Source organism: Thalassophryne amazonica, chromosome 2 (assembly GCF_902500255.1).
Source record: "Thalassophryne amazonica chromosome 2, fThaAma1.1, whole genome shotgun sequence".
NCBI classification, from domain to species: Eukaryota; Metazoa; Chordata; class Actinopteri; order Batrachoidiformes; family Batrachoididae; genus Thalassophryne; species Thalassophryne amazonica.
This window is the reverse complement of record NC_047104.1, coordinates 124,474,408-124,546,496: the sequence shown is the minus strand read 5'-3', so window position 1 is coordinate 124,546,496 and position 72,089 is coordinate 124,474,408. Positions and strand designations below refer to the sequence as shown.

Genomic DNA, 72,089 nt, shown 5'->3' with positions numbered 1-72,089 from the left:
TTATGCTTTCATCATTCTGATGTTTTGGAATTTTCAAATTTTTCTTCTTCTTTACTTTTTCCACATACAACAAATTTTAACATGGAGAACCTGACAACAGCAGACATGACCTGTGTGTGTTTTTATTCCAAGAATTTCAAGAGTTCCCCAAAATGCCACAGTGATGACTAAACAAGTGTCTGTCATGAAAGGATTTATTATGAATGCAGCCACTCCTTCCTACGCCTACTGCTTGTTTACTCAGCTTATCCCATCATTTCACTAATGCCACTGCAACAACCAGGCTGGCTCACTTTTTTCAGTTTGCTGACACGTGACTAAGAACAGCAGGGAGGGTTAAAATTAGCTGCACAGCACAGGAGCCATAAAGCTTACTGAACTTACTCAGTTCATTTGGCGTGGAAGAGAAGTTAAAATTACCTTGAACCAAATACGCCTGATCCGGGACCAGACCAGCACAAAAAAGAATGAGGGAAGGGATTATCCACAAGCATTCTGGGGCAGCTGTTACAGTGGAGGAAGCTGCTGCCTACTGAGAAAACGAGCAGTTAGAAAGATATAGGAACTGAGCAGAACTGTGAAGAAAATGCAGGTTGTTTGAGCCTAGTTCATATTCTAATGAACATGTATATGTCATCTGTCAATCTATACATTAATAGCCAAGTGGCCTCTGTGTGCGTGCATGAGTGCATGTGTAATGGCTTTGATCATGGAGAAACTGAGGAGAGCTGACATTTGTTGTTTTGTATGCTTTTGTATTTTGGTTAAAGGATGAATGCTACAAAAATGGAAAGTTGATCGGACAAATATTTTGGGAGAAATTAGGGATATTAGCTAACAACAGTGAACAATGGACATTGTGCTGCAATGCACCATGGGTTTTGGGGATTCATTCAATTGGTTTAGTCAGTTTAGTTAAGTGTCATGTTGTCATTACCATGAGTGGGACATTGTGCATTTGATATCTTCCACCACTGTCTTTGTATGTGGGTGTGTAAAAATAAAAGCACCTGCTTGGGGCAGAACACAGGAAAAACAAACTCTGGCTCAGTTTTTTTTTCTTCCCTGCAGCTCGTCGCATTATATTAAAATCAAAGTAGCCTGTGTGAATGCGTGCACAAGTGCATGTGCATAACTTTAATCATGGAATAACTGGGGAGGGCCACCATTTGCCACTTGATATGCTTATGTATTTTTGGTCAAGGATAAACACTGCCAAAACCAAATGTTGACTAATATTTTTGGACAAACTATGGATACTAGCTAACAACACTGAACAATGGATGTTAATAATTACATTCTGGAGGCACATATATTAAAAGCGAAGTGGTGTCTGTGTGCGTGCATGCATGATTTTATTTAGTAAGTTCAATTTAAGTGCATAATACAATTGTAAATACTTTAAAAATACATGGATGACAGAAGAAAGTGAAAACACTCATTTCCGTTGTGGTCCATTTACAAATCAAATGACAAAATAGAAGTAATAATAAAATAAAATAATATGATGCTTGGAGGAAACATTAGGGGAGTACCAAGATGGCAGATGTGGCAGCAGCAGCTCCTACTTTGTGTTGCTTCAGGCTAAAACCTTTAATCTACCAGAGTGTGGATGGAAAAACTATTGTGGAGGATGAGCTCTTAAACTTCCTTGCAGTGAAATTGAAAACTCTAAGCCAGGATGAAATTGTACTATTGGCAGTAAATACGTTCAACTCTGAATTGATCGAGGCCTCCAAGAAGGTATTACGCATACTACGCATAATGCAATGCATAAATGTAATGCATAAAGGTGCGCAGAAGGACATTAACAACATAAAAAGTTGTCTGAAAGTTCTTAATGAATGCAGGGAGGATGTCCCATGATTTGTATTGTACTACTTTGCAAATATAGATGTGCGTGGCCTGCTCAGGAAAATGGAACAGATACATGTCGACATTAGTGCCCTGCAGGGTGTGCTTCAAGTCCAAGGGGAAGTGTGTGCGGATCTCCGCATGATTACCACGGATGTGACCCGCCGCATGAGTAGCCTGGTGATTGGAGGTTGTGATTGGAGCACAAACGGACCTGTGCTTAGCGACCAGTGAGGAGGCAGCAGGCTGATCGTGGCGGCCAACACCGAGTCCATGTCGGTTCCCATGGACTACTGGAGGAGTTGCTACCTGTGATAAGGGAAGTGATAGCAACGCTTCACACTCTTCAACCAGTGGAGGGGATGAGGCAAATGCTGCCAGGGATATACCTCATTTGCTTGGATCTCCAAAGTGGACTACCATCGTTAAAAGAGGAAGGCCAGTGCCTGCTGGCAAACCAGGAACCCGCTTTCCCCCAACACCTGGGGCGAGGAAGCCAGGTAAAAGTCTGGCAATTGTCGGAACAAGAGCTGCTGGTCACCACATTAAGACAGTGACCACCAAACTGGTGAGTGATTTTGCTTCTAAATTCGACCCTGACCTGGATGCAAAAACACTATCTGACTATCTTAAGGAACAGCTTGGCTGCGAGGTTACGTGTCAGAAAACAGACACTACTAACAACAGATTTTCCTCGTTCATAGTAATTGCTGTGTGTAAAGATGTTGCAGAGATGTATAATCCAGTGATTTGGCCAGATTGTTCTTATGTGAGATGCTTTTACGAGCCATGTAGCAGGGCTACGGTGTCTGGCTCAAATAGTTGTGGCACTGCTCTGAATGTGTGGAGTGAGGCTCCATTAGACAGCGGGGCTGAGGTCAACTAATATATGCTATGAGTTTAAAAGTCCTATCATACAACTGTCGGGGACTCCGCATGGGGCAGATTGTGCAAGATAAAGCCCGCCGGTTAGTTGTAGACCACTTGTTGGAACAGTGTGATGTGCTCTGTCTACAATAGACGTTTCTGACAAAGCAGGACTTGGAGGGATTAAACACGTTACACGATAACTTCCATGGAGCAGGGGAGTCCGCTGTGGATATTCGTGAAGGAATATTACAAGGGCGCTTTCCTGGAGGAGTCGCGATTCTCTGGAACAAGAGACGAATATTGTGTTAATGTTGTCAGAACTGAAGTGGACTGGTGTATAGCAATACGTTTAACACATAATAACAAGGAACGTGTTATACTGAACGCGTACACCCCATATGAGTGTCATCTTAATGAAACGGAATATCTTAATATACTTGATTTTATGAACTCTTTTATACAGGATAGTGTGTTTATTATTGGGGATATGAATTCAGACATTACTGACAGTAAATCTCTTTTTGCTAACCATTTGAATCAGTTTTGTGATGACAGTGGGTTAATTCTTTCATCCAAAATACTATTGCTTGTGGACAGTTTTACATATACGAGGTCTGTCAATAAAGTATAGGTCCTTTTTATTTTTTTCAAAAACTATATGGATTTCATTCATATGTTTTTACGTCAGACATGCTTGAACCCTCGTGCGCATGCGTGAGTTTTTCCACGCCTGTCGGTGACGTCATTCGCCTGTGAGCACTCCTTGTGGGAGGAGTCATCCAGCCCCTCATCGGAATTCCTTTGTCTGAGAAGTTGCTGGGAGACTGGCGCTTTGTTTGATCAAAATTTTTTCTAAACCTGTGAGACACATCGAAGTGGACACGGTTCGAAAAATTAAGCTGGTTTTCGGTGAAAATTTTAACGGCTGATGAGAGATTTTGAGGTGATACTGTCGCTTTAAGGACTTCCCACGGTGCGAGACGTCGCGCAGCGCTCTCAGGCGCCGTCGTCAGCCTGTTTCAAGCTGAAAACCTCCACATTTCAGGCTCTATTGATCCAGGATGTCATGAGAGAACAGAGAAGTTTCAGAAGAAGTCGGTTTCAGCATTTTATCCGGATATTCCACTGTTAAAGGAGATTTTTTTAATGAAAGACGTGCGGACGGGTCCGCGCGTCGGGACGCAGCCGGCGCGGTGCGGCAGCACAGGAAAAACACCTCCGTGTTGATAACCATTTGTAAAATCCAGGCAGCTTTTGATGGCTTTCAGTGGAGTGAGTATATGAGAAATTGTTTAACAGCTGGACATGTTCCAACTTGTCCTTAAGGCTTCCAACAGAAGTGTTTTTCCTGTGGCGGAGCGTCGCAGGAAAAACTCACGCATGCGCACGAGGGTTCAAGCATGTCTGACGTAAAAACATATGAATGAAATCCATATAGTTTTTGAAAAAAATAAAAAGGACCTATACTTTATTGACAGCCCTCGTATAAGTGAGTCGTGGCATACGACCTCCTGGCTAGATCACTGTGTTTCTACCGCAGATGCTCATGTCTCACTGAGGTACATGAAAATCTTTTATGAGCTATCAACAACTGACCATATACCATTTGGGATGGATATACAGTTTCGGGCATTACCTCAAATGGAAAAATGTATTAATGAAAATAGATTCTGCATTGACTGGAGTTATCTCGCACAGATGGAAATTGAATCCTAGTGTGTAAAATACAGAGAGATTACTTGAAAACATCTATCTGCCAAGAGAAGCAGTTGGTTGTAGAGATAGTAGGTGCCAGAACACCGAACATGTTTCTACTATTTGCGCTATGTATGAAGACATAATTAAATCAATGATTGATTCAAGTAGATTTATACAGAGACTCAAAGTAAAAAGAAAGTTAAACCCGGTTGGAATGCCCATGTGGCTGAATTTTATATAAAGGCACGAGAGGCGTCCCATGAGTGGATTATAGCTGGGAGACCAAGAAATGGGCCAATTTTTGAGCACAAAAGGGTCACAAATGCCCAATATACATCTGCTCTTCATTTTATCATTAAGAATAAGCAAGCAATGAAAGCCGATTCAGTGGCCACTAAATTACAGTGTAACAGTACATATAAATTTTGGATAGAAGTGAGAGCCATGAAAACTAAAGTTTCTTTGCCGTCTGTTGTTGATGGAGTTTCTGGTAGAGAGAACATACTGGAAATGTGGCAACAACACTACAGCAGGTTATGTAAATGTGTTCAGAGTGATCTGTTTAGTGTAAATGAAGTTGATAGATCAGATGTAATCTTGTCATGAAGTCCTTCAAGCTATCTCAGACTTATCAAATAATAAAGCTACTGGGGTAGATGGTGTCTCAGCTGAGCATGTAAAGTTTGCAAGTGTGAGGTTGGCTCCATTGCTCTCCATATGCATTACAGCTTTTCTTGCACGTGGTTTTCTGCCTGACTCTATGCTAGCTGTCTTGCTAGTCCCTGTTTTGGTATGCGCAGCAAAAGATGCTGGTTAAATGGGGAAATAGTGTGTCTGCACAGCCCAGTCTCACGTTTTTTTTTTTTGTTTTTTTTTGTTTTTTACGTGCTCCCGTGACGAAATGAGTCAAATTTTCATGACGGAGCTTTTTGTAACTCACTATTCCTAACCCTACTCCCACGCCCAACCCGAACCTTAACCATAACATAATCTTACTCCCTCCCCCCACCCTAACCATAACCACCCCGACCCCCCCCCCCCCCCACTTCCCTTTTAATTTTGTGCAGCCATCACAGAATGTATGAGAATGAATCCGTGCTGCCGTGACGAAAATGAGGCTCTTTTCGTCACAATATCACGAACCAATCGATTAATGTATAATTCGTGCTGCTAAAGCACGACTTGCCGTGAGACCAGGTTGGTCTGCACCTTTTAGGGTGGGTAATGGGGTGGGATATTATCCCCTATTCTTTTTAATTTGCATTTGGATGATGTCTCAACCAGACTCAAAGCTTGTACCACTGGATGCATAGTTGGCAATCTAGTTATAAATCATCTAATGTATGCAGACAACCTGGTGGTTTTCAGTCCGGGCACTGCCAGGCTGCAACAGTTACTTAACATCTGTTCCCACTATGGTTTGGAACATGATATCAAATACAATGCTTTAAAAAGTATGGTAATGATTTGTAGAACTAAAGCCCCTTTCGCACCGGGCCCACTTCAAGCTGCGTCATGCAGCGTCATGACGACGTCACATGGATGCAACCTATAGTGCTGAGACAATGTAGCTCAATGCCACAACACCGCAAAGGATGCAAAGGGCAAAGCAAATTGGACACCAAAAATTAAATGTTTAATTTTTTTCTGCGTCGAGCACAGGAGGCAGAAAGGAAGTGGTTTCAATGCAAGTCAGGGCAAAGCAACGCTACTCAACGTGACTGGATGCCACACCCACACAACACAACGTTAACCGATGCCAATTTATGATTCCTGCTGTGTTCCATTGTTCCCAAGCTATAAATCATGCAGAATTGTTGACACAAACCTTTTATACCATGTACACAATGCAATAAAACTATGTATGCAGTAAACATGATTGAAGCATTTTTAAATTTTAGCCCCTCTGTAATTCTTTATTGACCCCTGTAGCTCATTAGAGGTCAGCTCCAGGATGTCTCAATATCTGAAAATAAACATTAAATAATTTAGAATATATGTGTGCCAAATTCTATGCTTTTATCACAAAATGCACAATTTTTATGGAAATTTTAGCTAAGCTGCACTGCTATCTAACTTTGTCTCCAAAGCATCCTACCTGTGCTGTCCCTCTGATGTCCTCATTCCTAATCATGTCCATCCTCATTACTCAAAAGGAAAATCACAGCATCTTCATCTCTACCATCTCCAGGTTCACATCCTTTTTCTTTGCACCACCGCCTCTAAAACATACAACAAAGCTGGTCCTTTCACTTTACCTTTCACTCTTACCCGTTTGTCAAATATCACTCATGCCACTCTTATCCACCCACTCCACCCTACCTGCCTGCTGTTTTTCCAGATTTTTCCTGGATTTCTAAAAGTTTTTTTTTTCTTTTTTTTGGGGGGGGGGGGGGATAGGCATTGGGAAAATAGAAGACAGTTCAACATTTACAAATTGTTTTTCACATCGAAAATGGTCAAAATATGGCAAAATGGCACATTATTGGTGGTTGATTTTTAATCGTCATATCCTATGGCATTTTTCACTTCAGTGTGTTTGGTGAAGTTGTGCACTGCAAATACTGTGTGAATAGATCCAATAATACCACTCACTCACTCACTCATCTTCAATTGCGTAGTCCAGTTAGGTGGGGCTGGAGCCTATCCCAGCAGTCATGGAGCGCAAGTCTGGACACCAGTCTGTTGCAGGGCCACATATAAACAAACAAACACATTCACACTTGCATGCACACCTATGGACGATTTAAAGATTCCAATCCACCTAATCTGCACGTCTTTGGATGTGGGAGGAATCCGAAGCACCCGGAGGGAACCCACACAAACACGGGGGGAACACGCAAACTCCACACAGAAAGGCCACAGGTGGGAATCGAACCCACGACCTTCTCGCTGTGAGGCAACAGTGCTAACCACTAAGTCACCCGTGCTGCCCGAGTAATACCAGTCTAATAATATTTCATACTCAACACTTTCATTCAGTCATTGATCACTGATCTGGTTTCTGATCACCAGAAAGTTGATCAAAAACCAGACTGGATTTGATTGCTGGAGTGCACCAGAATGCACAAAATTTTCCTCTGGTGGCTTCATGCATTCAGCTTTCACATATGGTCATTTCCCTCTGACCCCTCCTACTTTGCAAAAAAAAGGTCAGGTTGCTATGACTTCCTAAGGAAATGTTTTTGTTTTCCCAATGATGGAACTATTTGATTGTTATTTTAAGATACAGAATATAAGAAATGATTTGATTAGTTTCCTTCGTATGACCATCTGAAAACTATGTTTACACTTTAAGCGATGCACTCAAAAACCTGAACTTGCAGCTTCAGAGTGGTTGCCATGTTAGCAAGCAGAAACAAGGACCAGGGGTGGGCCAATCAATAGAAACTTCATTACCGGGAAGCCTGAGCAGTAATCTGCTGGGGTGCAGCTGCTGTGTGAGCCACATGCTGCAGAATAGCACCTGCTCTCTGTCATATATCCAGCTTGCACCTGTAAAGGCACACTCACACAATGCTTTAACACCGGCAATCTCACCATCTCGCTGTCTGCCTGCCTCTCAAACACAGGCTGACGAGGTTTTTGTGTTGTGCTCCTTCTGAGCTTCCTCACACTCCTGCCAGGATGCATCTTTAGCAGATGACAAGTACAGAGAAGAAGAGAACTAATGTGAGAAAATGTGAGCAGAAGAGAAGCAAAGCAAGGGAAGGTGGAAGCCAGAAAAAGCAGTTTATTTGTTCGTGCATCGAAATAGAACTTTGTGGTTCAAAGCCTGTGCATTGTTGCCAGGAGAGACAGATGTCATTGCTTTTTTTCACTGTCATGTGTTTGTCTAAATGCCAACGGAATATCTGAAAAGGTACTGAATAGATCGGAAAGAATCTTTTTGTTGGCAATGGGGAGGGAAACATCTGTCCACTTTCTATACCCGCTTACTCCAAAAAGGGTCACAGGGGGGCTGGAGCCTATCCCAGCAGTCATAGGGTGAGAAACAGGGTTCACCCTGGACAGGAAGCCAGTCTGTCGCATGGCGGGAGGAAAACAGGTGATTACATTTTGAGGCTAATCCAGATCAAAGAGCAGATCCAAGTTTTATTTTATTTTTTTAACTGTTCTAACAATCCAATTTTGATCAGTTTTGGTAGGTACATTGGGGGTATGGATGGGAAGTAACTGGATTTTATTATTATCAACAATCAAGGTCAGGGCTCAAGGTCAAACCCTGGAAGAGATTAAAAACAATGTCTAATTTTTTGGAGTTCAGATATTGTATTGCTCATGAACTTCACTGTTCAAAGCCCTTCTAACATTTTCTCCTCACATTTTTTTTTTCATTTTTGTCAATGAATAATTAAGCGATCCTGCGCTTCACTACACAACATTCACATATGAAAGCAAAATGTGATATTTCATACATATTTCTACAAATTTCTGTGTGCATTTGCAACATGCATTTAACGTTAACAAACATTCACATTTTGATTAGGGTTAGAATAATAAGTATAAAATTAATTTCTTATTTTTTTATGAATTCGTTCATTAATTTTTAGTGCAGCAGATAATGGAATGTTTACAGAAGAATCCTACAAACTAAGTTGGAGGTGGTTTTATTTACAATCCTGTTTGTTTGTATATCTGTTTGTGAACAGCCTGCAGCCCACAATTTTTCATATGTAGTTATGAAATTTTTACTGAAGATTCATATCCTGATAGGCAAGAACTGATTTGATTTTCATGGTCAAAGGGCAAATTCATGAAAAATCTTGGAAAACTGGAAAAAATTAACATTAAAAAACATGAACATTAAACATTTAACATATCTTTAATATTGAAAACTTTTCAAAAAATCCTAACTGTCTCAAAAAAGATCAAATTTATTTTATATTTGACAGCATTATGTAGGATGGTACCCTTTATCGACTGCCAAAGTTTGATCCAGATCTGATCCAGATTACAGATTTTGTGGCCATTTAAATTTAACATTGAAAACCTCATTTAATATATATTTTATATATCTTTATCAAACATGCCCCAATCACTCTCATATTTGAAAGTGAGGTGCAGACTGGCACTCACTATTGCCTGACAAAGTTTGACCTGGATCTGATCCGGATTGTGAATTTTGTGGGCATTTGAATTTAATACTGAAAAGGCCATCTGATGTACATTTTGCATTATATCTCAATCAAAAGTGCCTCAGTCACTCTCATTTGTAAAAATGAGGTGCAAACTGACACTCTCAATAAACTAAGGGCCCTGTCCCACTCATGTTTAGGAGGATTTGCGCATGAAATGAGGAGACAAAAGCTGAGCATACGCAACAAAAGTGGGCGGAAATGACAAATGTCCCGGGGTGGATCAGCGAATACATGAGGAAGAAAAGCGGATATAACAGGGAACAGAAGCGAAGGCGACCGCGGAGGTGCCCCCATGAGGGGCACAGCGGCCGTGATGCACTCGCTTCATCCGTGCCCACTCTGTCTGCATGCGCGACATGCCATTTGCGACCGTGATGTGGCCGTGCTGGGCACGCGTCATATCTGTTTTGCACGCTGTCCCTGTCTGCCGCTAAGCCGCGCCAACCCATCGGTTGCGGATATCAGCGGATGACAGGGGATATGCGGCGCATTGGTTGTGTATGTCCTGCGTATGTCTTCAGTATGTGTTCAGCAGTGGTGTCAAAAGTACACACATTTGTTACTTAAGTAGAAGTATAGATACTGCAGTTTAAAAACACTGGTAAAAGTTGAAGTATCAACTTGACCTCTTTACTCAAGTAAAAGTGAAAAAGTATGTGCTCCAAAACCTACTTAAAGTATAAAAGTATAAAGTAACCTTTAAAAAAAAAGGTAGATGCCACTATATGAATTGAAAGCTTAATTTAAAAACTGATTCATTCTACATGTGGCCCAAAACCCAAAATTACCCCCAACACCACCTGCACGAAAATGTTTCAATTCTACGTAGAAGCTCTGAAATGCAATATGGGACTATTCCAGACAATAAATTGCAGTGAGTGCAGCATCCATTTAGTGAAGGAAAAAAAAAACAACACAACTTTCCTTATTCAAATTCATTCCAGTAGTATTCTGCTCTTACTAGGATGCAGCAGTTTTCTAGTTTGGCAGATAGTTCTGGAGAAAATCACAACACATTGAAAATATGGTCTGACCGAAACAAACTGTCATTAAATAAGACAGGGATGAAGTGGAGGTGTAAGAGTCACTAGGTGTTCACAGGAAACACTTATGTATGTATGTATGTATGTTCATTGTTAGTTGCTTTTATATTTTTTGTTGTGTTTCTATTCAGGTTCTTTTTGCCTCTTTCTCTAAAATTGTATATAATCATCATTAGATTATTAATATATAAACAAAAATAAATTTAAGAAATATTACAATTTGAAAACAAATGCACCCAAACGTGATGAGAGCTGCAATTGCTTAATGCTAAGTTTTAACATTGAAAATGCCATAGACATGCTAACGCGTTAGCGTCGCTCCCGTTTTTAAGTTATAAAATACATCTATCAACTGTTTCAGAAGACCATAACAGGTCGGTTTAACATAGAAAAGGTAAATAATACTCACAGAAGTATACTCTTTAGGGTTTTAGCGGGGGAAAATTAAGCGAAAGAAAGAAAGAATAAACGAAGCAATAGGTCGAAGCATTGCTTCAATCTGCGAACCACTGCTTCGATTGGTTCACGGTTCAAAGCAAAGCCGTGCTGCAGAAAAGTTGATTACAGTCGCACATGACGTGAAATATATATATAAACATTAAACTGAAGCCAAGAGTAACGAGGCTGTTTGTTTTAAAAATGTAAGGAATAGAAAGTACAGATACTTGTGTGAAAATGTAATGAGTAGAAGTCAGAAGTAGGCAGAAAAATAAGTAATGGAGTAAAGTATAGATACCTAAAAAGTGTACTTAAGTACAGTAACGAAGTATTTGTACTTCGTTACTTGACACCTCTGGTGTTCAGGCAGTGATGCGGATCTCATCCGCAGCAGGATTTTTGAGCCGCTCAAAAATCCTGGCTGCGGACACGTGTGCCTCTGCGGATGATCACGGACGTGTTCGGATGGCTGCCGACTCATACAGGAATGTTACACGGTTATTGCGGTTGTTTGGCGGATGTGGGCCACTTTTGTGTGCATTCCATCCACAAATCCTCCTAAACGCCAGTGGGACAGGGCCCTAAGTTTGAGCCGCATCTGATCTGTATTGCGGCTTTAGCAGATATTTGATTCTTTTTAACAATGAAAAGCCCTTTTGGTCTATATTTGTATTATATTTTAGCTACCTCTAGCAGGACTTTGAGCTTGAAATTTTTTTTCCAAGGTAAAAATTTGTAGATTTGGAAACTAGTGTTGGCAGAGGTTTGCACTCTACGAGTGTAGTGCTCTAGTTTATCTTTCTCTTCCACCATATTAGCCTGAAAGTGAAAGCGTACTGATCTGCATTTGTGTTGAATCACTGTCTCCATATGAGATCAGTCTGCTGCATGCAAGTTTAGACAGACAACGCCACCGACTTATGACAAAAGTTGACATTTTATGTGAATTAGTGTAAAATTTCACAGATGAGATCTGCACAGAGTGAGGTTTTATAAGATGCTGTCATCTGCGCAAAAATCAAACAAACAAAATGGGTAAATATTGAAGGTGGTCTGCTTTGACATATCACGTCACATTAAAAAAAACATCTGACGCGAATGACAAGAGATGTAATATAATTCATTGGAATTTCAGATCCTGAATGAAAGTTTTTTGCTGATAGTATCAGTTAGGCACACAGCAGTCGAGCTCTAAATTAACTCAGAATTTTTCTGAATTTTGTACTTGCACAGTGCAGTTATTAATGCCTTCTTGCATTTGATGATTATGTATAACATATACTGCTGGTAAGAGAAAACCTCTGTAGGGTGTCTTTATCATGCACATCAGCAATAAACAATCTGACTGGAGCTACGTAACTTCTAAATATAACGCAATGCTAAAATACCCTTGGCCATATGAGCAAAGTGTTCTTTATAAATTGCAGTTTTTTAATTAATTATTAACATCCAGTTGCCTTACATACAATTTGTACATATTCAATAAAGCTCTTCTAGCAATCACTCAATCACTCAAAAACAATATTTACATTTTAACGTCTGCAGGAGGGCTTGCGTGTGTGTGTACATGAGCTTTAGAGATGAGCAGAAGTTGTGCAAATCAAGAAATATTTGTAGATCGCCCTCTGTGCAGTAATAGGAATCGGGGTGGGCAACTTGTTCCAGAAAGGGCCAAGAGGGTGCAGATTTTCTTTGCAGCCACTGATTCCACCAGGTGATTTCACTGATTAACTGATTCCATCTGGTCAAAGTGATATTAATCAGTGAAATCACCTGGTGGAGTCAGTGGCTGCAAAGAAAACCTGCACCCTTTTGGCCCTTTCTGGAACAAGTTGCCCACCCCTGGAATAGACGGACGCAAAGCCCAATACCCGATGGCCATATTTGAAGGTCTCAGGTAAAAAATACACTTAACTGGCCATATTGCCTCAGACATCTTTGTCCCATGAATGTGTTGATTATCACAAACTACGTTGTTACATTATTTGACTGGTATTTTGAGTGTACAATGTGTACTTCTAACTCAGCCACAGTACAGTTGCTTCATTGACTCTCACACTTTTTTGAAGGGTTTCTCACAAATGATGCGCTAATCAAAGGTGAGCAGAACAGTCAGAGGATTGATTTTTCCCAGTAATTAGCAGGACAAGCACAGAATTAGTGGAGTCAATCAATGAGCGGGTCCACAAAATTTCCATTCATGTCTCTGTAAAAACTATTGCATATTCAGTTCTGAAATTCTGTATTCTTTTAGACTGAGGTAATACCAGTGATCCTCCCATTCTGGACCACGTTGACATTTTTTAACATGCAAAATGACCGTAATATAGAATAAATAAAAACAGACAAGCCTATCAAGACATGTTGCTCATTTCTGAGTTCTGGTGGTAACTCAGTCTACTGTTGCGGGGATCGTTTCTAAAAATTAACTTTAGCATTCAGCATGTGGAATCTGATGAAGATCAGGGTAATACTCCAGAGCTTGTCAGTCCAAATGTGCATGTATCCAGGAACAGGTAGAAAGTAGGCTGAGAAATATTGACTTAACCATAAATGTGCAGCTAAGATTACGATAAAACAGTAACAAACAAACAATTTAGTCATATTCATATCTTTTGTAAATATATCACATAACGTGATTAGGTTTTTTTTTTAAAAATACATCAAAAATACATATTTTGCCTGTCCTTATATGCTGCTGGGATACTGAAAAAACTGACTTTTCAAAAAATGTAATGTGGTGAAAAAGTGCACGAGCAGCTGCAGTCATTCACCAGGTGTCCTCTAGTATTAAAGCAATTTTCTTGTTATTTAAAAATATTTTTGGAACTTTCAGCTCTATGTTTAGAATAGTAAGAATGTATTTTTTCCAGCATTGTATTAGTCTAATCCCATTGCAGAACAAACCCCAGTAAAAAGAGTTTTATCCATAAATTGCCTTTTGAGCTCCACAAGAAATCGACACACAAAATAACTGAGCTGAGGCTCAGAATGTGACATTTTTGTTTTTTTTCACAGGTTTAACCAGTAGGTGGCAGTGACAGAGCAAGAAGCGACACCATGACACACATCACTATAATAAGCGTCTACAGGTCAAGAAATGTGCTGTTTTCCTCTCACACCCAATGAAAAAAAAACCATTGTGTTTAAGCACGGTGACAACTGTGCAGCGGAAATACAGATGAATGGCTGTGCAGACGGTTGGAAAAGGATTTTCTGGAACAGAAATGGTGACAGCAAGCAGGTCTTGCACACTCCTGTAGGTACACGCCTTGATTGCAGAAGTCATATTAATGCTCATGAGGTAGAACAACATGAGAAAAGCCGTGTCCTTCTGCAGGAAAACACTTTCTCCTCTCCTCTGATTAAAAAAAGTATGAGGATTAACTGAGATTTTCTTGTGCACGACTCTGTCAACAGTGAGTAAAGTAAATCACAGCATTATTAAACTGTGCTCCGTTTGCAATAATTATTGTTTTGCGATAAGCAGAGGAAAGTGCTGCTTCGGTTAATTACGTGTTATAAAAATAAGTCTTTTCTGACTGAAGCGTATTGAGTTGCCACCAGGCATTTCCACAGACATTTTTAATGACTAACAATACAGCTGTTATCCACGTCAATCTGAAATGGATGAAGTCAAATAGCAACCGTTCCGGTTGGCTTAATATCTGCCTGGCTTCTGACTTTTCAAATTTATTAAAATATGACAGTAATTAGGCAGTGGTGCTGTTAGGCCTAGGCGGTGTTATGTAGACAACAGGTCATCGCTATGTTAATGACGCCGCACAGGAGGACAGCAAATAACTGTAAGGTTTTAAACAAGTGATTATTTGATTGTATTAGTGTATTAGTGATTGTTTAGAAAGTTGTTGCTGGCATTATCATTGGTAAAACCATGTGCCAACTAATAGAAAAACAACAGATGAGATGAGCAACAAAACAGAACTGAAAGTATTGAATGCAAAGGTTAAATTTTGACTAAAAAACACAACAGGAGTGAGTTCATGGTTTTGTGTACACTCAAAAAACTGATGCATTGGATTAACTCAATTCAATTATGAACAGGATTTCCATCTAATAAATATATGTAGCCCCAACTCAAATAAAGTGCATCCATGCAAGATAATTTAATTTAGTTGGGGCTACATACTCAAATAAAGTGCATCCATGCAAGATAATTTAATTTAATTTAGTTGGGACTACATATATTTATTACATGGAAATCCTGCCCATAGTTGACTTGACTTCATCCAGTGAGTCAGTTGTTCATTCCATCCATCCATCCATCCATTTTCTTCCGCTTTATCCGGAGTCGGGTCGCGGGGGCAGCAGCTCAAGCAAAGCCGCCCAGACCTCCCGATCCACACACACCTCCCCCAGCTCCTCCGGGGGAACCCCAAGGCGTTCCCAAGCCAGCCGAGAGATATAATCCTTCCAGCGTGTCCTGAGTCTTCCCCGGGGCCTCCTCCCAATGGGAGGTGCCCGGAACACCTCTCCAGCGAGACGTCCAGTGGGCACCCGGAAAAGATGCCCGAGCCACCTCAACTGACTCCTTTCGACGTGGAGGAGCAGCGGCTCGACTCCAAGCTCCTCCCGAGTGACCAAGTTCCTCACCCTATCTCTAAGGGAGCACCCAGCCACCCTGCGGAGGAAACTCATCTCGGCCGCTTGTACCCGTGATCTCGTTCTTTCGGTCATGAGCCAAATCTCATGACCATAGGTGAGGATCGGAACGTAGATCGATCGGTAAATCAAGAGCCTTGCCCCCCTACTCAGCTCTCTCTTCACCACGACGGTCCGATACAGCGACCGCATCACTGCAGACGCTGCACTGATCCATCTATCGATCTCACGCTCCATCCATCCCTCACTCGTGAACAAGATCCTGAGATACTTAAACTCCTCCACTTGAGGCAAGGACACTCCACTGACCTGAAGAGGGCAAAGCACCTTTTTCCGGTCGAGAACCATGACCTCGGATTTGGAGGTGCTGATTTTCATCCCGGACGCCTCACACTCAGCTGCAAACCACCCCAGTGCACGCTGAAGGTCCTGATTTAACGAAGCCAACAGAACCACATCATCCGCAAACAGCAGAGACGAGATTCTGTGGTTCCCAAACCAGACCCCCTCTACACCCTGGCTGCGCCTAGAAATTCTGTCCATAAAAATAATGAACAGAACCGGTGACAAAGGGCAGCCCTGGCGGAGGCCAACGTGCACTGGAAACAGGTTTGACTTACTACCGGCAATGCGAACCAAGCTCCTGCTGCGGTCGTACAGGGACCAGATAGCCCTTAGCAAAGGACCCCGGACCCCGTACTCCCGGAGCACTCCCCACAGGGTGCCCCGAGGGACACGGCCTTCTCCAGATCCACAAAACACATGTGGACTGGTTGGGCGAACTCCCATGAACCCTCGAGCACCCAATGGAGTGTGTAGAGCTGGTCCAGTGTGCCACGACCAGGGCGAAAACCACACTGCTCCTCCTGAATCCGAGGTTCGACCATTGGTCGAATTCTCCTCTCCAGTACTCTGGAATAGACCTTACCGGGGAGGCTGAGGAGTGTGATCCCCCTATAGTTGGAACACACCCTCCGGTCCCCCTTCTTAAACAGAGGGACCACCACCCCGGTCTGCCAATCCAGAGGCACTGTCCCCGATCGCCACGCAATGTTGCAGAGGCGTGTCAGACAAGACAGTCCCACAACATCCAAAGACTTAAGGTACTCAGGATGGATCTCATCCACCCCAGGAGCCTTGCCACAGAGGAGCTTTCTAACCACCTCAGTGACTTCTGCCTGGGTAATGGATGAGTCCGCCTCTGGGTCCCCAGTCTCTGCCTCCTCTTCGGAAGACGTGACGATGGGATTGAGGAGATCCTCACCACCGCCCAACAACATCCCCAGTCAGGGTCAACAGCTCCCCACCTGCACCGTAAACAGTGCCGGTGGAGAGCTGTTTCCGCCTCCTGAGGCGTTGGACGGTTTGCCAGGATCTCTTCGAGGCCGACCGATAGTCCTCCTCCATAGCCTCCCTGAACTCCTCCCAGACCCGAGTTTTTGCCTCTGCGACCGCACGGGCTGCAGCACGCTTGGCCTGCCGGTACCTGTCAGCTGCCTCTGGGGTCCCACCTACCAACAAAGATAAGTAGGACTCCTTCTTCAGCTTGACGGCATCCCTTACTTCGGGTGTCCACCACCAGGTTCAGGGATTGCCGCCGCGACAGGCACCAGAGACCTTGCGACCACAGCTACGAGCGGCCGCATCAACAATGGAGGTGGAGAACATGGTCCACTCGGACTCCATGTCTCCAACCTCCCCCGGGATCTGGGAGAAGCTCTCCCTGAGGTGGGAGTTGAAGACCTCCCTGACAGAGGGTTCCGCCAGTCGTTCCCAGCAGACCCTCACGATACGTTTGGGCCTGCCAGGTCTGACCGGCTTTCTCCCCTCCCAGCGGATCCAACTCACCACCACGTGGTGATCTGTCGACAGCTCTGCCCCTCTCTTTACTCGAGTGTCCGAGACACGTGGCCGAAGGTCAGATGATACGACTACAAAGTCCATCATCGATCTCCGGCTCAGGGTGTCCTGGTGCCACGTGCACTTATTTACACCCTTGTGCTCGAACATGGTGTTCGTGATGGACAAACTGTGACTAGCACAGAAGTCCAACAACTGAACACCACTCGGGTTCAGATCGGGGAGGCCGTGCTTCCCGATCACCCCCCTCCAGGTCTCACTGCCGCTGCCCACATGGACGTTGAAATCCCCCAGGAGAACAATGGAGTCCCCAGTCGGAGTGCTATCTAGTACCCCTCCCAGGGACTCCAGGAAGGTCGGGTACTCTGCACTGCCACTCGGCCCGTAGGCCGAGACAACGGTGAGAGACCTGTCCCCGACCCGAAGGCGTAGGGACGCGACCCTCTCGTTCACCGGAGTGAATTCCAACACATGGCGACTGAGCTGGGGAGCAATAAGCAATGCAACCCCAGCTCTCCGCCTCTCCCCGTGGGCAACGCCAGAAAAATGAAGCGTCCATAGTTGACTTGAGTTCATCCAATGAGTCAGTTGTTCATTGGATTGGATTCCACCTAATTAAATTTCAACTAAATTAAATTTCATTATCTTGCATGGATGGGCTTTATTTGAGTTGTGGCTACATAGGATATCCTGCACATAACTGAAATGAGTTCATCCAAAGAGCCATTTTTGGAGTGTAGAACCATGAACCCATCAGCCCCCCATGATCTACGTCTAACTGAGGAGTTTACATATGTTAGCATTTCCTCTTTTTTTTTTTTTTTTTTGCTTGGGGTGACCACAGCAGATATGACATGGCTGTGCATGTTGATTTGGCACAAGTTTTATACAGGATGCTCTTTTGGGCACAACTTCAGATGTACATGAGAAACAGTGCACAAGTGGTCCTAAACCTGGAAGCGTTCATTTTGGATGTAAGCGCACTAAACGCTTCTACCACCATACTGCACATTATCTACTTTTAATATAACTAAGGCAAAGCTTTGGACTGAACATCGACGTAGGTTGATGTAAATATATCGTATTGATTATGTGTGATACACCATAGTTCAGAATTGTTTGGGTGTATGAAGGTCTTGAGAGACTGACACGATTTTTGTAGGCTTTGATGGTACATACATTTGGGTTTACTAAAGGTATCCACAAAAATATCACTGCTACTGTAAATAGAAGATCAAGAACAGAAACTTCTGTATTCTCGAGATCAATAGATTTTTTTGAATGATCAATGTAACTTAGAACAACAGCAAATAATATGTTTATGCCACCCACATTACTGTAATAAGCGAAGCCACTCACCATCTCACCACGTCATGTAGGTGCTTCAGACTTATTTTCAGTAAAATGGTTCTGGGGAGCATTTGCATGGCTTTAACCCTTCAGCTTCTGCGCACCCCCCCCCCCCCCCCCCCCCCCCCCCGGGCCCTTTGAAGCAGTTTTCTTTCTTTAAATAAAGTTCCTTCGGCCTTGATGTTCATATAAGCTTTTCATTCAGCCATTATGCTGCACACCACCATGAGAGCAGTGTATTGTATCACTCCGTGTGCACGTGTGTGTGAGTGTGAGAGAAATAGAGAAAGAGAGAGCAAAATTACTAAAAACATCTGGGCGGATAGGCCAAGCAATATAAGTCTAGATTTGAACAAAAACCCATTTTGATTAGAAAAATATTTGTGATTGATTGGTATAAGTGACTTCATGATGAAGTCAGAAAGAAGCGATAATATGAAGTCATACACATATAGTAAAAAAAAAAAAAAAAAACACCTTGCTCAACTACGTGTGGTCCCTCATTCACTCATTGCACGTTACCTGACCATAAGGACAGGCTAAAATCGCTGTACATGCACTGCCTTGTGCGTGCACTGCTTTGACTATGTGGCAATGTTCCTCCCCCTGAATAAATAAATATACCCCATAAGTAGATATGATCTCATTTACTAACTGGCAAATCACAATTTTGCACAGATTTTATTTTATGATTCCACACAGCTGCTGCAATTTTCAGTTCGTATCTCCTGTCGGCATGGTTTTGTGTGGTCGTATCCATCTTACTTAACTGCCGTAGTGCTGTCTCACAGCTATCAACATATCTTAGGATCACTTTGATTAAAAGAACAAAGGTTAACAGGACATCTGTTAGCAAATCTGGGCAGAGATTACCCCAGGCTCATCTCAATCAGACTCACAGCAGCAAATGATGTAATTAGAAAGCAAAGTAACACTGCCTCGCTGCTTCAGGCAACCTTCTGAAGTCCCTTTTAGTATGTTTGTGTGAATACAACACGCATATCATAGCATGTATGACCATTTAAAATCAGAAACACGTAGTAATATGCTGTAAAGAGGCAGCACGGTGGCTTAGTGGTTTGCACTGTTGCCTCACAGCAAGAAGGTAGTGGGTTTGATTCCCACCCGGGGCCTTTCTGTATGGCGTTTGCGTAGGTTCCCTCCGGGTGCTCCGGCTTCCTCCCACATCCAAAAGGCATGAATGTTAGGTGGATTGGAAACTTGAAATTGACTGTAGGTAGGTAGGTAGGTAGGTAGGTAGGTAGGTAGGTAGGTAGGTAGGTAGGTAGCTAGCTAGCTAGCTAGCTAGCTAGCTAGATAGATAGATAGATAGATAGATAGATAGATAGATAGATAGATAGATAGATAGATAGATAGATAGATAGATAGATAGATAGATAGATAGATAGATAGATAGATAGATAGATAGATAGATAGATAGATAGATAGATAGATAGATAGATAGATAGATAGATATGTGTATCAGTCTCTGTCCATGTGTGAGTGACAAATGAGTTAAGTTTATGTCAGTTTCTGTTCGTGTGTGCTGGAGTTGCAGAAAATAAGAAAGAAGGCAGGCCGAATGATTCACCAAGGCCGTAGAAGTTCTTCTGGAGGAAAACAACAGGGCGTTTTGTCCTTCAGAGGCTGATAAGCCTGCCATGTTTACGGTTGAGCAGTGAAAACACCTTTGCACCTCATATGACCAACCAGATCCAATTTATGAGAATTCCCTGGTCTCCAACATCTTCCTTTGCAAGGCGTGCATTTGCGTCTGAGTTCAAGGGTTAATGCAGTCTGAGAATGTATTGCCTTGCCCAACTCATTAATCATGACGGACAGGTGAGGCGTTGTGGTTCTGGTGGCAGCCGTCTTGTCATTTCTCCGACTATCGCAAAACTTTTTCGCCAACCTCTTTCTGCTTATGCTTTCCTGGACCTCTTCATTCCACCACCAGGTGTCCTTGTCTTCCTTCCACTGTCCAGATGTCACACCCAGTACCTTCCTAGCTGTCTCCCTCACCACATCTGCAGTACTTTTCCAGCTGTCCAAAATTGCTTCCACTCCATCCAGTGCTTCTCTCATCTGCTTGCTAAATTTCATACAACAGTCTTCCTGCTTCAGCTTCCACCATCTGATCCTTTGTTGAACTTTCACTCTCTTCTTCTTCTTTTCCTCTAAAGTCATCCTACAAACACCATCCTATGCTGTCTAGCTACACTCTCTCCTGCCACCACCTTACAGTCTCTGATTTCTTTTAGCTTGCATCTCCTATAGAGAATGCAGTCCACCTGTGTGCACCTTCATCCACTCTTACATGTTACCCCATGCTCCTCCCTTTTCCTAAAGTAGGTATTCACCACAGCCATTTCCATCCTTTTTGCAAAATCAACTACCATCTGCCCTTCCACATTCCTATCCCTGATACTTTATCTACTCATTACTTCCTTATCACCTCTGTTCCCTTCACTAACATGCCTATTAAAGTCCGCACCTGTCAGCACTCTTTCATGCTTGGGCACACTCTCCACCACCTCATCTAACACACTTCAGAAATCTTCTTTCTCCTTCATCTCACAACCTACCTGTGGGGCATATGCACTGATGATATTCATCACCACCCCTTCAATTTCCAACTTCACACTCATCACCCTGTCAGACACTCGCTTAATCTCTAACACATTCATAACATACTCTTCCTTTAAAATGACCTTAACACCATTTCTCTTCCTGTCCTCACCATGGTACAACAACTTGAACCCACCACCGATGCTCCTGCTCTTACTTCCCTTCCACTTGGTCTCTTGCACACACAATATGTCTACCTTTCTCCTTTCCATCATATCAGCCAGCTCTCCCCCTTTACCAGTCATACTACCAACATTCAAAGTCCCCACTCTCATTTCCACCCTTCTAGTTTTCCTCTTTTACTGTTGTCTGTGGACACATTCTCCTTCTCTTCTTCTTCACCCAGCAGTAGGCCAATTTCCACCAGCACCCATGTTAGGCAACAGCACCGGTGCGGATGTTGTTAACCCGGGCCTCGACCAATCTGGTATGGAAATTTGATTCTTAGTCTGCATGGATGGGTTGGCATATTTTACGCCAGATACCCTTCCTGATGCAACCCTCCTCATTTATCCGTCTTGGGACCGGCACTCAGAATGTACTGGCTGCACACCCCATGTGGCTGAGTTAAATTTTGCACAGACATTGTTTGTTATTTAATAATACAAGAAATCAATATCATGTCAAGCTCAATATTTTTCTCCCATTTTTTTAAATCAATGTAAATTAATGTTTTAAATCAATGTAATTGTGATTGCAATTGATTTAGCATGTAAGAAAACATAGAAATGTCATGTCATACAGACGCAAGTGTGTGTGTGTGTGTGTGTGTGTGTGTGTGTGTGTGTGTGTGTGTGTGTGTGTGTGTGTGTGTGTGTGTGTGTGTGTGTGTGTGTGTGTGTGTGTGTGTGTGTGTGTGTGTGTGTGTGTGTGTGTGTGTGTGTGTGAAACCTCAAAATACCCCAAAGGTGGATGTTTGATCAAGTCATGCTGTAAAAACATGACATAATGTTTGTTAGCAATTTCTGGTGGCCTTAGCCTGTCATTGGATAAACTTGAACACCACCCCCCCTACACACACACACACACACACACACACACATTAGATGATCTACATAAGAAAGAAAGAAAGAAAGAAAGAAAGAAAGAAAGAAAGAAAGAAAGAAAGAAGAAGAAAGAAAGAAAGAAAGAAAGAAGAAAGAAAAGAAAGAAAGAAAGAAAGAAGAAAGAAAGAAAGAAAGAAAGAAAAAGTGTAACAAAAAACTGTATATCTGCAGCTCTGTCTGAAACAAGATCAAAGTAAAATCACCTTTTCCCTTCCCCAGGCTTACCTTTGCGTCAAATATCAAATATAACACTTTTGAGATAGACTAAAAAAGCAATGAAAACATAACCTCCTATGCCCAGGCAATATATATGTGCATCCCCCCCCCAACACACACACACACACACACACAGATGTATTTCTGGTCTGGACTTTTGTGATTCAAATATTCATTTTCCACTAATTGTGTGCCAGGTGCCCTTTCTAACAAAACTCCAGACATACAAGGAGAAATAATGTAACGGGCATGTAGGTATGATGGTGGGAGGAAATCCACACAGACATGAGGAGGACATGCATACTCCGTGCAGAAAGGAACTGGGTCTTGGTAGGTGTAGTACATAGTAAATTAAAATAATATTGTAAATTTAGAACTCCAACATACGGAAGCTCTGAGCTGCCAAGCCCTAAAAAATATTTGGCTCAGTATCATGTAATTACGTGATAGGTTTCATGTTATAATGTGATAAATATCACGTTATAACGTGATAAATATCATGTTATTTCGTGATATGAAATTATCATGTTATTTCATGATGCGGTATTTTCACGTTATAACGAGAAATTATCACGTTATAACAAGAAATTATCACGTTATTTCGTGATATGCAACTATCACATTATTCTGACATAAATTATCATGTTATTCTGAGATATGCAACTATCACGTTATTCTGAGATATGCAACTATCACATTATTCTGAGATAAATTATCACGTTATTCTGAGATATTATGACGTTATTCTGAGATATTATGACGTTATTCTGAGATATTATCACGTTATTCTGAGATAAGACATTATCACATTATTCTGAGATATTATCACATTATTCTGAGATATTATCACATTATTCTGAGATAAGAATTTATCACGTTATTTCATAATATGAAATTATCATGTTATTTCGATTTATGAAATTACGATGTTATTTTGTGATAAACATTTATCACGTTATTTCATGATATTTTTACGTTATAACGTGAAAACATCAATATGGTTTTACTTTCATACACAGCCAAGCCAGTCTACTAGCGCACTTCCCTTTCACGTCACATCATCTATAGCGTTTGCTTGAGGATGGCTGAAAATGTGGATTCTTCACTCTCGACATTTCTTCGAGGTCGGGGTGTTCCAGAGGACTGTCTCCTTCGAATGGAACAAGATCATGTAAGTACGGAAGCTCTGAGCTGCCAAGCCCTAATATATATTTGGCTCAGTATTATGTAATTACGTGAAAAGTTTCATGTTATAACGTGATATTTATCATGTTATAACGTGATACTTATCACGTTATTTCGTGATATGAAATTATCATGTTATTTCATGATGCAGTATTTTCACGTTATAACGAGAAATTATCACGTTATAACAAGAAATTATCACGTTATTCCAAGATAAGAAGCTATCATGTTATTTCATGATATGCAACTATCACGTTTGTCGGGTTTAGAATACTGTATCTTTGATAAGAGGAAGCGACAACCAGGCCTTAAAACAAGTGAGAGATAGAATTCAATTTTAAGCTCGCGAGGAGTGCAGTCAGGCTGTACACCAAAGCTACACTAAAGTCTGGCCTGCGCTCCCGCTCTTTTTATTTAGGACTTCCCTACATACATGGGCGGTACAGCTCCTAAGGGGAAGAGTGATAGCGCGTGAGCTGTTGCCGCAGAACCGCTGATTGCACAATACATTCAGGACGTTCAGAACCTTTTTAATCTTGGGCTCGATTAAGATGTGTTTAAGACATCTAACGATTAATCACACTTCTTCTGACACAAGGACTAATGTATCATAATCACACTGTGGTTGGAACATTCAATTCTCTATTCTTTATCTCGCTGCTCCGCTTACGGCTGCATCCTGCCTGGGTCATCTTCACATGTCCTGAAAAAGAGCTTAGCGTGCACACAGAGATACCACAACTTGCAGAAACACGTCATGTCACATATCTTAAGTAACCTTCACCCATCACATCAGGACAATACACTTTATCAGAGCAGAGAGAACTACATTCTACCAGAGCAGAGAACACAAAACATGCATGATAAAATAAAACAGTGTATCTACAGAATAACTCCAACAACGTTATTCCAAGATATGCAACTATCACGTTATTCTGAGATAAGAAATTATCACGTTATTCTGAGATATGCAACTATCACATTTCGTGTTAAGCATTTGTTATTTCATGATATGTAGGCTATTCAGCACTTAAACACTTCCCAGGTTCAGTCAAGGAACATGGTTCGTCTGTGATGTAGGGGGATTTAAGGATCAATAAAAAGCATGAGCCAATACTTTTGCTATTTGTTTTCACTTGAATTAGAGTAAAAAAAGCAAACAGCCTTAGATAAGTAGCGCCCTTTACTGGTATTCTACCGCCCTCTAGTGGCCGAATAGCAGAACAGGTATATTGGCTATGTATCAAAGTAAAACCATATTGATGTTTTCACGTTATAACGTAAAAATATCATGAAATAACGTGATAAATGTTTATCACAAAATAACATGATAATTTCAGAATTCGAAATAATGTGATAATTTCATATTATGAAATAACGTGATAGATTCATATCTCGGAATAACGTGATAATTTCTTATCACGAAATAACATGATAATTTCACGATAAAACGTGAAAATACCATATCATGAAATAACATGATAGTTGTGCATCAAGAAATAACGTGATAGATATCACATTATAACGTAATAAATATCACGTTATAACATGAAACCTTTCACGTTATTACATGTTACTGAGTCAAATTATATTTATATGGCTGGCAGCTCCACGTCGCCGTATGTAAGTGTATTTTACTGTTTACGTCCTCAATTTGTAGTTTGCAATAGAACTGCTGAATATGGCTGCTAGGTGCTGTAGCGACTGATTGGCACAGTGGCAGCTCTGCTAAAATTCGGCAAATATGTGGCCTTAAGCTCTGACACGTCTGTGTTTTACGATTGTCATGGATAAACACCAATATTGTTGACGGCATGCGCTCCAGTCTTAAACCGCAAGGATATGCTAAGCAGAAAATGAGGCGTAACACTAGTTGCTAGCTATTTGGCTTCTCCTGTACAGGGGAGAGTCTGCTTTTGTTTGGACTTTGGACACTTTCCCGGGAACTTTCAATTCAATTTTTCAATTCAATGTTATTTATATAGCGCCAAATCACAACAAACAGTTGCCCCAAGGTGCTTTATATTGTAAGGCAAGGCCATACAATAATTACGTAAAAACCCCAAAGGTCAAAATGACCCCCTGTGAGCAAGCACTTGGCGACAGTGGGAAGGAAAAGTGGGAAGGAACTTCGGTAAAACGCTCTCTTTCAAGCCTAAAAATGGCACAACACTTCGGGCAAAGATTTGCACAGGGGAGAGATAGCTCCGACCAGCCGCCATGATGAAAATGACTCGTTTACTTCCGGAAATAGCCGAATGGTTCCGAAGACACTTGATCGCTCCGACCAGCCACCATGAGGAAAATGACTCGTTTACTTCCGGAAATACCCGAAAGGTTCCGAAGACACTTGCTGCACAGCTATAGTAAAACATGTAGTTTGATACGGGAAAATTACTCCAGAGTCTTACAACAAAAATGTTTAATTATTCAAAAATCATGCATTACAGTTACACTATAGCTTATGCATCAGACATAAGACATTCTACAGTTTATTTATTCAAATAAAAAAATAACTATTTGCAGTATACTTTTATTAAACTGGTTTAACAGGGCTGAGGATGGATGCATTATTAGCCCTGGCCAAACAAATCATAACTGATGACTGCTGTGAATTAAGAATAGGAAGAAGAGTTGTGAAGGCCTACCCTGACACAAACTGATGAAGGGTAGTGAAAGTTTCGTAGCCACACCAAATCGGAGTGTTACATGAAATTTAGAAATGTGAGTAATAAAGAGTTTTTTACTACTCGAATAAGGTAAAATTTATGGATACTATCTTTGTTAGCTGAACAAAAAATTTGGTGTGAGATTGCATGATTTCCAAACTCAAGGAAATTGCAAACGGCGTATCAACTGTAAAAGAAAGTATCTGGCTAACAATTTTAAGTATCTTTTACAGTTTTGACTTTACATTTTAAGTACCACCAAAATATCATGAAGGTTTGAAACGGTGCCACATTACAAATGACATATTCGGTATAGTTTAACTTCACAAAAATAATTTTTAGCAAAATGTCAACTTTATGCAAAGAAAATTATCGTAAACCGGGGTTACTTTGCCTTGGCTGGCCCTAGGGGGCAACTTTGGCCACTCCAAGAAAAACCTATTGACCTAGGCCAGTGCACTTTCTTTATAAATGATACAATGCATCATTTATAAAGAAAGTGTCCTGACCAAGGTTAATAGGTTCTTTGTTGGAGTGGCCAAAGTTGCCCCCTAGGGCCAAAGTAACCCCGGTTTACGGAACTACAAATTTGTAGAAAATTACTATAAATTTGTAAAACAGGTTTTTTTAAAGTCCTCATTTAAATTCTATGCCAACATATCATAAAATCTTAAGATAAATGATAATATTTGTAACATTGAAAAGAAGTTTGACAGTGTCCACACATGCAGATTTCTTAAGATGCAACGTCCTTCAGCAAGCATCCTCGTATAATAAACTGTAAATTACACACATGAATGTTCTGTTCTGTATTCTGTATTTGATCGCTATGGGTTTCTGCCCAAATATATATAGTCAAGTCAGTGTCTGTACTTTTTATGTTCAGCTTCTATATGAATCTTTCAGCAGAGGGCTTCCGACAAGATCGTCAGTAGTCTACAGCAAGGTAAGTGCCCGGGGGTGAGAAGGGAGTGCCTGCAAACTATGCCGGAGAACGTGTAGTAATTTTCCCGTATCAAACTACATGTTTTGCTATAGCCGTGCATCAAGTGTCTTCAGAACCATTCGGGTATTTCCGGAAGTAAACGAGTCATTTTCATCATGGCGGCTGGTCGGAGCTATCTCTCCCCTGTCCAAATCTTCTTCAGGCACAACATTATCAGGGCCTCTACACATGAACTTGAGCATTATTAGTGTAAACATTGGGTGGGTGGGATCCTGTGTTTGTTACTGGCGTGAAGTTAGACAGTAGTTCATTATTCAGACAGTAATTCGCGATGAAGCAGTTCTGGTTGTATTAAGGGCAAAAACATGTTTTTAAAATGGAAATAAACGTGCCCTGTTAAAATCTACCCCCCTACATCACATATTCAAAATCTACCTTCATCAATGAAGTACAACAGACTTTTTTCAAGGTGAAGGTAGATGAAGGTAGATTTTGAATATGTGATACAGTGGGGTTTAAGGATCAACAAAAGGAACTATTACTATTGTAATTTGTTTTTGTTGCACCTTTTTTTTAGCTTGATTGACTGGGCTATTAGTGATCTGAGTTTAGTCATCTCATTTTAGGCTATATGGGCTATAGTGAGAAGTTGATTGATGAGACTTGATTGTGTTTGTCTTAATTCCTGCAAAAGGTGAATTTCAAAACACACTGAGCAACAATTGAAGAATACATTCATTATTTCAAATAAAATGATTGAATTACAATTTATTTAATTACCAAACAAATAATTTAATTACTGTGTGCATTGTTTACTTATTATAAGCACTTAGTCTCAGTTCATAAAGATGGTATCATACTACGCCCCTTCTTTGATTCCTGTGTGTGTACATGTAGTCTTGTACTTGAGTTGTAATTATTATTATTATGTCTTGACAGATTGATGCCACAGTCCTTGATTATATGGACGACAACACTCTGGCTGACTACATCCCAACTTATGGGGACAGGATCGCGGCAAGACGCTTCTGTTTGCAACACAGTGCCACTGCCAAAAAAAAACAATCTGCAAAGCATTCAATGCTGGAAAAACTGAAGAAAAAAATGGGTATTGCTGTGAGTGATGATGAGAACAATAACCAGGAGACATCTACCGAAAGACCGAAAAGACATTATGCAAAGCGCAACAAATTTGCAGAAAAAAAGACAAGAAAAGTGGAGCTGGGATGGATTCACGAAGGCAAACAAGTCAGAAAACGCAAAGGAGGGGGGACAAGGACCCTTGATGGAACCAAAGAATCAAAGAAGGCGGACATACTGCAGTATGCCAAAGATATTTTCTTCCCAAATGGAAAAAATAAGCTAGGAAAGTTTGAAACATTTAGCCATGACATAGTAGATTACCAGGAAGAAACTATTTTTGATGATGCTATTACAGTTGGGGAACTCTACAGCGTACTAAGAATGGGAGTGTTGAGATTCTACCTGTGCACAAAGGTTGCAAAAGATGAGGATGCTGAAGAATGTGTCCGGGGAGAATCAAAGATGAACCAACAAATACAGAATAGCATGCATGAAGAGGACGAGCAGCCTCTTCAAACTGTCATTACAGAAGCATTTCTAGACACATCTGAGGTGATGATTGGCCCTTTTCTCGGAGAACCCATGGCTGGCCAACTGGATGACACTTTGTTATATCAACCTGACCTGCAGGTCAATGAGGACACTGCCATCATATCAGTCCTATTCCCCAGTGCAAGCTCAGCACTCATCATTCCAGACACAGCAAGTGACAACTCATCCAGCATGTCTCACTCCACAAGTGCAGCAAACATTGCTCCCGAGTCAGCAGCTATAGATGATGTAGCAGGTACCTCTACAGATTCATCTGTTATGAATATAACGGTTAAACTACACAGGGTCAATCTTCTGGAAGAGATGATAGCCCAATTCAAGGATTCAGCACTTCTCAAGCACTCCCTTCAATACACTTACATTGATGAAAGAGGAGCCGACCACAGTGGTGTCTCAAGGGACGTGTATGCTGCATTTTGGACATAACTTCTGGACCACACAGCTGAAGGGGAGGACATGAGAATTCCATCTCTGTGTCCTGAATGGCAAGAGGAAGAATGGAAATCCATTGGCCGAATCCTACTCAAAGGATTTCAAGACCATGGCTATTTTCCCTGTCGCTTATCCCCCGCTTTCGCATTTTCACTCATTTTTGGTGAGAATGAGGTCTCAGATGATGTGCTTTTTGAAAGTCGTCTTCTGTTTGTTAGTCAATCAGATAGGAAGTTAATCATTACTGCCTTAAAAGAAGATCTTTCAGAGGACGACAGGGATGAGCTAATTGATCTGCTGGACCGCTTGGATGTGACAGCCCTTCCAACACAAAACAATTTGAAAGGCATCCTTCTAAAGGTTGCACACAAACTGATCCAAAAGCCAAGATATGCATGCGAGAAGATGTCCTTAATTGCTGGTGCCTCCCTGAAAGAAGCTTTCGTGAACACACAACATGTTCTGCTTATGTACGAAGACAAAAAGCCAACAACTAAAAAGTTTTTGAAATTACTAGAAGCTTCTCCTTCCACTCAAGCAGAAAACCAGAGTTTTCGTTTACTGAAACAGTACATCAGGGGATTGGATGATGTTGGTCTGAGAAGGATGCTAAGGTTCATGACAGGGTCTGATGTTGTCTGTGTTGACAGGATTGACATCATGTTTACAACTGCAGATGGACTTGCACGCCGGCCTGTAGCACACACCTGTGGCCCAGTTCTGGAACTGCCATGGACATATGCCTCCTATCCTGAACTACGCACCGAATTTGACAGCATACTGATCAATAATACCTCGTATGAATTTAGCACTGTGTAAGTTTACTATGATATAGTTTGTTATCTCATCTGATAGTAGCAGAAGCAGAAGGATTACGGGTATGTATGTTTGAACATCTGAACAGAAATGGTTTAAAAGTTAACAGTTCTATCGGCATTTACTGTATTTTTTTTTTTACTCTGTAAGTCGTTTTACCTGTTATAGTGACACCAGTCATAAAGTGCCTTATCGGCTTGAGAGCTGTTGTTGAACATATTTTTAGACATTGGAGCAGAGCATTTTATAATCTGTCAAATTAAAACAAAGCAAGTCTGTTGTCTTATGTTCATGAGTTTTAAGGTACAGTTGGTTCAAGACATTAATTGAATTCTTAACTGTTGATAGGTTCCCACAGAGCACAATGTGTTTAAGTCCTGTTATGTCTTCACATAGTGATTGTCTTCACCTGACAACTTGTATGTAATATGTAATGCATTTTGAGCTCAGAGGGAGAGCATTGTTGCACTATAATGGTTCATCTACTGTATGTTACTAAATAGACTGACTTATATACACTTGTATGTCTCATTTTTTCATTGATTACAGTTAGACCCTAATACTATATGCTGAGAAACAACAGCTTTTTGTGTCTAGGTTTATTTCACTTTTATGAAAACAAAAGCGAAGAGACTGAAGGAAGCAAGCACAATAAACCTCCATGTTATGTTGATGTGCGCCCCCTTGTGTTGAGAAACATAACCACTCCTTGATTCTAACACTACCATGTTAAACAATGCCCTATTACTTATACATTTTACTGTATTTACCTGTCTAACAACACTTATTTCTTATAGGTATTCAGGTCACATCACTGCATGGCCACTACATCGTATGGGACAGTAATGTTACTACTAGAGACATGTTGAGTATTTTAACTGCAGATTTAGGGCAGGAATTCATGAAAAAATTGATCAAGTAAAGAACAAAACAAAAACATGATCATTGTGCTTTAGATGTTCACCATTCATTATTCTTAGCACTAAAGATACAGCTATCATGGGATAATGTCCAGGTCTTTAAGGATGTATGCTCTCAGGAAAAGATACAGCTCTATAGCTTCATCAGCTGTGGTAGGTGAGTGTAAGAAGTTCTCTGCCATTATAAGGCAGCACATGTCAAACACTGTTTCATCACAAGGACATGGTCCTCTCTGTTGGCATTCTTCTTTGCAAGCCTCCACTGCTACCTGAGGGACCTGTTTCAAGTAATCTTGTCCTCCAAATAGATGGGGCAGGGTGTACATGAGAATCGGACGTCCACTCAGAGCTATTGCATTCCTGCTCTTTTGGATGACATGGGTATTCCACAACTGTGCAACTTGCTGCAGTTCCTCCTATTAAAAAACAATATGGAAATTGTTACTTGCAGTATAATATTGACAGCTTTTTGAAAAGCCACGATTTGTCTATTCAACAAAGCACAATCCCAAAATCATTACTGGTTATATAAACATGTATTATATAGATAGGCCTATATTTCTCCTTTGTCTTTCTAAAGCACATTCAGTGACATAGGCCAATGCAGGCCTTCTTTTGATTGATAAATGTATCCTTGTATGTTATGCTACTTCCTGTAATAGTTAATGATGATGACAATAATGATTTATTATTATTATGTCAGAGAAGTTGAATATCAAATCAGCCAAACACACCTGGATGATGGACAGGCAAGTAAACAAGATAAGCTGCTTGTCCAAGAAGTCTCCAGAGAAACAGTCTTTATCCTTAGGTTCCTGAGGCATGATGACTTCTTAAAAACGCCCACCAGCTTTCAATCCGCTGATTGTGATTACTAGACCCAGCGACATAGCAGTTATTGACGATGCTGCGATTGGTACTCCAGCATAAGAACCTCTGCATCTCGGCCATTGTGACATTTTCTGTTCCCAGATCTGCGCGAATTCTGGAAGGCGTCCCCATCCTCCTCTCATCTTCACTTATGAAATAACCAGCAATGATTTTGGGATTGCTGTTTGTTGAATAGGCATGAAGCCATACAATGAGTCTTGAAAATCCATCAATAGCTCCATTTATGCACACACCAAACGGCTTTAATTTATCATAAGAATCAACGTGCCACATGTAATTAGGCCCAGGGTTCAAGTACAAGCGTCGCATCAAGCGATTTCGTCGTCTTCTTTCAACACCACTGGGGTCGAGAAACTTTAGCAAATGTCTCACTGTACTTTGGGTGACAACATATCCAGCTTGGATGCAGTTGAGATGGTGGAACTTGTATCCGTGCAGCCTCCCGTGTCCACCCAGTTGATCAATGAGAAATGATGCAACGTCAAGAGGGTCGGATTCATTCTTTCTTCGGTACAACCCCATGCTTTTCAAAATCCTTCGCAGAGTACGCATACTGACAACAATAGCATCTACAGTGCTCAACAACTGTAGAATTTCACCATGCCTTAAACCAAGCTTGAAATAGAACTGAATTAAGTCATGTAGACGAGCCATGTTCCTTGACTGAACCTGGGAATTGTTGAAGCAAATAGCCTACATATCATGAAATAACATGATAAATGCTTAACACGAAATAACGTGATAATTTCTTATCTCAGAATAAGGTGATAGTTGCATATCTCAGAATAACGTGATAGTTGCATATGTCAGAATAACGTGATAATATCTCAGAATAACGTGATAATGTCTTATCTCAGAATAACGTGATAATATCTCAGAATAACGTGATAATATCTCAGAATAACGTGATAATATCTCAGAATAACGTGATAATTTGTTATCTCAGAATAACGTGATAGTTGCATATCTCAGAATAACGTGATAATTTATGTCAGAATAACGTGATAGTTGCATATCACGAAATAACGTGATCATTTCTTGTTATAACATGATAATTTCTCATTATAACATGAAAATACCGCATCATGAAATAACATGATAATTTCATATCACGAAATAACGTGATATTTATCACGTTATAACATGAAACTTATCACGTAATTACATGATACTGAGCCAAATATTTTTTAGGGCTTGGCAGCTCAGAGCTTCCATACCAACAGGTTGAAAAATAAATATATTTTTAAAAGAAAATCAATATTCTGCATGTAACTTATGGCTGGATTTTAGATGGATGTATTATTTTTTTTTACTTTTTTTTATTATTATTCTATTTTATAAGTTATGACAGTGCAGCCAGTCTGCTCTGTGCTCGCTTGGTTCCGTCAGATCGCAGAAGTTAAGCAGTGTGAGACCTGGTTAGTGCTTGGATGGGAGACCAGGTAAAACTGCAGTTGCATCAGGAAGGGCTTCCGGCATAAAACCTCTACCAAATATCAGCTGTATCCGCTGTGGGGGAGCAGCTGAAAGGACAACAACAACAACAATTATATCATGTCTGAATAGATCCTTGTCATTTGATTGGTGGTTTGTATGTTACGTGATAGTGATCATTTGTCCCACTTGCCATTGTGCTCCATTTAGCATGCACATTTGGTTCAGTCAATCAATCAATCAATTTTATTTATATAGCGCCAAATCACAACAAACAGTTGCCCCAAGGCGCTTTATATTGTAAGGCAAGGCCATACAATAATTACGTAAAAACCCCAACGGTCAAAATGACCCCATGTGGGCAAGCACTTGGCGACAGTGGGAAGGAAAAACTCCCTTTCAACAGGAAGAAACCTCCAGCAGAACCAGGCTCAGGGAGGGGCAGTCTTCTGCTGGGAATGGTTGGGGCTGAGGGAGAGAACCAGGAAAAAGACATGCTGTGGAGGGGAGCAGAGATCAATCACTAATGATTAAATGCAGAGTGGTGCATACAGAGCAAAAGGAGAAAGAAACACTCAGTGCATCATGGGACCCCCCCAGCAGTCTAAGTCTATAGCAGCATAACTAAGGGATGTTCAGGGTCACCTGATCCAGCCCTAACTATAAGCTTTAGCAAAAAGGAAAGTTTTAAGCCTAATCTTAAAAGTAGAGAGGGTGTCTGTCTCCCTGATCTGAATTGGGAGCTGGTTCCACAGGAGAGGTGTTGTGTGGGCCGCTGAAGAGGAGGTACTGCTGGCCCACCACCACCAGAGGGCGCCGCCGCCCCACAGGAGCAGCCTCGGTAACAGCTGTCACCCATCACCTGAGACAGCTGACGGCAATTATCACTGGGGTATATCAGCAGGACGGCATCTCCACCTCATCGCCGAGATATCGTTCTACCTGGAAGGTAATAATCTCAGCTGACTGCTTGACAGTAACCTTTGTGATTTTTGTGAGTGATTGCAGACTTTTTTCTCCAACGAGAGGTGGAGGTAGCTTCCCTGCCGTACAGGTTGCTGGGTGCAAACGCGCCCACGTTAATTGTGTTCTTGTTCCTCGCCAGCAGTACCAGGTCCGACACGCGGAGGCAGTGGCCACCTGGGAGTTCGGAACTTGGCGGCTCCAGTATTCCCGGGGTCCTGTGGCGGAGGAAACCGTGTGGTTCCGGTTCTACTTTGGAGAGGCGTCTCCTATCTTCGAGCCTGCCCACACGACACCTTTGTGAATTGAACTTTGTCCATTGTTGTAATTTGTTGTGTTTGTTGTGCACGTTCGCAACAGTAAAGTGTTGTTATTTGACCTATTCCATTGTCCGTTCATTTGCGCCCCCTGTTGTGGGTCCGTGTTCCTACACTTTCCCAACAGGATATCTCGGCCAGCGTCATGGATCCCGAGGGGCGTCAACCGGCTGTTGAACGGCCAATGGAAGAACAAGGCGCACAGGCGTCCGCAGGAGGGGTAATCGGTGGGTTGCAGCGGATCCTCACCGCTTTCACGACTCGGTTAGACTTGATGGCCGAGCAGAACGCCCTCCTGAACCGCAGGGTGGAGGCTCTCGCCGCGCAGGTGGAAGCGCGCCCTCCGGGCGCCGCTGCGGCTCTCCCTCCCGTAGACCCTGTGCGTGACAGCGACGTTCCACTGGTTGTCCAACGACCCCCCCCCACCATCCCCTGAAGCATACATAAGCCCCCCAGAGCCGTACGGAGGCTGTGTGGAGACGTGCGCGGATTTCCTTATGCAGTGTTCGCTCGTCTTCGCACAGCGTCCCGTCATGTACGCGACCGACGCTAGCAAAGTAGCTTATGTGATAAATCTGCTTCGTGGTGAGGCACGCGCTTGGGCTACAGCGCTCTGGGAGCAAAGTTCACGGCTCCTTCTGACATATGATGGGTTTGTGAGGGAGCTCAGAACAGTGTTCGATCACCCTAATAGAGGAGAGACCGCTTCAGTCGTGCTGCTGTCAATGAGACAGGGGCGCCGGAGCGCAGCTGCCTATGCAGTCGACTTCCGCATCGCGGCTGCGAGGTCCGGCTGGAATAGCACTGCCCTCCGCGCCGCCTTCGTAAACGGACTGTCATTGGTCCTCAAGGAGCACCTGGTGGCTAAGGACGAACCGCGGGATTTGGATGGGCTTATCGATCTTGTCATACGATTAGACAATTGGTTAAATGAGCGCCGTCGGGAACGAGACGAAGGGCGTGGCCAGGCACGCGTCGTCCCTCTCCCTTCCGGTTCCGACCGCGTTCCGCCCTCCCCACGCTCCACGGCCCCTGCGCTCCGTGCGATCACAGCTCCCCCTGCTGACGAAGCTATGGACACGAGTAGGGCAACATTTAGGGCACCGGTCACACAAAGGAGGCTGGCCCGCGGAGCGTGTTTTGTTTGTGGCTCGATTGAGCATCAGGTACGAGACTGCCCCGAACGGTTAAACACCAACGCCCGCCCATAGACACTGGGCTAGGGGGGGGCCGAGACGTTCACGTGGGACACACCCACATCGCCACACGACTCCCAGTTACAATCCTTTATGAGGATTTAACCCTGAAGGCCCCAGCACTGGTGGACACGGGCTCAGAAGGGAATTTGCTTGATAGCAAATGGGCCAGGGAGATAGGGTTCCCTCTGGTGGCGCTTACCTCGCCTGTGCAGGTACGGGCACTAGATGGCTCCCTACTCCCTCCAATCACCCACAAGACACCACCAGTAACTCTGGTGGTGTCGGGGAATCACCGGGAGGAGATCGAGTTTTTTGTAACTCCGGCCACCTCCCGTGTGATTTTAGGTTTCCCTGGATGTTGAAGCACAATCCCCGGATCGATTGGCCGTCCGGGGTAGTGGTCCAGTGGAGCGAGACCTGCCATCGGGTATGTTTAGGTTCCTCGGTTCCTCCCGGTTCCCAGGCCAGGGAGGAGGTCAGAGCCCCGCCCAATCTAGGGACGGTGCCGGTGCAGTACCATGACCTTGCGGAGGTGTTCAGCAAGGATCTGGCACTCACCCTTCCCCCGCACCGCCCGTATGATTGTGCCATTGATTTGGTTCCAGGCGTTGAGTTCCCGTCCAGCAGGCTGTACAACCTCTCACGACCTGAACGCGAATCAATGGAGACCTACATCCGGGACTCTTTGGCTGCCGGGTTGATCCGGAATTCCACCTCCCCGATGGGTGCGGGTTTCTTTTTTGTGGGGAAAAGGATGGCGGATTACGTCCATGCATTGATTACAGGGGGCTGAACGAAATCACGGTTCGTAACCGATACCCCTTACCCTTGTTGGATTCGGTGTTCACGCCCCTGCATGGAGCCAAGATATTCACCAAGCTTGATCTTAGGAATGCGTATCACCTGGTTCGGATCCGGAAGGGAGACGAGTGGAAGACAGCATTTAACACCCCGTTAGGTCATTTTGAGTACCTGGTCATGCCGTTCGGTCTTACAAATGCTCCCGCGACGTTCCAAGCATTGGTTAATGATGTCTTGCGGGACTTCCTGCACCGATTCGTCTTCGTATATTTAGACGACATACTCATCTTTTCTCCGGATCCTGAGACCCATGTCCGACATGTACGTCAGGTCCTGCAGCGGTTATTGGAGAACCGGCTGTTTGTTAAGGGCGAGAAGTGTGAGTTTCACCGCACTTCTTTGTCCTTCCTGGGGTTCATCATCTCCCCCAACTCCGTCGCTCCCGATCCGGCCAAGGTTGCAGCGGTGAGAGACTGGCCCCAACCCACAAGCCGTAGGAAGCTGCAACAGTTCCTCGGCTTTGCGAATTTCTACAGGAGGTTCATTAAGGGCTACAGCCAGGTTGCTAGCCCCCTGACAGCCCTGACCTCACCAAAAGTCCCCTTCACCTGGTCGGATCGTTGCGATGCCGCGTTCAAGGAGTTGAAACGGCGCTTCTCGTCTGCACCCGTTCTGGTGCAGCCCGATCCTAGTCGCCAGTTAGTGGTTGAAGTGGATGCCTCGGGACTCAGGGATAGGAGCTGTGCTGTCCCAGAGTGGGAAGACCGATAAGGTCCTTCATCCGTGTGCCTATTTTTCCCGCAGGTTGACCCCGGCTGAACGGAACTATGACGTCGGCAACCGAGAACTCCTTGCGGGTGAAAGAGGCTCTTGAAGAGTGGAGACACCTGTTGGAGGGAACGTCCGTGCCATTCACGGTTTTCACTGACCACCGGAACCTGGAATATATCAGGACCGCCAAGCGGCTGAATCCCAGGCAAGCCCGCTGGTCACTGTTCTTCGGCCGTTTTGACTTCCGCATCACCTACCGGCCCGGGACCAAGAACCAGAAGTCGGATGCCTTGTCCCGGGTACACGAAGACGAGGTCAAAGCGGAGTTGTCGGATCCACCGGAACCCATCATCCCGGAGTCCACTATCGTGGCCACCCTCACCTGGGACGTAGAGAGAACCGTCCGGGAGGCCCTGGCACGAAGCCCGGACCCCGGGACTGGACCAAAGAACAGACTTTACGTCCCACCAGAGGCAAGGGCTGCAGTCCTGGACTTCTGTCACGGCTCTAAGCTCTCCTGTCACCCAGGGGTGCGAAGAACCGTGGCAGTTGTCCGGCAGCGCTTTTGGTGGGCGTCCCTGGAGGCCGACGTCCGGGACTATATCCAGGCCTGTACCACCTGTGCCAGGGGCAAGGCCGACCATCGCAAGGCTCCGGGACTGCTACAGCCGCTGCCCGTGCCTCATCGCCCCTGGTCCCACATCGGCCTGGATTTTGTCACGGGCCTCCCGCCGTCCCAGGGAAACACCGTGATCCTCACGATAGTGGACCGATTCTCCAAGGCGGCCCACTTCGTGGCCCTCCCGAAGCTCCCTACGGCCCAGGAGACGGCGGACCTCCTGGTCCACCACGTCGTCCGCCTGCATGGGATACCATCAGACATCGTCTCCGATCGCGGTCCCCAGTTCTCCTCGCATGTCTGGAGGAGCTTTTGCCGGGAACTGGGGGCCACGGTCAGTCTCTCGTCCGGGTATCACCCCCAGACCAACGGGCAAGCAGAGCGGGCCAATCAAGAAATGGAGCAAACACTGCATTGTGTGACAGCCGCGCACCCGGCGGCCTGGAGTACTCATCTGGCCTGGATCGAGTACGCCCACAACAGTCAAGTGTCCTCAGCCGCCGGCCTCTCCCCCTTTGAGGTGTGTTTGGGGTATCAGCCCCCGTTGTTCCCGGTGGTTGAGGGGGAGGTCGGTGTGCCCTCGGTCCAGGCCCACCTGCGGAAGTGCCGTCGGGTGTGGCGCGTCGCCCGTTCTGCTTTGTTGAAGGCCCGGATGAGGGCGAAGACCCATGCAGACCGGCGGCGGACCCCGGCCCCTACGTATCGCCCCGGGCAGGAAGTGTGGTTGTCCACAAAGGACATCCCACTACAAGTGGCCTCCCCTAAACTACAGGACAGGTACATAGGACCGTTTAAAATCCTCAAGGTCATCAATCCCGCCGCAGTGAGGCTTCAGCTTCCAGCCTCACTGCGGATCCATCCTGTGTTTCATGTGTCGAAGCTCAAGCCCCATCACACCTCGCCCCTCTGTACACCCGGTCCGGCACCACCTCCTGCCCGGATCATCGATGGCGAGCCGGCTTGGACAGTGCGCCGGTTGTTGGACGTCCGTCGGATGGGCCGGGGCTTTCAATATCTGGTGGACTGGGAGGGGTATGGTCCCGAAGAACGCTCCTGGGTGAAGAAGAGCTTCATCCTGGACCCGGCCCTCCTGGCCGACTTCTACCGTCGCCACCCGGACAAGCCCGGTCGGGCGCCTCCTGGCGCCCGTTGAGGGGGGGGGTCCTGTTGTGTGGGCCGCTGAAGAGGAGGTACTGCTGGCCCACCACCACCAGAGGGCGCCGCCGCCCCACAGGAGCAGCCTCGGTAACAGCTGTCACCCATCACCTGAGACAGCTGACGGCAATTATCACTGGGGTATATCAGCAGGACGGCATCTCCACCTCATCGCCGAGATATCGTTCTACCTGGAAGGTAATAATCTCAGCTGACTGCTTGACAGTAACCTTTGTGATTTTTGTGAGTGATTGCAGACTTTTTTCTCCAACGAGAGGTGGAGGTAGCTTCCCTGCCGTACAGGTTGCTGGGTGCAAACGCGCCCACGTTAATTGTGTTCTTGTTCCTCGCCAGCAGTACCAGGTCCGACACGCGGAGGCAGTGGCCACCTGGGAGTTCGGAACTTGGCGACTCCAGTATTCCCGGGTCCTGTGGCGGAGGAAACCGTGTGGTTCCGGTTCTACTTTGGAGAGGCGTCTCCTATCTTCGAGCCTGCCCACACGACACCTTTGTGAATTGAACTTTGTCCATTGTTGTAATTTGTTGTGTTTGTTGTGCACGTTCGCAACAGTAAAGTGTTGTTATTTGACCTATTCCATTGTCCGTTCATTTGCGCCCCCTGTTGTGGGTCCGTGTTCCTACACTTTCCCAACAAGAGGAGCCTGAAAGCTGAAGGCTCTGCCACCCATTCTACTCTTACAAACCCTAGGAACTACAAGTAAGCCTGCAGTCTGAGAGCGAAGCGCTCTATTGGGGTGATATGGTACTATGAGGTCCCTAAGATAAGATGGGACCTGATTATTCAAAACCTTATAAGTAAGAAGAAGAATTTTAAATTCTATTCTAGAATTAACAGGAAGCCAATGAAGAGAGGCCAATATGGGTGAGATATGCTCTCTCCTTCTAGTCCCCGTTAGTACTCTAGCTGCAGCATTTTGAATTAACTGAAGTTGGTTCCATATAATTAAAAAAACAAATCCACTGCGCTGTAATGGATTGGATTAGACTGCTATTTAAAATTCATGTTGGAGTGTTTGGAACCTCTTGACATCAAAGGACCAGTGATGCACACCAAGATGTAAGTCCCTTTTTTCTTGTTAATAATAATTTTTTTTTTTTTTCATTTGGATGGTACAAATATTTCATGAGGTGAAAGATGGAATGTTCCATTCAACTCTTCGCCTGATTGAATGGTACATTCCATCTTTCACCTCATGAAATATTCATACCATCCATATTTTGTTTGTATACTAGAACACTGCACTCGTCGAGTGCAACACTGCCAACACTAGTTTCCAATTCCACAAAATTTGGAAAAAAAAAATTCTAGGTCAAAGTCCTCTTAGAAGTGCCTTTTCATAAGCTAAAATATAATACAAAATATAGATCAAAAGGGCTTTTCAATGTTAAAAAGAATCAAATATCTGCTAAAGCAGCAATGCGGATCAGATGATGATCACACTTAATCAATTCAATGAGAGTGTCAGTTTGCAAGACACTGAGGCACTTTTGAATGAGATATAATGCAAAATGTACAACAAATGGGCTTTTCAATATTCAATTAAAATATCCACAAAATCTACAGCCTAGATCAGAGATGGATCAAACTTTGTCAGGCGATAATGAGTGCCAGTCTGCACCTCACTTTCAAACATGAGAGTGATTGGGGCATGTTTGATTGAGATATAATGTAAAATATACATAAAATGGGAATTTCAATGGCCACAAAATCTGCAATCCAGATCAGATCCCGATCAAAGTTTGTCGGTCAATACAAGATACCATCCTACATAACGTTCTCAAATATGAAAGAAAGTTGATCTTTTTTGACAGTCATAAATTTTTGAAAATTCGTTCAATGTTAAAGGATAGGGATTTTGCAAGATTTTTCCTGACTTTGACCTTTGACTTATGACCTTGAAAATTGAATTATTTCTTGCCTATCGGGATATGAATCCTCTATAAAAGATAAATAAATAAATAGAAATCAGAACAATATATGAAAAATTGTGGGTTCCAGGCTGTTCACAAACAGACAAACAAACAGGGGCGAAAACATAACCTCTGCCGAATAGGGTATAGGATTTTCATGCTAAAATAGATGTTGTTGCTGTTTGGGTTTCAATAGGTCCTAGACTATCAGAAAATGACAGGGTTCGAATTTTCAAATGCCTGCTTCTATTCTGCAAGGGGGCAAACATTAGTACAGGGGTAAACTGAAAATCAAGTTAAATTACATTAAAATATACACCAATATATCTGTTTTGTTGTAAGACACAGTTTTTATAGGTTCTGACCAATAGTTACACAGGTATAGAACTTTAAATGTTCAATGTCATCCTGTGGCAGATGCTCCCTACCTCTGGGTTTGGAGCGTCTATGGGCACAATCTTGATGGACCCATACTGTTTAATGTAGTCAGAGAGCTCTGCATCAAAGCTAGTGCCTGTTATACCAGTAATGATGAGTGAGTTTGGAATTTTAACATTACTCTGTTGCACGGCTTCCATGTTTACTGTTTCTGTTAACTGTGTCTAGGCTCACAAGAATTTACGAACCACTCCTGGCTGGCTGTGCCAAATTTATGTAATACCTATGCTGTTAGGGAAGGGCAATGGGTTAGGACCAGTTCTAGATTTGTAATGGAGTGGTGTGCAATTCAAAGACACAGCCAAAGACAGGAACTTTTAAAAAGAAAAGGTGGCAAAATTTAAAACAATGACATACACACTTATCATGAATGAAACTTAAAAATCAAAAAGTTTCCTTTATAAACCCTTTTTTTACCTCACTATTTGAAATAAAGTTTTCTGTTAAGGTTTTATTTTGTTTCTTTTTCTTGTTTCAGTCAAAGCTATTTAGCTTTCATGTATGACCGGTCATTTTATTTCAGGTTTTGCAGTTTAAACCTATTTTATGTTGCTTTAATTTACATTTAAGCTTTGTTTTATGTTTATACTATTCGACTATATCAATTTCATAACAGTATTTGTCACTTTGTAATGACACCTTATGTACCCTTTAAAGTACGCAAAACAATCAATCAGAAACATTCAAAACCACAACAGTTATTGCAGAGCAAAATCGAATAAATCATTTTCCTAAAGGTCCAAAAGCTTGCAAAGTCTCACTTGTCATTTAAATGTTATGTAATCCAGTGCAGAATCCTTTTGTTTATGCCCAAACCTTTGTCCGATAATGAGTAAGGTTCTGATGCTCAACGAGCAGCTCCGTTTATGGATCCAGGGATTTGTCCATTGGTGGCTCGCCTTGCTCGTCAACTCAAGTCCAAGTCCAGGAAATGGAGTGGTTCTCGTGTGGAGTAAGAAACCTGGCCTGTCAAACAGGCAAAAAAAAACAACTCTTAGTACAAAAATTAAATAAATCTGGGATAAAACCTAAATCAAGCTGCTTCACAAGCTACGGTTGCTAGGTAACCACAGGAAAATGTCTGTTAGCAGTAAACTACTTGCTTACAGTTACATAAAAATAAAGTTTCTCTTCACATAAAATACATTTACAGAGTAACCTTCACAACGGAAAATAAAAGGGCAAATAATGTTTTGTTACCGTTTCTCTGCTCTCCTCAGTCTCAGACAGAGGTTTAAGTGCCTCTTTGTAACCAGTGCAGCGATAACCGCTGTTCAAAGGTACATATTAAGGTTAGCTACTTAACAGAAAACTCTGAGAAAAGCTACTTAAACAAAACTCACCAAATTGCCTCCAGAAGGCTACTTAAAAACCAGCGTGCACTCCTACTCCGTACAGGCCAGGTTTTACGTTTTCACCAAACTCTTGTAGGGTTGGGGGTAGGAGTAGGGTTAGTAATAGTGAGTCACAAAAATGTGACTCATTTCGTAGCGGGACCACGGAAAAAAAAAAACGTGAGACTGGGCCTCGGCAGGTGGGGAATGTGCATGCTCTGGGTTAACATTTCTCTCTTTACTATTTCTTTTTTAAATATCATATTAACTTATGAATTATTTATGCAGTCACTATTTATGTATGTATCATGTAGTTTTTAACTGTTTTTAGTGCACATTTTAATTATATATTTATTCATACAAGGGCTGTCAATAAAGTATAGGTCCTTTTTATTTTTTTCAAAAACTATATGGATTTCATTCATATGTTTTTACGTCAGACATGCTTGAACCCTCGTGCGCATGCGTGAGTTTTTCCACGCCTGTCGGTGATGTCATTCGCCTGTGAGCACTCCTTGTGGGAGGAGTCGTCCAGCCCCTCGTCGGAATTCCTTTGTCTGAGAAGTTGCTGAGAGACTGGCGCTTTGTTTGATCAAAGTTTTTTCTAAACCTGTGAGACACATCGAAGTGGACACGGTTCGAAAAATTAAGCTGGTTTTCGGTGAAAATTTTAACGGCTGATGAGAGATTTTGAGGTGATACTGTCGCTTTAAGGACTTCCCACGGAGCGAGACGTTGTGCAGCACTCCCAGGCGCCATCGTCAGCCTGTTTCAAGCTGAAAACCTCCACATTTCAGGCTCTATTGATCCAGGACGTCAGAAGAAGTCGGTTTCAGCATTTTATCCGGATATTCCACTGTTAAAGGAGATTTTTTTAATGAAAGACGTGCGAACGGGTCCGTGCGTCGGGATGCAGCCGGCGCGGTGCGGCGGCACAAGAAAAACACCTCCGTGTTGATAACCATTTGTAAAATCCAGGCGGCTTTTGATTGCTTTCAGTGGAGTGAGTATATGAGAAATTGTTTAACAGCTGGACATGTTCCAACTTGTCCTTAAGGCTTCCAACAGAGGTGTTTTTCCTGTGGCGGAGCGTCGCGGCAGGCTGCGAGCCGACGCTGCAATCCGCCCGCACGTCTTTCATTAAAAAAATCTCCTTTAACAGTGGAATATCCGGATAAAATGCTGAAACCGACTTCTTCTGAAACTTCTCTGTTCTCTCACGACGTCCTGGATCAATAGAGCCTGAAATGTGGAGGTTTTCAGCTTGAAACAGGCTGACGACGGCGCCTGGGAGTGCTGCACGACGTCTCGCACCATGAGAAGTCCTTAAAGCGACAGTATCACCTCAAAATCTCTCATCAGCCGTTAAAATTTTCACCGAAAACCAGCTTAATTTTTCGAACCGTGTCCACTTCGATGTGTCTCACAGGTTTAGAAAAAATTGTGATCAAACAAAGCGCCAGTCTCTCAGCAACTTCTCAGACAAAGGAATTCCGACGAGGGGCTGGACGACTCCTCCCACAAGGAGTGCTCACAGGTGAATGACGTCACCGACAGGCGTGGAAAAACTCACGCATGCGCACGAGGGTTCAAGCATGTCTCACGTAAAAACATATGAATGAAATCCATATAGTTTTTGAAAAAAATAAAAACGACCTATACTTTATTGACAGGTATTTATTAGAACCATATTTGTAATGGGGTTACATCACCCAAGACCAAAGTACCTGGGACCAAGAGAAAGGCAGTAAATGACTTTGTAATAATGTTTAATAGTAACCATAGGCTTCTCTTTGATCAATTACTTTCAATTATGTCCAATTATGAAGAACAAACCCTCCTAAACATCAACCTATACAGAATTGTTGGGCCAAAATTTTGACTCTGGTCTACAATCTCTTCTTTTAACTGATTTCTCTCTAAATCATATCCCTTTGTTTTTGGCTGAACTTCAAACATTTCAGTAAGTTTGTTGTAAAACAGATCAAAGCCCTTGAAGTTATTTTATTTACCCCTGGACAGTCGCACGGAAATTAAAACATTACACCCGCATCCTACCATGCTCAGGTTCACTGCAAAGTCATTCATAGCAATCAATCACAAATATTTTGCTGATCAATATACACTGTAAAAATGATCAGGGTGATTCAACTTAAAAATGTAAGTTCATTTGCTGCCTTAAAAACATAAGTTAACTCAACTTAAAGAAAAGCTTTGATTTAACTTAAGAAGGTAAGTTATATAAGTTGCCAACTTATAACTTACCTTCTTAAGTTAAATCAAAGCTTTTCTTTAAGTTGAGTTAACTTGTGTTTTTAAGGCAGCAAATGAACTTATGTTTTTAAGTTGAATCACCCTGATAAGAGTAGAATTGATTGTAAGAGTAGAATGGGAGGCAGAGCCTTCAGCTTTCAGGCTCCTCTCCTGTGGAACCAGCTCCCAATTCAGATCAGGGAGACAGACACCCTCTCTACTTTTAAGATTAGGCTTAAAACTTTCCTTTTTGCTAAAGCTTATAGTTAGGGCTGGATCAGGTGACCCTGAACCATCCCTTAGTTATGCTGCTATAGACGTAGACTGCTGGGGGGTTCCCATGATGCACTGTTTCTTTCTCTTTTTGCTCTGTATGCACCACTCTGCATTTAATCATTAGTGATCGATCTCTGCTCCCCTCCACAGCATGTCTTTTTCCTGGTTCTCTCCCTCAGCCCCAACCAGTCCCAGTAGAAGACTGCCCCTCCCTGAGCCTGGTTCTGCTGGAGGTTTCTTCCTGTTAAAAGGGAGTTTTTCCTTCCCACTGTAGCCAAGTGCTTGCTCACAGGGGGTCGTTTTGACCATTGGGGTTTTACATAATTATTGTATGGCCTTGCCTTACAATATAAAGCGCCTTGGGGCAACTGTTTGTTGTGATTTGGCGCTATATAAAAAAATTGATTGATTGATTGATTGATCATTTTTATAGTGTATGCATGCTGTAGGTCATCTATCTGCTCTACGTTTTATGGTTGTTGGGAAATAGAAAAAAAAAATGTTTTTCAGACTACACTGAAAAAGAACCAACTAAAAAAAATCCTTACAATGGGTAAAAAAAACAAACCTGAATGAATTAAGTTGTTTGAACTTAAGTTAGCAAGTTAGATCAACTCTAACTTACTAAGTTAAGTTCAAACAACTTAATTCATTCAGGTTTTACCAATTGTAATGCTTTTTAAAAGTTGGTTCCACTATTCTCTTTTTTCAGTGTACATTTTCCTTGATCTTTGACCAAACTACTCCAAAATCTAATCCTCTCCAGGTATCTATCAAAGTTATATTCCCACTAAGTTTGAAGGAAATCCTTTTGGCCAGTTTTGATTTATCTTTTACACACACACACACATACATACACAGTGCAGTGAAAACAATACCTTGCTATAACCCCTTAATAATAATAATAATAATAATAATAATAATAATAATAATAATAATAATAATAATAATAATGAAGTAAATGTGGAGAATTATTGTAAATGAACTGATATCTTCACTGCATTATACTGTAACCTATGCAAATTTTCTTGAACATTGTGGCTAAAATGTGTATATTTTCAGCAAATAATTAAGGGTATGGAATAAAGTATTGTTGTTAGACTCTGATGATGCTGGATAACTGACAGCAGCAATCCAACTTAACTGAGATACAGTATTTGACATAATGTGTGGTGTGGACGTAACGGCCCCAATCCTCACTTTTCCACAGAATGCCAGTTATTCATTTTCTCCGAGCAGTATGCTTCCAATCCCAACAAACAGCTGGCCTGGCATTTAGAACACACTGGGATTACAGCCTTGATTTATTTACAGGCTCAAACCACGGTCGGACCAGAGCACCTCTTATGATGCCACGAACTAACTCTTCAAAGGCTTTATTTGTGATATCGGTCTAAAAAATTAAAAAGCTCAAATTTCAGCATTTTAATCCCACTGAAACCTTTACTTGTATTTTGTCATGCGTTTGTTGTTCTGAACCGTTCTCACCATTGTGTGTTTAATACTGGATTAAAGTAATCCTTCATCTGTAGATACTTCACATGTCCGTGCCGTCAGAACGACTAATATGTTTTCGCTTCATCTTGCAGAAACACAAAATATGCATCACATTAGAACTTGTCAAGACAAAGTGCATGCAGCAGGTGTGCACTTATAGTGTGAAACAGGATCTGTGAAGTCCACTCGATTTCCAGATGGCCTCCTAGCTGTTATTGGTTGGCCCGGGGAAGTGATTTGCATATGATGGGAGTGTCCTGTGCCCACAGTGGGATGAATGACTTGTTTGAGTCAGACAGCAATAAGGCGCTGCACCCTGCAGAGGTCTACGCGCTGAGCGCTCAAAATGCCTGAGCCGCTAAACCCGTCAGTCTGCCTGCTTTAAGTGTTTGCCTGAGATAGAAACATGCTCAAGAACAAATACCCCAGCCTTAACAAAAGAGGAGGAACATGGGTAAGTTCTGAAAGAATAATTCACTTTAAGAGGCTCATTTGAATTTAGTTTAATGACTAAACCCTGCGTGAATATTTACACACAGACCGGGTTTTCTAAACGAAGAGTTCAGGTGCAAAACCCAGTATTTTACACACTAATCTCAGCAGCCAAGTGTATGCTGGGATTCAACTAAAAAGTTGTGGTTTTGGAGATGCTGAGTTTTGTGTCTGAACCCTTCTAATGCAGCAGGTCCCTCTGTGTGCTTTGTTTTTCCTTGTTTCCTTTCTTGTAATAAACTCTACACTTTAATATAGTTGTTGTATTTGATTTGCTGTAAAGGTTTTATTTTGCTTTATCTGCCTGAAATTTAGATTGCGAATGAGTAAAGGTGCCCTGACAGTTGTACGACTTTGATCCGTGCACTTGCACACATTCTGCCGTGCAGGAGAGTAAACTCGTCACAAACTGTTGTAAACCATTGTAAACTGCGTGCGGCTTAGTACACAAATAAAATTTTGAAATGTTCAAAAACTCCCATCACGCATTAATTGCATGAACTTCACATTGCAAAAACAATTAAAAAACACTGTGTGTGAGTGTGAGTGATTGCGTCAGTGCACCGCATCACAGCGCAGTTCACCTGATCAATTATAACATGATGCTAAATCCATCATGAACATACTATTACAGCTGCTCATAAGAAGGAATGAACATGCGACTGTTTTACCAAGTTATTACAATACAAACATTACAAATAATTACCTTTAAGACAGCTCCAATTGCGTTCTCCAGCTCATAAAGTGTAGGAAAGAGAGAGGGAAAAAAGCTGCAGATAAAATGGTCCTCTGTGATTCTGAAAGTTATTAGAGGTGTTTTCAACAGCCAAACTCTGAGAGAAAATGATCAATACGCCACGGAAAAAAAATATTTTATATATGCAGCGTCCAGCGCACAAAGCCCGACATCCAGTGGAACAAAGCACAGCATCCAGCTGGGAACACAGCAGGTGGGATTGTCACAACGAAGTGTGCCAAAATGTATGCAAGTGTCAGGGCACCTTAAAGCGCAAGCCATGACTCTCTTTGCAAAGTTTTCCAATTGACCACGTCTTGATTGATCTTCTGTTCTAGGGTTTGTGCATCCTCTTGCTCTACACCAATCCGCTTGCTTGCTTTGCAAATTTCGGTCAGGCAAAAGAGCTCATCTATAAGATAAAGGAGGGATTATCCGAGGGGACATTCATAGGAGGCATTGGAGTGGACCTACGTTTGGATTTTGACGTTGAGCCCCCCTTTATGTTCAGTCTGGCCCAAAAGAAGGCCAGTGAGCAGTATGTGACCCTAAATACCACTAAAGGAGAGCTCTACACATCTGCGACAGAGATCGACAGGGAGACACTCTGTCCCGGCCACTCGGAGCACCTGGGATGTGTTCTGTCGCTGGATGTGTTCGTGTTGCCCCAGCAGTACTTTCAGCTCGTCAAAGTGAAGATCTTTATTGAGGATGTGAATGACAATAGGCCCAAGTTCCCTGTCGATGAGATCTCTATTTCTGTCCCGGAAAACACTCCCGTCAATTCTCGTTATGCCGTGGAGCAGTCGGCGGTTGACCCAGACCTCGGCCTTCACAGCGTGCAAACCTACTGGCTTGTTAACAACTTTGGTGTGTTCGCACTGGATGTTGAAGAGAACGAAGGGGGTGAGCTCACACCATTTCTCATTGTAACAGAGGTGCTGGACAGAGAGACGCGAGCTGAGTACATAACGGATATCATCGCAGAGGATGGAGGGACCCCTCCGCTACTTGGCACAGCCATGTTAAAAATTGTTATCACGGATGTGAACGATAACTGCCCCCAATTCACAGAGTCCCAAATTAATGTGACTGTGTATGGGAATACTACCAAAGGGGCGCATTTGGCACGGGTGCATGCTTTTGATCCTGACCTTGGTGCTAATGCTCAGATCAGTTACACTTACAGTGACCGTGTGCCAAGGGACACCCAGAGTTTGATCCATTTGGACAGACTAACAGGGGTGATTAAACTCACAGGAAAAATAGACGTAGGTACAGCAACCTTCTACAAACTGACAGTTCTGGCCATTGGCCCTGGCTGCATCCCTGCTGTTGCCACGGTTTCTGTTCGTATCATCAAAGTCGTTACTGACCCCCCAGCTGTCATAACCAGGTACATTGCAGCCGAACTGGACGGGGTGGTGACAATAAAAGAAACTGAGCCAGCCTTTTCACCAGTTGCATTCTTTACTGTCAAAAACATTGATAAGAACCTGCTAGTGGACTGTCATTTGGAGGGGGTGGGTCCCTTCAGGATAAGCCCCTATGAACTGCTCAAAAACGAATACCTACTGGAGACGACTGAACCACTGGATTATGAGATGACAAAAGAGTATGAGCTGATAGTGGTGGTAAACAATACACGTGACCTTGACATCAAGACGTTCCTCAAAGTGCAGGTGTTGGATGAGAATGATAATGCTCCAGTGTTTCAGCAGCCTTTGGTGGAGATATCGGTGAAGGAAAACAATCCACCAAATACTTTTCTAGCCCAGCTTCAAGCCACAGATCCAGACAGTGATAGCCGGGGGGAGGTTGTGTACCTTCTAGGAGGTGATGCTCCTCGGATCTTTATTGTGGATCATATAACAGGTGTCCTTACTGTGGCTGCCTCCTTGGACCGTGAAGAAAAGGAGAAATACCGCTTCATAGTGAGAGCAGTGGACCAGGGAATACCCAAGAAGGAGTCTATTGCAACCGTGGTGGTGATTGTGGAAGACTGCAATGACAACAGTCCTCGCTTCATCAACAAGGACTTTACTTTCTTCGTGCCAGAAAACTTCCCTGGGTACAGAGAGATCGGGGTCCTCTCTGTGTCTGATGCTGATGCTGGGAAAAATGGCTGGGTGGCGCTTTCCATCCTGAACGGAAGTGACATTTTCATGATCGACACGGGTCGAGGAGTACTGAGAGCCAAGATGTCCCTGGACCGCGAGCAGCAGGGGACATACCAGCTGTGGATTGAGGCAGTTGACGGCGGTGAGCCACCATTGTCCTCTGTTACCATGGTGACAGTGCTACTATTGGATGTTAATGACAATCCCCCTATTGTCCTGTTCCCTCAGTCCAATCAATCCTACATGCTAGTGCTACCTAGTACACTACCGGGTACATCGATTACAGAGGTATACGCTGTGGATAAGGACACAGGCATGAATGCTGTAATCGCTTATAGTATCATTAAGAGAAAAGGTGGTGATACAGGGTCATTTGCTATTGACCCAAAAACTGGAAATATCACACTAAAGCGCGAACTCAGCAATCGGGGACTTTGCAGCCTTCTGGTGAAGGTCACTGATCACGGTCAGCCAGAACCTCTTTATTCAACAGTACTGGTTAACTTCTTTGTTAATGAAACTGTGAGCAATGAGAGCTATATCCACAGTCTGCTGACTAGAGAGGCAAGCATTGAGGTGGAGGACAGGCCCTGGTATATTGGACAGTTGACAGAAGGGCATGAAAGGTATGAACTGTTTCCCTGCCAGCCTCTCCTCATTGCTCTTTCAGTGACCTGTCTGGGACTGTTCTTCTCTGTTATTACTCTGACATCTTTCATGTGCTGCAAGAGGCTAAAAAAGCACCGAAAGAAACGATTGGAAACAGAGATACCTTTAAAAGAGAAGAATGATATGAAGCAGATTGTCAACAGAAAACTCAGGAAGATCTCAAATATTTGACACACAGCTGTCCACAAATCCAAAAACCACCAATGTTTATGTCAATGTTTACAAAATTCACTGTGAGAAGTGCAGGTTTTACATAAAGATGCTCTTTTTGCCTTGGTAATATAATTGTTACTGTTGTGGTCCAGAAACATATCTTAACTGCAATTAGGTGTACTTTCTAACAACAAAATTGCACAGTTTTTTAATTGTCTTTATATTATGTATTAGCCAGGATACAAACCAAACACACCATATGTGAACATAAATGTAAATTATGTTTTGGCATTAAAATGATTGCAGCTTTAATACCAAGTTGTAAGAGTAACTAAAAAACATTTCACTGTCAAACCTGTTGTAAATATTGTATAAAGTTTATATAATTTTTTTTTTTGCTCTATGACCTTTCTAAGTAAATTTAAGACATAACAAAATGTTTCCCTCTTTGTTATTAGTGAAGAATCATACATTTGTTTGCATCATGTGTTACAACATGGAAATAAGTGTCAAAAAGTGACACCTGGTAAGTTTTGAATCTATAATGATTTATATTGGAACTGCAATAGATCATTTCTGTGGTACACTTTGTTAGTCATAGACACACACATTTGGATTTGGGGGCACTTGAGTTTTGTATATTTTAATTTTCTTATGACATAAACCTTTTTTAAAAATTATCTAATTGAATTTATAAACATATGCCCTTTAAACGCATAGTGAAAACAAATTATTTAAATGTTAAATAAAAATATCGAATCCATATATATGAAACATTTAATTATCCCAAACTTTCTTTGCTGTAAAACCTCAAAAATGCTTCAAAATATAGCAAATAAGTTTATACAGTCTGCAGTGCTCAATGTGAAGAAAATCTGTTTCTATAAAATTATTTTAATATTGAATTCCTCTATCATTGCTATCAATGTGTTTTTAAAAAGTGTTTGCAAAAGCTTTGTCCTAATTTAAAGGCAAAATATGAAACCAAAAAGAAACAGTTCTCAGAATTTTAAATATTGTGAACACTGTTTCACTCCATGGATAATTCGTTCTAGTTTGTAGTCACAGAAATGTGCACCAGCAGTTTATACTAACATATACAGAATTTTTTTCATTGACAGCAGCTTTATTCTGGGTTAAGGTATAGTTTAAAAAAACAACAACAATGTATGTTGAAAAAGTTCAGCCTTTGTGTATGCTGCTAACATGAGCTCCTCAAATAACAACAGATACAATATACTCATGACTCTGATGATCTCTATTTTTATATTTTCTTTTTCTGGACTTTTTTTTTATGAATTTAAAGCATTTCAACAGAAGTCATAAAACAGATTATTGCTTAAATTTTACCCGACACCCTACAATGATATAGGTGATGTCATTATTGATTGCAGGTAAATCAACAATATAGAAGAAAATGTGATAATTGAAAATAATTGCAATTTTTTTTTGGGGGGGGGGGGGGGGGGTACTAGATTAATTGATGGACCTACAGTGGTGGTAGGCTTTCATAGCTGTTCGTCTGTATGTGTTAGCCCTGTAGTCAAACAGTCAGACACTTAAGCCTGTTCACAGTTTGCCCTCCGGAGCAGCCCGACCACAAAGTCATGACAAGAAAAATTTGTTATATCATCGAGGGTACTTTCCATCGTCAAAACAAAGGAGTTACAATTAAAAAGGTTGCGTTGCTCTTGTCCTCACCTGCAAAGGGCCCCAGCAGTAATGCCTACATAAGGAAGTAAAAAAAACACGGCGTGCACTGTAAAAAGCACATGTGTAAATGTAATATTCTTTGCTCCCAACAAACAGCATTGCATTTTAAATGAAAACCTGGGCTGAGGAAGTCACTGTTGGCAAGATGAGCATGTTTCAGTCAAAATCTCTGTGGGTTGTGGCCAAGTGTCTTGTCGATGAGCGTTTTGATGCCTTGGTTAATAGAGGTATTCCAAACAGAATTTTCAGGGGTTTCATCCATTGTTTGGTTACATGTGGCTCTCGTCCTTGTGCTTTTAAATAGATTCATAAAACTCACACCTGATTTGAATAAAAGGTGGCCAAGTGGTTAGTGCACTTGGTTTCACTGTGGAGGTTTCCAGTTCAAATTCCACCCTCCATGTAATGTTGAGTTGCATCAGGAACGGCATCCAGCATAAACTTTGTGCCATATCAATGTTCACGTCCACCTTGGATTTGCTGTGGCAACCCCAAGTGAAAACAAGGGAGGAGCCGAAGGGACTTTCTTACACCTTATTTGAGCAAAGTGTGTTGCGCAAATGCTGGTCATATATATATATATATATATATATATATATATATATATATATATATATATATATATATATATAAAGGGGTCCTTAAAGCTGTAGTAACAGACCTTATTCTCTGTGAAGCCCGTAAAATTTTCACCGAAAGCCAGATAAATTTTTCGAATGGTTTCCAGGTGCCAGTCTCTAACAGCTTCTGAAAAAATTCTGATGGAAAAAAAGTCCTTTTAATTCCACCATTTCCAGGCAATGAAAATCCGACGAGGGGGCGGGACCACTCCTTCCCAAGGCGTGCTCACAGGCGAATGACGTCACCGACAGGCGTGTAAAAACTCACGCATGCGCACGAGGGTTCAAGCATGTCTGACGTAAAAACATATGAATGAAATCCATATAGTTTTTGAAAAAAATAAAAAGGACCGTTACTTTATTGACAGACCTCGTATATATATGTATGATACGCCCTCCTGCTGGACAAGCTTCAGTGATGGCCATATGAGGCCTCATGAAATATTTGCTCTTTTAACCTCACCCACAAGATGGCACTCTCCCAAAGCACTTTGGACTTTGCATTGAACCCCTTTTTTAAGATACTGCCATCTAGTGGGCTCAGGAAAACAGCACATGCTTGAAATAAAACATTTAATTTTGGGGGGTTTTTTTAGAGAACCGGACATAGTGTTCCACGCAAGTCTACACAACACTCCGCACCTGTATATAAGTCTATGCAACACTGCGCTACTCTACACCAAGCCTCTGCAATTGTACACAACCCTTTGCCAAGGCAAAAAATCCTTTTGTTTTTTTGTTTTTTTTAATCAGTACATACCTGCATTGCTAGATTTTATTCATCCCGCTGGACTTTGCTGGCAGTGAAGCATCAAAACCACGGTAGAATAAGAGGCGGACCAAGCTTCCATGTCCTCTAACTCCTCATGGACAAATCACCAGTGAGAGGACATGTCCACATCCACTTTCATAGACAGATCGTGCATGTGATCACTGGCTGCAGCTCGGTTTCATCTCCGCAAGTTCTCTCATGATTGTGGCAGGTTAAATAAAGTCCATTAACTCCTGGAAATAATGTATTCTTTTTCCAATGTATCAAATCCATCTGCGTGTCCAGGCAGTCTGTAAAAACAGCGTCAGGGAGCCAAGCTTTTCCCCCTGTGCACAACCTTTTTTTTTTTTTCCTGTGAGCAACTTACGCAGCCATTGCTGCATACTAGATACGCAGCACAGTGCAACTTTACACAGGCCCAGTGTGAAAGGGGCTTTACTATTTACGTACTGATTTTCTGCTGTGCGCTGCAGCAGCGTGCCGGAACAGACGTCCATTTTAACACTTGTTTATGTCATTTGACAGCACTCTTTGCTGTTTGATAAAGACATTTATTCATATTTATTTGCTTGAAATGAGCATGACTGCTAATTACATTTTATCTCTGGAAAAGCTCACAATTGTGATGCCATCACGATCACTTAGGATCACTAGCAAACACTAAGTGTGACCCAACTCAGTTTTAAACACACTTTGTGAGTAATTGAGCCCCGTTACAAAGTTTCCACCTCTCTTATTTTTATAACAAAAAAGGCTGTTAAATATTGTGTTCTCATTTCCACTGTAATGAAAATTCCTGGATGTGAATTGTGATTTTTCGATGTATATTTTGCACTGGACTATAAGTTGCAAGACCTCTCAAACTATACTTATACTCCAGAAAATACAGTATATGCATTACAACCAAAAGATTAGAACTATAATTTTAAAAAAAGAGTGAAAGAAGTGTTTATTATCCTTTCTTTTCTCTGATAAGAACAGACAACACCATCATCTTTGCAAAGTCAATGTTGATTTTGCCAGATTTGTGCATCTGTTATGGCACTGAAAGTTGTTTACACAGAAAATCTCCAAGATTATGTGTCCATGTGATTCATTCACACTCCCAGGTGAGGAACTCAGATGAGTCATGTGTTCTTTTGATCCATCTTGGGTTTGGCTCAGGAAATATGTGAACAAACCTGTAGTGGGAATGTAGTCCAAATGAAATGTAATAAATCATAATCATCTTTTGAGGCCTGTAGCACATCGTGCAAGTGGCATCAGAGGTTAGAAAAAACTCTGGGTAATCCTCACTAATCACCGCTGGTCAAGCTGTGCATTGCACAAATATGATCCTACAAACAGCATGTTTGCACAAAGAAATAGAAGTGAAAAATGAAATGCATTTCTTTTTCCTCGTGTGAACTAGTGTAACAGGACTGTGTTGTTGAAATACGATCAGCAATACAATCCATGAGTCATGCGATGTGGTTAACATCTTGATCAAGCTCAAAAAGGGGCTACTCACCTTCCTGTCAAGATGCATCAATCTGATGAACGTGAATTGTCCATTCCATTCTCTACGTGTAGCCGGTCTGACGTAACAACAAATGCTGACTTGCAAAACCTATGCTCATTATAGGACAAGAGCACGTCACTGATTTCACTTAATCATGTCGTTTTCTTTGACTACACGTTTCATTAAAATACTGTATGAAATCCACAAAAAATATTTGTGATGCCCCAAACTCAAGGAATTACTTGTTCTCATATTTGTGTAGATGTTGAACTGAATCGTATGGAGTATTCTTATATGGCTGCGACACTACACGAGCTCTGATTGGGTGAATTCCGGTCTGATATTTTCCCATATCCGACCGGTTACCATGACAATCGGTCCAAAACACGTATCCCATTCGTTACAAACCAGAAATCTAAAAACACGATTAGAAAAACCAAGTCGGACGTGAATGTACTCCATAAATATCTAAACAGCATCGTAAAAAAGACACAGATTGAAAGCTTACCAGCTTACCTTTTTTTCGCACGTACTGTCAACACCTCAGTCTGATATTTCCCCGTACAGACCTTTTGCTCGGTTAATAATCCTTTATTATTCATCAAATGATCAAAGCATGTTTGAGATTATACTCATACAATGGGCTCTATCATGTTCATCAATAGTGGAAGGTGCTTCAGGGACATGTCCAATTCCACTTTCCCATTTACATGGGGTGCAGTCTGAGTGTAGGGACGGGGTACAGAGGCATTGAATTAAAGTAAGTCCCTTCGGCTTCTCCCTTGTTTCACTCGGGGTCACCACAGTGGATTCATAGTGGTACCGCATGTTGATTTGGCACAGGTTTTATACCGGATGCTCTTCCTGATGCAACTCCACATTCCATGGAGAATGGGCATGGTTAGCTTTGAACTGGGAACCTTATGCACGGGAAACAAGCACACTTAACCAAAGGCAGGGGTGGTGGCCAAGCAGTACAATGGCATTGCGTTAATCTCTTAATTCATCATGGGTATGCTTTGGGTGTGAGACACAAATGTGCCAGCAGATGGCACATTGACATTTACACAGCAGACACAAAACTGACAGGTTTTCAGAGAAAGTAAAAGATCCGAATGTAGAGTTTCAATTTGTGCAAGTGGATCCTTGACAGGAGGGGCAGTTATCCACCACAGCTACCTGAGATGAACCATTTCAGCGCCCCATTGGCAAGCCTGTCTCTACCTACTTCTCATCATCTTACAACCAGAAGATCTGTGCCATCCCATAAAGTGCAGCCAGCCCCCCCACCACCCTCCCCCCCCCCCCCCAATCACAGGGGTACCTGGATACTGTGGTCAGCCCCATCTTGTTACTCCCCACCCGCCAACATGGGGAGTAGAAAAACCAGCACAAACATAACATCTGGAAGTACTTGTACACGGAGAAAACAGGACAGAGGAATACGAACAAGGAAAACAGTGATCACAAGAAACAGAGGGGAACCTTGGAACAACAGGAAAGAACCAAACAACAACTAAACCCAAGTGAGTACAGAACACCGTGACATGTACTAAATCATGATTGCAATAACCTGTTGACATCGTCATTATTTATTTCTTACCTTTTTTGAAATGTGTTGCAGGCCTTAATGGCAGGAAAATATGTATATTAAAGGAGTTCACCACACAAAATATGAAATATCTTAGGTTCAACCTGGTTCAAATATCTTAGGTCCATGCTGGTGTCCAGCATGGACTCCCAAAATTTCCTGTATATTTGTATTGTCAAGTGTGTTGGTAGCATAGCCCCAGCAGTGGGTCACCCCTTTGAGTCTGGTCTGCTTGAGGTTTCTTCCTCAAATCATCACAGGGAGTTTTTCCTTACCACTGTTGCCTGTGTGCTTGCTCTAGGGGTTGGTAGGGTTAGACGTTACTTGTGTGAAGTGCCTTGAGGCAGCTTTGTTGTGATTTGGTGCTACATAAATGAAATAAATTGAAAATTGAAATTGTTCATGTTGTCTGTAATGATGTAGAAGTCAAAGTACAGTAAATGTCAAGGAAGAATCATAGCTTGTTTGTTTTGTTTTGTTTGCACTTTTGTTTACCTGTCCCAACTGTTTTCTGATGTGGAGTTGCAACACGTGTTTGGTGTTTGTGGCAGAATGATGCATGAGATGCATCCCTGTGTGCACAAGTAGAGCAATGTGAACTCAACTATTGTTGATAAGTCAAGTCTAGGGACCATGCAAATGCTGTCCAGTCTAAATCACATAAAAAGTTTGTATTACTCTTCAGACCAGTTTTTCTAAAACTGGTTTAAAGTTTTGATAAAAACAAGAACTTTTTTTTTTTTTCTCAATTAAGGTGACAAAATATCGATACAGCTCATCGGAAAAGATTTTTCTTTTTCCAGCTGCTGTCAAGTTAGTGAAGTATTCTGTATCTGCCTTCATTCTACAGCACACGCCTGCAGCCAACACACACAGAATTTAAGACGACTTCTGCGTAATTCTGCATTTGCCGCATAGAGTAAACAATTGCTATACATGATTAAGTGCAATAATAACAGTGGAAGTGTATTTGACTATATCAGCTTTCTGTTTGACCCACTCAGACTCTGGATGATATTCTCTCTGAGCTATGCACAGCTGTGTTGAAGAAACAAACAGTTACACAAGCCATCCTGGTATATTATAGAGTAATCCTCGCTCCTGATTATGATAAAGTATGCCATTACCAGAATAAACAGATACAACAGAAAAATGGTTGCGGTTAATGCATTATAAAGTATGAAATCAGATTCCTTTTTCAATGAATTAATAATCCCAGCAAATTGAATATAAAATCATAAAATATTGTACTTTTATTTGCTTTCTCTTTATTTCAAAAATTATTCACTGTCATTATGGGGTGTTAATGAGTAGAATTTTGATGGGGAAAATTAATTTACTCCATTTTGGAGTAACGTTGTAACATAACAAAATGTGAAAAAACTGAAGTGCTGATACATTCCGGATGTACTGTAACTGCCAACCGTGAGGTGACAGAGACCCAGAAGCCTGAAGAGGAAACAAACATCCTAAAATGAGAAAAACAGGCAGAGAAACCAGAGCTTTTTAATTCTGGGAGGACAGACTCATTCGTATATGTTCATATTTCCCACAGGGAGTTCAAAACCAATTCGGCTCATATGCTCCGAGACTGGTTATAATTCAAAGCGGCAATGTGCAGCATCACTATGACACAAAGCACAAATCTTTTGGGCAATCACAGAAAAATGATCAAACAGCCCAATATGTTCGATTATAATCATTCACTGCCAAGTAAGTCAAACTGAACTTTTTTATATAAATATTTGTTCTAAAAATTAAGCACTTTGTTTTGTTTTCCAAAAAAAAATCTGAGCTTATTTTTCTTAAAATGAAAAAAAAAGATTATTATTATTTTATTAACAGAGTGCCAATCTGTTCAATGTAAAAATTAATAATAAACATTATTGAATTCTTTCATTTATTTGACAATCAGTTTTTGACTACTACAATGCTACTTCAAAATATATGCCAGTGAATCATAGTGGCATTCTATACTTTATGATGTTCTGGACCTTTGCTTGAATAAATTTTCTCTAACTGAACTTCTTTGAATTGAACTGAAGGCCTCTGTTTTAAAGGGTGGCCACCAGCTGTGGACCTGACCATGTTTGTCCTTTCTGAGCATTTTATTACAAATATGAGAGAATATGGCTTCCTGAGCAATTGTACTAATAAGTCCATCTAAGAAACTGGTGCTCCAGTATTTCCATTGAGTGAAATTTTAGTATTATTTAATTTGCATTTTAGCACAGTTAGCACTGGTTAGCAGGTATCAATATTTTGATAACGTTAGCTACATTGATAGTGTCGTATTTAAGGAAGCTGCATTTGGGTCGTAGTTTTAAATTCCTACAACAAAGCTACCAGTTATATAAGCCACCACCTAGTTTGCAAAAGGATGCATTAACACAGGTTAGTTAATCTGGTAGCGTCAGCTAGCATGGTATGGTGGGCATGTCTGACTTCCTTGTTCCTGCCCAGGTCATGCCAGTCTTTCCCCACACTCCACCCCATTTACCCATGTATATTGATGGTTTTAGAGTATCCCAGAATCCTTTGCGCACTGGGGAGGGAGGCTTGATAATGGCTCAGCTTAATGCTAACTTTAAAATTGAAAATGCCATAGACATGCTAATGCATTAGCATCGGCCCTGTTTATAAGTTATAAAATACATCTATCAACTGTTTCAGCAGACCATAACAGGTCAGTTTAACATAAAAAAAGGTCAATATTACTCACAGACATATGCTCTTTAGGGTTTTAGTGGGGGAAAAATTAATATAAAGCGAAATAAAACAAAGACCCAACGATGCAGCAGATCGAAGATCGAAGCACTGCTTCATTGGTTCAAGGTTCAAAGCAAAGCCGCGCTGCAGAAACGCTTGATTACAGACCCGCTGCAGGGCCATAACTGTCACGTGTTTTTAAACTGATTTAGGACCCAGGTTTTTATGATGACGTTGTTTGACTATGTTGAGTGAAAGTGTGTGTATGCATTTATTCGTAAGTGTTTTGTATTTATTTGTACTTGCCAGGACACTCTTGTAAAAGAGATTTTTTTTTTTTTTTTTTTTAATCTTAACGAGTTTTTATCCTGGTTAAATAAAGGTTTGATGATAAAAGCTTTGATTTTGTTTTGCTGGCAATGAAATGCAGAAAAAAACATAGGTGTGATGGAATAAAGGAAATTATTAACACAATCCTCACACAGATCAAAAGAGAGATTGGATTATATTTTGTTGCATCTCATCAAATGAAAAATGTTCACATCAAAGTCAGTGATTTTCAGTGAGAGAATACGGAGATGCATTATTGAAGCTAGTGAACAAAGTGTGTGCGTGTGTGTGTGAGGATCGTATTTGATATCATAAGTTGGGAAGTGTATCCTCTCCTATTCACTGGTTCTGTGTAACGCAACCCGGACCTTTCATTGTCTTTATTTGTTTGATTTCAAGGCAGCGACATTACAATGAAGCCAATCTGGAAATGTGATCGGCTGTGACTGAGAGTAATTACTTGCTGTCTACACCATTAAGAATTTAATGTAATTTCAGATGAACTTTCCCGGAGAGAGAGAGAGAGAGAGAGAGAGAGAGAGAGAGAGAGAGAGAGAGAGAGAGAGAGAGAGAGAGAGAGAGAGAGCTGCAGTGGGTTAGTCTGTGTGTAGTCCTGCAAAAGTACCTTACTTGAAAGACTTCTCACTGTGCTAATGGTGGATTTAAAGCGAAAATGCAGTAAATGTTTTAGTCAAAAATATCACAAAGACACTATAAAGTGATAAAGTGATGCATCTTCAAAACAAAATCCCCCCCGCTTTCCAACAGAGAGTGTTTCTCATCTTCCCTCGTCTTCCTCTTTCGGAACGTGTGAGGGGGGCGTCTTACATAGAGTTGAAAGACAGTTCACAAAGAATGGAGGTTGTGTGTGTCATCGCTGGAGTGAGAGTCAGTAGACACTGTAATGATGGATCTCTTGGTGTCAGAAAGAAATTAAACAGCTTGTTATATAGTATCAACCACTAACGCTGATACTGCACAGTCAAATGAATAACTTTTACTAAGGGATACATCCATTCATCCAAGATCTGTTTGGGACTGGAATGTGTGTGGTGTGTGCGTTCAGGTTAACGAACCATCATGTGGTCAAGTTACAAAAAAATAATAATGGGGTGAAAACACTGGCATCAACTGTTGTTCATTTTACAGGGAGTCTGTTTTTCACGTCTTGTCTTTTGAGCCATCGGTGGTTGTGTTCACTGGACTCCACATGTCTAAGGTTACTTGGCTCCAACATATCTGCCTCTGCATGTCTGACAATTCCTTGTCGCCCTTTTTTTTTTCTTTTGTTGTTTTTGTATTATGCCCAGAGCAGATGGTCACACCACCAAGTCTGGTCTGCTTGAGGTTTCTTTGTATAATCAAAAAACACCCGAGGGAGGTTTTCCTTAGCACTGTTGCCAGTGTGCTTGCTTGGGGGGGCTTACTACTGTGTATGATCTTGGGGTGGATTATGTTGCGATTTGATGTTGTATCAATAATTCCTTGCTGATTTTTGAAAAGCAAATAACAGCAATAACAAGTAAAATTTATATGACAAATATATTAAATTCAGTAACAATTAAAATTCAAACAAAAAAGAGTAAAAGAACAAAGTAACACAACTAAGTCTGTGTCAGTTATAAGAATAAGAAAAGAGATGAGTCTTTAACCTGTAATTATTTCATTTGTCAAACTTTTCCACAAAAAGGCTGCCCGATAGCAAAAGGCTCTGTAACCTGCTGATTTCTTCTTAACCCTTGGAACACAAAGCAATCCTTAATCCCAAGAATGCACAGCATGGGTTGGTACAAAAGGTGTAAGCAAGTCAACCAAATGTGTGTGTGTGCACACAGTCGCATGTACCATGCTGCTATTAAACCAGTTCAGTGCTGTTTTCTGCCTCTGTGGAAGTGCGCTCTGTTCTTTACTGCAGTTGTGGTGCGGCTCAAAAATAGAGCCGTTTAACATTATTATTATTATTTTATTTTATTTTATTTTATTTTTTTCTTGGTGGATCACTTTCTTTGTGTACAGATGCTGCTGAGTCTGGCTGTGGTAAAGGCTGCCCTGAACGAAACGCTGTGACTCATTAAACTTTTAAACCTCTGGTTGCTCCAATCAGGTCTGCTGATTTGATCAGACCTGATCGATCAGGTCGTCTGATGATCGCACTGACATGCAGCGAGTGCACGTTTATTTTAAAGTCACAGGTCTGATCAGACACACACAGAGAGAGCGAGAGAGAGAGAGAGAGAGAGAGAGAGTCTGAGTTGAGGTTCGATTCCCTGTTCTGAACACACGTGTGCTGTGGGCTGTGTGATCATGTTCTCATGTTCTCCAGCTGACGCACTCAGTTTTTGGTTGTGTACAGGAGCACCGTGTTGCACAGAATTGCTTGCAGTAACGCTGTGCTGCGCAGACCTGCTTAAAACTGCGTTCAGTGCTCTGCGCCGAAGAAAATTTAACATGTTTAATTTCTTCCGTCCTACATGCGTAGCCCTCAACATACTCCTGCGTAGGGAGAAAAAACTCGACGTAGAGCTGCTAAAAGTGGGCGTAGAGCTGCTCATTGCAGTGTAGACGATAACGCTGCAATGAGCAGCTCTACAAATATGCCAATGTGAAAGGGGCTTTAGGACTCTAGCTGCAGTATTACCAATCATTTGAAGACCCCTGATGCTCGTACAAGGCAAGTAAGAAAACAAAACATTACAATAAAGGTGTGAATCAGTGTTTCTGCATCCATCATTAGCAGAATAGGTCAAATCTTTGCAATATTATGTAGATGAAAGAAAACATTTAAAACAGTCTGGTGGTGGGTTTCCTTTAACATAATCCAATGTGTGGGTGCATGCGCATGTGTTTGTCTTAAATGATATTATTGGTTGGTATAGGTGGCACTTGCAACACAAAATAGATCTCCTGCTACAAGTTACGCCCCTGTCTTACAGGCCCTTCTCATAATGTTGGACATTTTGAGATGGGGTTTGATGGGGATTGAACTGTTTTCAGAGTCAGCCTCAAGTGGCCATTCAGAGAACTGCAGGTTTTGGCACTTCCACATTGGCTTCATTTTTCAGCACCAGATGTTGCCGCTCATGTACTATGCAGTTTCTGGAATGTGAGCAGCCCCTGTTGTCCCCAATCCACCAGCAAAACTCACACATATTATCTCTGGTATACTCTATTAATATTTGCATTTCTTGAAAAATTCAAATAAAACCTTGCTATGTTTAAATTCTGGCACTGACCCTCCTCCTCCTCTTCCACTCACTGTGAGTCGTGTAAATACGCTTTCATTCCATTCTGACAAAATAAGTGTAAAAGACTTTAAAGAGAGAAGCCCTACATGGTCGGACTGTCTGGCCGAGCTGCAGTTTCACACTGAGTTAAAAGTCCTGAACGAGAGCTCTTGTTAATATAAGCCAGTGATGCATTTCACTGAACTGTGTTTTCCTTTCAAGGGTGACTAACTCTGACAGCCCAATTTGGTCCCAAAAAAGTGTCCAGTGGCTCCTGCAAAGGTATAACATGGCTGATGCTCATTAGTTAGTGATCTGCAACAACTTGGATGTAAATCAAAAACTGGAATTTGTGCTCACATAAAAACCTGACATGATATACGTCAGGTTTATACATACATATATATTTCTGAAAACATATATATGTTTTGAGAAATGTGAAGTTAGCGACACCAGCAACCATAGTCAATTGTCTTCCAGTTTCTGGGGAAAACCTGGTCTTGTTAGGAGAGACGGCATCCATCCCACTTTGGATGGAGCAGCTCTCATTTCTAGAAATCTGGCCAATTTTCTTAAATCCTCCAAACCGTGACTATCCAGGGTTGGGACCAGGAAGCAGAGTTGTAGTCTTACACACCTCTCTGCAGCTTCTCTCCCCCTGCCATCCCCTCATTACCCCATCCCCGTAGAGACGGTGCCTGCTCCCAGGCCACCAATAACCAGCAAAAATCTATTTAAGCATAAAAATTCAAAAAGAAAAAATAATATAGCACCTTCAACTGTACCACAGACTAAAACAGTTAAATGTGGTCTATTAAACATTAGGTCTCTCTCTTCTACGTCGCTGTTAGTAAATGATATAATAATTGATCAACATACTGATTTATTCTGCCTTACAGAAACCTGGTTACAGCAAGATGAATATGTTAGTTTAAATGAGTCAACACCCCCGAGTCACACTACCATCCACACAGATGCTGAGAATGACAGCCTCAACACTGCATTTAATCTATTATTAGACTCAATTGGCTTTGCTCAAAATGTAAATGAGTCCACCCACCACTTTAATCATATCTTAGATCTTGTTCTGACTTATGGTATGGAAATAGAAGACTTAACAGTATTCCCTGAAAACTCCCTTCTGTCTGATCATTTCTTAATAACATTTACATTTACTCTGATGGACTACCCAGCAGTGGGGAATAAGTTTCATTACACTAGAAGTCTTTCAGAAAGCGCTGTAACTAGGTTTAAGGATATGATTCCTTCTTTATGTTCTCTAATGCCATATACCAACACAGAGCAGAGTAGCTACCTAAACTCTGTAAGTGAGATAGAGTATCTCGTCAATAGTTTTACATCCTCATTGAAGACAACTTTGGATGCTGTAGCTCCTCTAAAAAAGAGAGCTTTAAATCAGAAGTGCCTGACTCTGTGGTATAACTCACAAACTCGTAGCTTAAAGCAGATAACCCGTAAGTTGGAGAGGAAATGGCGTCTCACTAATTTAGAAGATCTTCACTTAGCCTGGAAAAAGAGTCTGTTGCTCTATAAAAAAGCCCTCCGTAAAGCTAGGACATCTTTCTACTCATCACTAATTGAAGAAAATAAGAACAACCCCAGGTTTCTTTTCAGCACTGTAGCCAGGCTGACAAAGAGTCAGAGCTCTATTGAGCCGAGTATTCCATTAACTTTAACTAGTAATGACTTCATGACTTTCTTTGCTAACAAAATTTTAACTATTAGAGAAAAAATTACTCATAACCATCCCAAAGACGTATCGTTATCTTTGGCTGCTTTCAGTGATGCCGGTATTTGGTTAGACTCTTTCTCTCCGATTGTTCTGTCTGAGTTATTTTCATTAGTTACTTCATCCAAACCATCAACATGTTTATTAGACCCCATTCCTACCAGGCTGCTCAAGGAAGCCCTACCATTATTAATGCTTCGATCTTAAATATGATCAATCTATCTTTGTTAGTTGGCTATGTACCACAGGCTTTTAAGGTGGCAGTAATTAAACCATTACTTAAAAAGCCATCACTTGACCCAGCTATCTTAGCTAATTATAGGCCAATCTCCAACCTTCCTTTTCTCTCAAAAATTCTTGAAAGGGTAGTTGTAAAACAGCTAACTGATCATCTGCAGAGGAATGGTCTATTTGAAGAGTTTCAGTCAGGTTTTAGAATTCATCATAGTACAGAAACAGCATTAGTGAAGGTTACAAATGATCTTCTTATGGCCTCGGACAGTGGACTCATCTCTGTGCTTGTTCTGTTAGACCTCAGTGCTGCTTTTGATACTGTTGACCATAAAATTTTATTACAGAGATTAGAGCATGCCATAGGTATTAAAGGCACTGCGCTGCGGTGGTTTGAATCATATTTGTCTAATAGATTACAATTTGTTCATGTAAATGGGGAATCTTCTTCACAGACTAAAGTTAATTATGGAGTTCCACAAGGTTCTGTGCTAGGACCAATTTTATTCACTTTATACATGCTTCCCTTAGGCAGTATTATTAGACGGTATTGCTTAAATTTTCATTGTTACGCAGATGATACCCAGCTTTATCTATCCATGCAGCCAGAGGACACACACCAATTAGCTAAACTGCAGGATTGTCTTACAGACATAAAGACATGGATGACCTCTAATTTTCTGCTTTTAAACTCAGATAAAACTGAAGTTATTGTACTTGGCCCCACAAATCTTAGAAACATGGTGTCTAACCAGATCCTTACTGTGGATGGCATTACCCTGACCTCTAGTAATACTGTGAGAAATCTTGGAGTCATTTTTGATCAGGATATGTCATTCAAAGCGCATATTAAACAAATATGTAGGACTGCTTTTTTGCATTTACGCAATATCTCTAAAATCAGAAAGGTCTTGTCTCAGAGTGATGCTGAAAAACTAATTCATGCATTTATTTCCTCTAGGCTGGACTATTGTAATTCATTATTATCAGGTTGTCCTAAAAGTTCTGACGGGGACTAGAAGGAGAGAGCATATCTCACCCATATTGGCCTCTCTTCATTGGCTTCCTGTTAATTCTAGAATAGAATTTAAAATTCTTCTTCTTACTTATAAGGTTTTGAATAATCAGGTCCCATCTTATCTTAGGGACCTCGTAGTGCCATATCACCCCAATAGAGCGCTTCGCTCTCAGACTGCAGGCTTACTTGTAGTTCCTAGGGTTTGTAAGAGTAGAATGGGAGGCAGAGCCTTCAGCTTTCAGGCTCCTCTTCTGTGGAACCAGCTCCCAATTCAGATCAGGGAGACAGACACCCTCTCTACTTTTAAGATTAGGCTTAAAACTTTCCTTTTTGCTAAAGCTTATAGTTAGGGCTGGATCAGGTGACCCTGAACCATCCCTTAGTTATGCTGCTATAGACGTAGACTGCTGGGGGGTTCCCATGATGCACTGTTTCTTTCTCTTTTTGCTCTGTATGCACCACTCTGCATTTAATCATTAGTGATCAATCTCTGCTCCCCTCCACAGCATGTCTTTTTCCTGGTTCTCTCCCTCAGCCCCAACCAGTCCCAGCAGAAGACTGCCCCTCCCTGAGCCTGGTTCTGCTGGAGGTTTCTTCCTGTTAAAAGGGAGTTTTTCCTTCCCACTGTTGCCAAGTGCTTGCTCACAGGGGGTCGTTTTGACCGTTGGGGTTTTTTCGCAATTATTGTATGGCCTTGCCTTACAATATAAGGCGCCTTGGGGCAACTGTTTGTTGTGATTTGGCGCTATATAAATAAAATTGATTTGATTTGATACACGATATATCACAGGCATAACCAGGAATTCATTTTGGAGAAGAGGGTACAGTGCACTAGATGGTTCTATCAAAGCATTTCAAAGCAAACCTATTATTTAGGGCCCTACCTTCACTAGCTATAGCATGCAGTCCCAAGCATGTTGCAGAAATGCATTTGGGGCATCTCCATCCCCTGTTTGCTTTTGGTTCTAGGTTGTGTTTAATCCTTGTGTGTTTTGGATGTGACATGAAATAAGACAACCAGATTATCATATGTCACTGCTTTAACTCTCTGGGGTCCATGGACGTGCCAGTGCATCTAAGTCTGTTTATCATATTTCTGTTAAGAGATTAGCAACGGAATTTCCTAAAATTCTCCCCCTCTAGCTGCCACCTTATCGTGGTGGGGGAGTTTGCGTACCTGGATGATCCTAGGAGCTATGTTGTCGGGTGTTTGTGCTCCCTGTAGGGTCTCCCAAGGCAAACAGGTCCTAGGTGACGGGTCAGACTAAGGGCAGTTCAGAACCTCCATGACCAGTAAAAGATCAAGGACCGTGACGTCGCCCGGTATGGCAGAGCCGGGGTCCCACCCTGGAGCCAGGCCTGGGGTTGGGGCTCGCGCGCGAGCACCTGGTGGTTGGGCCTTAGCCCATGGGGCCCGGCCGGGCTCAGCCCGAAAGAGTGATGTGGGCCCGCCCTCCTGTGGGTTCACCACCTGCAGAGGGGTCGGGTGCAGAGAGGGGTCGGGGTGCAGAGAGGATTGGGTGGCAGTCGAGGGTGGGTGGCCCGGCAGCCCGGTCCATACTCACAGCCCCTGGCTGTTGGGACGTGGAATGTCATCTCGGTAGGGGGGAAGGAGCCTGAGCTTGTGCGGGAGGTTGAGAGATACCGACTAGAGATAGTCGGGCTCACCACCACGCACAGCTTGGGCTTTGGTACCCAACTCCTGGAGAGGGGCTGGACGCTTCATTTTTCTGGCGTCGCCCACGGGGAGAGGCGGAGAGCTGGGGTTGCATTGCTTATTGCTCCCCAGCTCAGTCACCAAGTGTTGGAGTTCACTCCGGTGAACGAGAGGGTCGCGTCCCTACGCCTTCGGGTCGGGGACAGGTCTCTCACCGTTGTCTTGGCCTACTTGCCGAGCAGCAGCGCAGAATACCCGACCTTCCTGGAGTCCCTGGGAGAGGTACTAGATAGCGCTCCGACTGGGGACTCCATTGTTCTCCTGGGGGATTTCAACGCCCACGTGGGCGGCGACAGTGAGACCTGGAGGGGGTGATCGGGAAGCACGGCCTCCCCGATCTGAACCCGAGTGGTGTTCAGTTGTTGGACTTCTGTGCTAGTCACAGTTTGTCCATCACGAACACCATGTTCGAGCACAAGGGTGTCCATAAGTGCACGTGGCACCAGGACACCCTGAGGTCGATGATCGACTTTGTAGTCGTATCATCTGACCTTCGGCCACATGTCTCAGACACTCGAGTGAAGAGAGGGGCAGAGCTGTCGACTGATCACCACCTGGTGGTGGGTTGGATCCGCTGGGAGGGTAGGAAGCCGGTAAGACCTGGCAGGCCCAAACATATCATGAGGGTCTGCTGGGAATGACTGGCGGAACCCTCTGTCAGCGAGATCTTCAACTCCCACCTCCGGGAGAGCTTCTCCCATATCCCGGGGGAGGTTGGAGACATGGAGTCCGAGTGGACCATGTTCTCCACCTCCATTGTCGATGCGGCTGCTCGTAGCTGTGGTTGCAAGGTCTCTGGTGCCTGTCGTGGCGGCAATCCCCGAACCCGGTGGTGGACACCGGAAGTAAGGGATGCCATCAAGCTGAAGAAGGAGTCCTACTTATCTTTGTTGGTATGTGGGACCCCAGAGGCAGCTGACAGGTACCGGCAGGCCAAGCGTGCCACAGCCCGTGTGGTCGCAGAGGCAAAAACCCGGGTCTGGGAGGAGTTCGGGGAGGCTATGGAAGAGGACTATCAGTCGGTCTCGAAGAGATTCTGGCAAACCGTCTGACGCCTCAGGAGGCGGAAGCAGCTCTCCACCAGCACTGTTTACGGTGCGGGTGGGGAGCTGTTGATCCTGACTGGGGACGTTGTCGGGCGGTGGAAGGAGTACTTCGAGGATCTCCTCAATCCCATCATCACGTCTTCCGAAGAGGAAGCATAGACTGGGGACCCAGAGGCAGACTCATCCACTACCCAGGCCGAAGTCACCGAGGTGGTTAGAAAGCTCCTCAGTGGCAAGGCTCCTGGGGTGAATGAAATCTGTCCTGAGTACCTTAAGTCTCTGGATGTTGTGGGGCTGTCTTGGCTGACACGCCTCTGCAACATCGCGTGGCGATCGGGGACAGTGCCTCTGGATTGGCAAACCAGGGTGGTGGTCCCTCTGTTTAAGAAGGGGGACCGGTGGGTGTGTTCCAACTATAGGGGGATCACACTCCTCAGCCTCCCCGGTAAGGTCTATTCCAGAGTACTGGAGAGGAGAATTCGACTGATGGTTGAACCTCAGATTCAGGAGGAGCAGTGTGGTTTTCGTCCTGGTCGCGGCACACTGGACCAGCTCTACACGCTCCATTGGGTGCTCGAGGGTTCATGGGAGTTTGCCCAACCAGTCCACATGTGTTTTGTGATCTGGAGAAGGCATTTGACAGTGTCCCTTGGCGCACCCTGTGGGGAGTGCTCCGGGAGTATGGGGTCCGGGGTCCTTTGCTAAGGGCTATCCGGTCCCTGTACGACCACAGCAGGAGCTTGGTTCGCATTGCCGGTAGTAAGTCAAACCTGTTTCCAGTGCACGTTGGCCTCCGCCAGGGCTGCCCTTTGTTCTGTTCATTATTTTATGGACAGAATTTCTAGGCGCAGCCAGGGTGTAGAGGGGGTCTAGTTTGGGAACCACAGAATCTCATCTCTGCTGTTTGCGGACGATGTGGTTCTGTTGGCTTCGTCAAATCAGGACCTTCAGCGTGCACTGGGGCAGTTTGCAGCCGAGTGTGAAGCGTCCGGGATGAAAATCAGCACCTCTAAATCCGAGGCCATGGTTCTCGACCGGAAAAAGGTGCTTTGCCCTCTTCAGGTCGGTGGGAGTGTCCTTGCCTCAAGTGGAGGAGTTTAAGTATCTCGGGGTCTTGTTCACGAGTGAGGGACGGATGGAGCGTGAGATTGATAGACGGATTGGTGCAGCATCTGCAGTGATGCGGTTGCTGTATCGGACCGTCATGGTGAAGAGAGAGCTGAGTAGGGGGCAAAGCTCTCGATTTACCGATCGATCTACGTTCCGATCCTCACCTATGGTCATGAGATTTGGCTCATGACCGAAAGAACGAGATCGCGAGTACAAGCGGCCGAGATGAGTTTCCTCTGCAGGGTGGCTGGGTGCTCCCTTAGAGATAGGGTGAGGAGCTCGGTCACTCGGGGGAGCTCGGAGTCGAGCCGCTGCTCCTCCACGGCGAAAGGAGTCAGTTGAGGTGGCTCGGGCATCTTTTCCGGATGCCCACTGGACGCCTCGCTGGAGAGGTGTTACGGGTAGGTCCCACTGGGAGGAGGCCCCGGGGAAGACCCAGGACACGCTGGAGGGACTACATCTCTCGGCTGGCTTGGGAACGCCTTGGGATTCCCCCTGAGGAGCTGGAGGAGGTGTGTGTGGATCGGGAGGTCTGGGCGGCTTTGCTTGAGCTGCTGCCCCCGCGACTCGACTCCGGATAAAGCGGAAGAAAATGGATGGATGGATTTTGTTCGAGCACTTCCTGAAACTAGAAATTTTCAGCTGTAATAGCCATCTCTCCTCTTGGTGATCTTTGATTCACAGCCAATCCTACAGGCCAGAGAATGTCACATGGGTATGTCTCCTCTCTCACCCTGCAGAGGCTGCACTCTGGCTGCAGCATCTGTTACTGGGAGATCCTCACTGAAGCATGGTATTAAATGCCCATAATTTTTAAAAGAATAGGCCTGTTGACCTGAAAACACTTTTTTTCTTTTTATCTATTCTTACAGACAAAGGAGGTCATCATGGAAAAGCATGCAGGCGTGTTTTTGTTTTTTTTTTTTTCAGAATTGGTGCAGAAATTTTTTTAATTTTTAAAGGCAGCAATGAACATTTTTTTGACATCTATTTTCATCACTAATGGACTTTATTCATCCAGAAAGGAATTATTTGAAGACAGGCTGTTTTGGAATGATAAAGATCTGTGCCATGTAATTCCCAGCAGGTGGCACTGGTGCACTGCACAGTGCATTTTTTTAATTTTATTATACATTGTGTTAAAACCTTTTTCATGTATTACACTGTTTCGCAAAACAAACGACTTGTGTAAAAAAAAAACTAATTCTAAAATTCCTAAACATGACTAAAAATGTACATTCACTAATGATTTGAAGAATTTCCAAAAGCGCATCTCATATTTTCAGCTTGAGAGCCAAATTATATCTTTTACACTGTGTTTGAGATAAACATTATAT

At 42.7% G+C, this 72,089-nt stretch overlaps 1 protein-coding gene across 1 annotated transcript; it reads left to right on the top strand.

Moving 5' to 3' along the window:
* Positions 1-47,550: 47,550 nt before the first annotated feature.
* On the top strand, positions 47,551-51,874 carry LOC117530049 (protocadherin-20). Its single transcript, XM_034192986.1, has 2 exons — positions 47,551-47,704; positions 48,817-51,874. The coding sequence occupies exons 1-2, from the start codon at positions 47,657-47,659 to the stop codon at positions 51,436-51,438; spliced, it is 2,670 nt and encodes an 889-aa protein (XP_034048877.1). The 5' UTR covers positions 47,551-47,656; the 3' UTR covers positions 51,439-51,874.
* Positions 51,875-72,089: the final 20,215 nt, after the last annotated feature.

Bases quoted from the DNA above. Each gene is read 5' to 3' on its own strand.
- LOC117530049 (XM_034192986.1), top strand. From the start codon at position 47,657: ATGCTCAAGAACAAATACCCCAGCCTTAACAAAAGAGGAGGAACATGG. The intron at 47,705-48,816 runs GTAAGTTCTGAA...CTTCTGTTCTAG, and splicing joins ACAAAAGAGGAGGAACATGG to GGTTTGTGCATCCTCTTGCT.